Source organism: Pinus tabuliformis, chromosome 4_1 (genome assembly GCF_031772625.1).
Source record: "Pinus tabuliformis cultivar Carrire ecotype Pingquan chromosome 4_1, CPIR1, whole genome shotgun sequence".
Taxonomy (NCBI): domain Eukaryota; kingdom Viridiplantae; phylum Streptophyta; class Pinopsida; order Pinales; family Pinaceae; genus Pinus; species Pinus tabuliformis.
In genome coordinates this window covers 21,197,104-21,269,192 of record NC_142303.1, presented here as the reverse complement: position 1 = coordinate 21,269,192, position 72,089 = coordinate 21,197,104, and the positions used below count along the sequence as shown (strand labels likewise).

The 72,089-nt window shown below is 38.0% G+C and overlaps 1 protein-coding gene across 3 annotated transcripts; it reads right to left on the bottom strand.

Annotated features, from left to right (window-relative positions):
- Positions 1-35,754: 35,754 nt before the first annotated feature.
- LOC149174004 (uncharacterized) lies at positions 35,755-50,501 on the bottom strand. Of its 3 annotated transcripts, XM_089419133.1 has the most exons (5): positions 49,996-50,500; positions 49,102-49,202; positions 36,355-36,441; positions 36,169-36,261; positions 35,755-35,996 (listed from the first exon to the last, which is right to left on the bottom strand). In XM_089419133.1, the coding sequence occupies exons 4-5, from the start codon at positions 36,178-36,180 to the stop codon at positions 35,757-35,759; spliced, it is 252 nt and encodes an 83-aa protein (XP_089275259.1). In that variant the 5' UTR covers positions 36,181-36,261; positions 36,355-36,441; positions 49,102-49,202; positions 49,996-50,500; the 3' UTR covers positions 35,755-35,756. The 3 variants fall into 3 exon arrangements, 2 of the variants coding, with proteins under 2 accessions (XP_089275259.1, XP_089275258.1); XR_016257903.1 differs by lacking the exon at positions 49,102-49,202 and having other exon boundaries at positions 49,996-50,493; XM_089419132.1 differs by lacking the exon at positions 36,355-36,441 and having other exon boundaries at positions 49,996-50,501.
- Positions 50,502-72,089: the final 21,588 nt, after the last annotated feature.

Here is a 72,089-nt window from a genome sequence, read left to right as displayed (position 1 = left end):
CCTTACAGATTTCCCTTGCTGTTTGATTATAAAGTAACCGTGATGTACAATCATAAATTAGTATTACTATATTTATCTATTGTTTGCACTTAAATGCTATTGTTGTTCAATTGGGATTGTTGTCCCATGGCGAATCACGATTGTTATTCTTTATAACTGTGATTTATACTTGTTGTATCGAAGTCAGATTACTATTCCTTTCAATATTAAGCATGCCGTGTGTGATATTCGTCTTGGTTTCTTGTATATTTATATTTGATTCAAGTTGCTGTTCTATATTTAATCTCTGTTAGTTGCCATTCTATTTCCGTTTGCTATCTGATTTATCTTTAGAGTAAGGGTTGTTACTTAATTCCTGTAGGATATAATTACTGCTACATTCATTTCCGTAGATTAAGGTTTTGTTGTTCAATCTTGTCCATAGGAATAATTGCTGTTCCATTTCCTGTCATTTGCATTATCATTGCTTTGGTGTGCAGAACGATCTGAGACTGTAGTGAGCATTCACATATGTTGTCTAATTCCCAGATTGATAATCTTTTTCCTTGATTGTCTTTTAATTACATCAGTTTACAGAGGGATGAGTTACCATTACTATACCCTTGATTGATAAATTGCTACAGATTTCTAAGTGCATGATTTGAGGTTTAAGGTTCTTTTCTGTAAGTAGATCTTATTTCAAGCATTTGTTTACTCTTGTATTTAGAGCACTATACTACTAGCATTACTCTGACAAATGACTGCCTCAAACTAAGTACACTCTTTGAGATAACAAATCAATCCTGGATTGATAAGTTAATGTAGGGTAAATAGAGGTGAAAAAGACCCTTTTTATTGCTCAACAGCTGGATTTGCAACATTTGGTTAATGGATTCTGTTGTAATGGTGAACAAATGGCTCTTTGGTTGGGAATGTAGCAAGCTTGGCAGAAGTGGAATATTTCTAGGAAAGGGTGTACATGTGGGAAATAGTACTTGGGAAAATTGGACTCCCAAATTTGAATGTCATCGTTTTGGTTTAAAAACTTGTCTTTACTCCAACATTGAAGTTTTAATAGGTAATCAGGGGAAGCAGTGTCCTTAATTTGGAAGTCTTGGTCTGCTAAGGGAAGGTGGTCAATTTCCAAGTGAGGGGTTTGTAGATGTCTCATGTCCAGAGAGGTTTGGGAAGCCATAATTGGGTTTACAGATTTGAATTAGGCTTTCAGTGGTTTCAGGAGTGAGGTCTAGAAGTTCTGGTACAATGGGAGGGTAATTATAGTCTGTAAAAGAGTTTGGGATGTAGAAGTAAGTTTCTCTTTAATTTTAGGAAGGCTTCTTTAATTAATTCAATTAATTAACCATTCAATTACACTGTGCATTTTCAAATTCAAGGGTCATTCTGGTTTTTTCCAAGAATACCTGGAAATTGGCGATTTGGCATGCAAACTGGGTTCTGTGGTAATTGTAGAAGGTATTGAGGCTTCAACTGTCAACTGGATGCTTCAATTGGGTATCCGAAGCATCTTCAGGTGGCAGAAGGTGGTCAAATTGGTCGAAGGGGATCAGGATGTTGTAGAAATTCTCTACAAATCTCGCTCTGAGACCATGTAGAAAATCTATTGTAGGTTAACCCAATAATGCAATATAAATAAAAGTAGAATACTAAAACCTACTTCTACTATCAATTTGTGGAAGCTTAAAGATCGATCTGAACACATATAACCAAAAGAAGAAGAATAAATCTCACAATACACATGAAAATACTTTGGGGAAAGCCTCAACTAAAAACCCCACTATCTGTATTATCATACAAGGTGGAGATACATAGGAATTATACAATGCCTTAGCTCTCACAGCTAGCCAGCTCTTAGTACAATCCTCATAGATGCTCACAGGAAATATTGGCTTCTCTCAAGCCTTCCTCTCTACCCTCCAAGCTCCTATTTCCTTGTGTTGTTCCTTGTGGATGATCTTCACCTCACCAAGTGGAAAACCTCTCTCACACACTGTCAGAATTGTGCAATCCTCAAGGAATGATACCTTGACTACATGCATGAGTTTTCTTTATAGGAAAACACATGCAACTGATAATACATTGTCCTTGACTTTAATCTCAACTGGGTCTTTCTCAGAATAGACATGCATGAGTTTTTGACGAGGGAATCTTCAGTTAACTAGAGTAGCACTAGCTGGATGCACGCATGCATCAACTGACTATTAACTCTCTATTAGTTCCTCAAATAGTTTGGAACTAATTTAACTGGACTTAACTCAGTAAATTGAGTTAACTAATTACAACTCAAATAGAACTCAATCTTATCTCCTTAATTTAAGGGATAACTTTTGCATGACTTCAGAAAGACTTCTAACTTGAATTTCTCCAACTAATTAATTTAGAAATAATTAATTAATTATTTCCAAGTAGCCGTTAAGGCTAAATTCGATTTTAATTCACAATTTAATTCAAGGAAAAATTAAATTGGAATATTCTTGTTGCCACATTTCTACACTTCCTCTCAACAAGAAAGGGATTATCTGCCACCCTGATCCCGTCTCTATGGAACTCGAATTTACACTTTGACAATGCCTTTGTCAGCTCCTCTGTCGAAATATACACTGTAGCAACATGATCCTCCTCAATCTGTGAAAAGCCATGGGCAACAAATCTTTCCTTATGCTTCTCCACACTACCATCAGCAGCTTTCTTTACCTTGTAAAGACAACGGGAACTCACAACTAACTTGTTCTCCAGTCTCGGAGCCACGTCCCAAACACTGTTATGAACTATGGAGTCATACTCCCCCACCATAGCATCAACCCAAATCGACTGTTGCACTACTTCCTCAAAGGAAGATGGCTTGGTATCAACACATTCCCCAGAAAGGGCCTTGTATCTAGTGTACCTCTTAGGTCACCTCCTCTGTCTGCACTGAGAAGATGGTGCTCCCACATTCTCTCTCGCATCCTGCAACAATCTGTCAGCTTATCTTATGCGCTTCCATCCATATTTGGAACACTGCTTGAGTGGATGTCTCCACTCTTGGAACCTCTGCATGTAGTTGATCCGCATCAGTCTAAGGTTCCTCCTCCTTAGGAACCAATAGTTCCTCCATAGCCTGTAGTTGGAGCTCCCTCTCAAGAGAAACTCACATGGCTTTATGCTCATCAAACTTGAGATCCCTGCGAACCACTATCCTCCAACTGGTAGGCAAGTACACTCAATAGTTGTGAGGTGTATCAGTGTACCCCACAAGTATCCCCAACTATGTTGTCAATTCAATCTTCTTCCATGCATCCTTTGTCATATGGCAATATATTGATGAGCCAAAGATCCTAAAGTGACCCACATTTGGTCTCTTACTGGAGAAAGCTTCCTCTGGTGTCTTCATTCGAAGTATGTGATGCGGGCTTTTATTCTGCAAATAGACCGCTATGTTGCATGCCTCAACCCACAAGTGAAGTGGTAAGCCTTGGTCATGCAACATTTCCTGTGATGCCCCTATAATAGTTATGTTCTTCCTCTCGGCCACCCCATTCGCCTATGGGTTATGAGGTCCCATCAACTCTCATTTAATTCCTTCTGCTGCACAGAAGTCCTTAAACTCTTGAGAGACATATTCTCCACCATTGTCGCTTCTCAAGGCCTTGATCTTCTTCCCTGATTCTTTCTCAACCAAAGCTTTGAACTCACGAAACCTTGTGAAGGTTTGGTCCTTCTTCTGCATGAAATAAATCCAGCATTTACAAGAATAATCATCAATGAAAATCAAATAACACCTTTGCTTTGCTGTGGATTCCATCGAGAATGGTCCACACACATCAGTATGAACTCGCTCTAAGATAGCCTCTGCTCGACTGTCTCGATCATGAAAGGAAGACTTGGTGTACTTTCCCAAGGTACAACCTTTGCATGTGTCAACTTGCTCAAGTTTACCTTTGCGGAGTCCTGTAGATATCTGCTACATTATATTCAAATCCCCATGATGCAAATGGCCCAACTTCCTATGCCGCAACTCGTCAATGTCTTGGCTTTACACCAATTCTACTTTCGTACTTGTTATCACCCCAAGAAACTCTCCTAGGTTGTATCTTAGAGATGCTCGAGAACATTACAAACTCAGCAAAATGTTGGAAATGGATGAATGGAAGGAATGATGCATATTCAAGCTAGATAACCACTTCTACTATGCTTAACTCCAAACATGGGTGAACACCCTCAGACTACAAGGCTTTAGACCACCAATTACTCACAGTTTGAGGATTAGGTGAACATGGAGAATATTGACCACACCAACAGATGCACAGGACCCTGTGATGGCTAGCTACAACCAGTAAAGAGGTTTGCAAATCTATTTCCTAATGCACAGACATGATGACAGCTCTCTGGCACTAAGTCAACAGAAACCTGCATAACACATTCAATGATACATACTAGACTTCAACACAGAGGTGGGATGACAACCCCTCTAATGCTAAATATCAAGAGCACATGAACAAATGTGTAACAGGAACAACCTAGAACAGAGTAGAAATGGAAAGTGAGCAATTAAAAACAAAATAAGCTTGTATTAGCTGAAAATGAAGACCAGACGCTGCAAGTATCAAGGTAGTTACAGTCTCCAGAAGTTGAACCTTACATCAAAACAACAACCATCAACCCTGATTACATTTGTGTTCTGGGTATATATAGAGTTTGATTACAAAAAATATTCTACTACTCTATGAGCGGAGGGGTCATAATGGACCACCAACCGCTTTAACTCTTTGATGGCATCTCTGCTACAATCTGCTTGCTTTAATGAATGAATTTGATCTTTCTACTATTCGACAGTCCTTCTCTGAGTAGGTGGCGTGTAATCTGAATGAAAATCCATAACTGATAAATGCGTTTATCTGCTCGAGGCTGTCCTTTTCTTCTCGGCCATACTTTTTGTTGAATGAAGTTCTTGAGGAGTAATTACACATGGTACTAAATATTGGCCACCTTCTTCCTTCAGGTACACGGGACAGGCTATGGACACGGACAGTATGGCGGAGGCATGGTGGAGAAATATCAACCGTTGAATCACGTGGATCGATGGTGGGAAACGATTTGCAGAGGGTATCGGGAAAAACGGGAGCAGACAAATGTGAGCCATCGGATCGCGGGCGGACAGATCCGACGGCTATCAAGCGAAAGAGTAGCGTGGGAGATAACGCGCGGGGACGAGAAAGATGGGCGGTAAGTGGTATATATCGCACCGCTTACGGGGGTCAGGTGGTAATCGTACGCGGGCGCGTGATCACAATTAGTGCTCGACACGTGGCGGATGGGATGGGAGCAATTCCGTTTTCCTTGCGAGTTAACGTGCGGGCTGTTCGCGGGATCGGGAGGAGCGAACGTTGTGGGATTGCACGACGGATGATCGGATGGTGGAGGAAATAAACGGGGTGTAATGCGCAGGGGAAAAAGGTTTTGGCAGTGGAGACCATTGGATCGAGACAATCAACGACAATCGAACGAAGGATGACGACGGGTTACAGAAACACGGGGTCGCGTGATCGTGGTTACATAATAGTTTAAACTCGGTGCCTGGACTGTTTAAAGGGAATATGGATTTATACAGGGTTACAGAGGAAAACAGAGATAGCGAGGGCTATGAGAGTATAGGTGGAGTGAAGGGGAAAAAACAGAGGCAGTGGGGTGAAAGGGAGTAGGCGACTGATGCGAGCTTTCTTTAAGCACAAACAACATGGCCAAGCTATCCTTGACCCAAAAAATGCCGAAGTATGTAGCAGAGCTAACACTGGCTCCTTCTGGGGATGAGATCCTCCCTGTGAGGTCTCAAGAACTGCAGACCAATGCCTTCATACAAAACAAGCTTAAAAAAATTGCCTAGTATTCCATTGGGCATGGAGTCTAATTAAGTCTATGCTAAAACCTGCAAAAGAACATGCTTATAATTGTTAAGGCTCGGAAACCTTAAACATAAATCCTCAAAAACTGGCCATCTACTGGGCCACCAAAATTGTTTCCCCTCCTCTTGGCCTGTTCATCATAGATCTGCAAAATTGGGTTTATTTGATCATCTACCTCAAACAGTTTAGGACATTTGACCTTGCCAGGTAGAGATGATCCAAACTTCATCCCCTCTCTGCATGCTCTCCTCCTTGGATGTTCTTCATGGGAGCTTTTGTACACGTATTGAATAACCATGGTTACTGTGTACTTCTCTGTGTCCTCTGTGGCCTACACCATTAGTATGAATGGTGAACCATGGTATTCTTGTGTGGGGGACACAAGGACTTCATCTGCTCCTGCATCTTTCTTAGAGCAGTCCACATCCAAGGAGGTGTCCCATCTGTGCACCCTCTTCCTCTGTGATCTAATAAACTGCCCCTTCAAGCTGTGTGGAGGCCACCTAGGTAGGTTTCAGAATATCAAGACTAAGGTGATCAGTATCAGCCTTGGGAATGGAGCTATGACCTACCTCAGTGCCTAGGTGGCAATTATGAGGGATTCTCTTTTGAGCAGACAAATAAACATAAGATGATGGGGAGCTTTCTTCTTGCTTTTTGATCATTGGGCTGGGGATAACAGCAGGCTTGGCAATTTGCAGATCTGCATAGTCATTGGAAGATGGGCTAGCTTTAGGCTCTTCAAGGATGGTGAGGTCTGCTGCTAGCTGCTGCTGCTGATACGCTCATTGTTTTGCAGGTACAACAAACTCACAAGCAGTGCCTCTGGATAATGACTTTTCAAAGGAAGCTCGGGTTAAGAAAGGGGCAGTGCCCTCATCTTCCAAACCATGGACCTCCTCCTCTTCTTCAAACTGCTCTTCTTCCATGACTATATTGTAAAAAAGGGTTTTCACCCTTTGGTCATCGTTTGTATCTCTGCTTGTCTGCAAAACCTACGACTGCTCATGTGCTCCTCTATATGGATTTTAAATTGGAAGAGCAAAGGTACAAGGAGCTCCTATTTCCTCATAATACTACTCAGCCTTTAATTTGGAAACTCTAGAGGTTAAAGATTCTATCATCCTGGCCAATATATTAATCTTAGGATTTGAGGATGATGAGGACTCACCCCTCTGTCTTCTCCTTTCAGCATCTCCTCCGAGTCTCTCTGCAGCTATGATTTTAGATTCTACTTCAAAGGCTGCATCTTGCATATCAGCCAAAGAAGTACATCTTCTTTCTCTTAATAGTAGGCAGAACTGAGAATCGAAGGCAATGGCATAAGTAAACATAGTAGAAGTAGGGGTGGGTTTGATTTCAACTGGTATTCTGCTGTACATATGGTTAAACCTATTGTTGAAATCAGACAGCAGCTCACCACTCTTCCTCTGCAAGTTCCCAAATTCAGTATGGTAATAGAGCAGATCTTTCTTATCCCCCCAATGCTTTAGGAACACATCATCTAAAGCCTCAATGTCTGTAAAATACCTAGGGGGTAATTCTCTAAACCATTTTATAGCTTCCCCATCTAGGCTTTGGAAAAAAACCCTCATCCACACATAAACTTCATTAATATCTAGATTATTAGCATAACTATTAAAGGATTCTAGATGCTCTTCAGCTGTTACTCCTTCTGTACCAGTAAACTTAGGCATATATTCCTAATAATCTCCTACAGGCATGGCATTTAAAGGGACAGGCAAGACCAAAGGTCTGTACCTAGCAGCAATGATTCTTTCTATCTTTGAGGGAGCTTGCTGGCCTACCATGACTGAGGTGGGTGGAAGGATACTGGTAGATTGAGTAGTATGGATCAATGAAATGAATGACAAAGACAGAGGAATATGATGGACAGCATGGGATGCTTTCTTTAGACTGAGATCCAAAAGGGAAATGAATGAACAGGAGCTTTATGAATCTCTGAAGGTGATTTCTTTACTAGTAGAGATACATGGGATTTTTTAGGCTTACTTGATCCTGATGCTCCTTTCTACAAAATTTTCTTTTGCTTAATGATCTTGTCAGGGTCAGGCACTGGTTCAGTTGGTGATCTCTGAGGATTTCTTTGAACACGTCTCACAAGCTAAGCTAGGACTGTGATGTGGAGTCACCAAAGGTTGGTCTTCTTGCAGTGGAGTCGCCAGATAGATGATTACAACCAGAAATGTGCCCAGACTTTGTCTATCATCAAAATCTGGAACTGCGTCGTTCTCCCAGGGAAGCTGAGCTTCAATCTCCTCTCCCCGGAAACAGTGCCAATTAATGTTATCACCCCAAGAAACTCTCCTAGGTTGTATCTCGAAGATGCTCGGGAACATTACAAACTCAACAAAATGTTGGAAATGGATGAATGGAAGGAATGATGCATATTCAAGCCAGATAACCACTTCTACTATGCTTAACTCCAGACATGGGTGAACACCCTCAGACTACAAGGCTTTAGACCACCGATTACTCATAGTTTGAGGATTAGGTGAACATGGAGAATACTAACCACATTAGCAGATGCACAGGACCCTATGATGGCCGGCTGCAACCAGTAAAGAGGTCTGCAAATCTATTTCCTAATGCACAGATAGGATGACAGCTCTCTGGCACTAAGTCAATAGAAAATTGCATAACACATTCAATGATACATACTAGACTTCAACACAGAGGTGGGATGACAGCCCCTCTAATGCTAAATATCAAGAGCACATGAACGAATGCATAACAGGCACAACCTAGAATAGAGTAGAAATGGAAAGTGAGCAATTAACAATAAAAGAAGCTTGTATTAGCTGAAAATGAAGACCGGATGTTGCAAGTATCAAAGTAGTTACAGTCTCCAGAAGCTGAACCTTACATCAAAACAACAACCATCAACCCTGATTACATCTGTGTTCTGGGTATATATAGAGTTTGATTACAAAAAATATTCTGCTGCTCTATGAGCGGAGGGTTCGTAATGGACAACCAACCACTTTAACTCTCTGATGGCATCTCTGCTACAATCTGCTTGCTTTAATAAATGAAATTGATCTTTCTACTGTTCAACGGTCCTTCTCTGAGTAGGTGGCATGTAATTTGAATGAAACTCCATAACTGATAAATGTGTTTCTCTGCTCAAGGCTTTCCTTTTCTTCTCAGCGATACTTTCTGTTGAATGTAGTTGTTGAGGAGTAACTGCGCATGGTACTGAACATTGGCCACCTTCTTCCTTCAAGTACATGGGACAGGCTATGGACATAGACAGTATGGCAGAGGCATGGTGGAGAAGGATCAACCGTTGAATCGCGTGGATCGACAGCGGGAAACAATTTGCAGAGGGTATCAGGAAAAACGGGAGCGGACAAACGTGAGCTTTCGGATCGCAGGCAGACAAATCTGACGGCTATTAGGCGGAAGAGTAGTGTGGGAGATAACGTGCGGGGACGGGTGAGATAGGCGGTAAGTGGTATGTATCACACCGCTTATGAGGGTCGGGCGGTAATCGTACGCGGGCGCGTGATCACAATCAGTGCTCGACATGTGGCAGATCGGACAAGAGCAATACCGTTTTCCTCGCAAGTTAACGCACAGGCGGTTCGTGGGATTGGGAGGAGTGAACGTCGTGAGATTGCGTGACGGACGATTGGATGGTGGGGGAAATAAATGGGGTTTAACGTGCAGGGGGAAAACAGTTTTGGCAGTGGGGACCATTGGATCGGGACGATCAACGACAATCGAACAAAGGATGACGACGAGTTACAGAAACACGGGGTCGCGTGATCGTGGTTACATAATAGTTTAAACTCAGTGCCTGGGCTGTTTAAAGGGAATATGGATTTATATAGGGTTACAGAGGAAAATAGAGATAGCGAGGGCTATGAGAGTATAGGTGGAGTGAAGAGGAAAAAATGGAGGCAGTGGGGTGAAAGGGAGTAGGCGACTGATGCGAACTTTCTTTAAGCACAAACAACATGGCCAAGCTGTCCTTGACCCAACAAATGCCGAAGTATGTAGCAGAGCTAACAATACTCAATGTTGCACAGTCATCTACCTCTAGTTTATAGAGATTCTTCACCTGAATCCCTATCCTTTTGGTCTGACCCGTGGCTATGTGTCTTAGGAACGTCTTTCCTTTACAGAAGACAACATCGTAGCCTTTGTCCTCCAACATCGCGACTAATGCCAAGTTCTTCTTCAGTCCAGGCACATATTTCACATCTGTCAAGGTGAGAGGAGCTCCATGCTCCCTCTGAAAAGAAACCGTGCCCACTCCTGAAACACTATACCTTCCATCTCAACCATCTCTATGCACATCTTGAGGTCTTTCTCCTCCAAGGCACTGAATAAACTTTTATCACCGGTCATGTGGAATGAGGCCCCACTGTCAAGATACCAGACACAACCCATCATCAATGACACCATGCATGCGATGAGGTTAAATTCCATTTTGAACTGAGAGGCCAATGCCTTACCTTCCGATCGTTCTGAGGATCCCTTCTTGGACTTCTTCAATGGGAAATTAATCGCATAATGTCCCATCTCGTGACAATTAAAGCATCTTACTTTAGCCTTGTCACCCTTCTTCCCTCCATGAGAAGAATTCGATTTGGAATGGGAAGCCTTCCCCTTCCCTTTCCTTGCCTTACTTGCTAAGGCCAGATTTTCTTCATCATGATCCTTGGATGAAGAACCATCTCATGTGCTCCTCTTGATCTCCTCTTGCATCAAATCTAACCATAGTCATTCCCAATCCGGTAGTTTCTCCCTTCCATTCATAGAGCCCTGGTAGCTATTCCAACTCCTTGGAAGGCTGAGGAGAGAGAGGCTCACCATATCATCATTAGCAGTAGTTATTCCCACACTACCAAGCTCATCTCTGCATGTGGTGAGCTTGTTCGGATATGTGGAAATAGTATTGCCCTTCTCCATCTTGATTCTTCGAAGCTTATCCTTGAGCGCAAATTTCCTTTGGTTACTACTATTATGGTAGACGTCCTTCAATGTCTTCCACATTGAAAATGGAGTATCCTTCCCATGGAGACTCGAGACAATATGGTCTCGAACTCCCTCAAGGATGATCTATCTCGCCTTCGCCACACACTTCTTCCACTCAGCCAACTCCTATGCATTAGTTGAAGCTGGCTTTGGGATTTCTTGATCAATGAAATCCTTCAAGCTATTGTCTTCTAATACAGCCTCCATTCTATGTTTCCATGCTATGTAATTCGAGCTACCTTCCAAGGCATACTTGAGTCTCAAGCCATAGAATGCCATTGGCCAACCTTGAAGTATGATATGAATTCGATTTGCACCTGCAACCCCGAACTTCAAACTTCAAATTCTCTTCTCAATATACTGTTCATAGCTCTGATACCATGTGGAAATTCTCTACAAATCTCACTCTGAGACCATGTAGAAAATCTATTGTAGGTTAACCCGATAATGCAATATAAATCAAAGCAGAATACTATATCCTACTTCTACTATCAATTTGCAGAAGCTTAAATATCAAGTTGAACACATATAACTAGAAGAAGAAGAATCAATTGCACAACAGACATGAAAATACTTTGGGGAAAGCCTCAGCGAAAAACCCCACTATTTGTATTATCATACAAGGTGGAAATACATAGGAATTATACAAAGCCTTAGCTCTCACAGCTAGCTAGCTCTCAGTACAATCCTCACATATGTTCACAGGCAATCTTGGCTTCTCTCAAGCCTTCCTTTCTGCCCTCCAAGATCCTATTTCTTTGTGTTTTTCCTTGTGGATGATCGTCACCTCACCAAATGGAAAATCTCTCACACACACTGTCAGAAATGCGCAATCCTCAAGGAATGATACCTTGACTACATGCATGAGTTTTCTTTATAGGAAAAAACATGCAACTAATAGTACACTGTCCTTGACTCTAATCTCAACTAGGTCTTTCTCATAATAGACATGCATGAGTTTCTGATGAGTGAATCTTTAGTTAACTGGAGTAGCACTAGTTGGATGCATGCATGCATCAACTGACTGTTAACTCTCTATTAGTTCCTCAAACAGTTTGGAACTAATTTAACTGGACTTAACTTAGTAAACTGAGTTAACTAATTACAACTCAAATATAACTCAATCTTATCTCCTTAATTTAATGGATAACTCTTGCATGACTTCAGAAAGACTTCTAACTTGAATTTCTCCAACTAATTAATTTAGAAATAACTAATTAATTATTTCCAAGTAACTGTTAAGACTAAATTCGATTTTAATTCACAATTTAATTCAAGGACAAATTAAATTGGAATATTCTTATTGCCACATTTCAACAAATGTCACAAATGGCTAAGCAGCAGTTTTCAGTGAAAAATGAGCGAAAAGAGCAGTTTGGGGCTTTTTCAGCTTTTTAACGGGTAACGGTCACCTTTAGGCACGGAAATAATTAAATGAACAATGAGAAGTTTTTGGTTTAGGTGGGGAGGTGGTTTTGTGTGCCATTGCACCACTTTTGGATGGTGGACAGTATTTTTCATGAGCACGCGATCCAACCTGGTGCTGCCACATAGAAGAACAGTGCCTAGGCAAAACCGTGAATCTTGCGTGCTCTCGGGCTATTATCGGTCGGACGATGAATCCACGTGATATGGCTATACACTGTCAGATATGGGGGCAGGTGATCTGAGGGCTATCGTGCAGTTGAGTTGCACGGATGGAATCGGGAAAGTGGTTGGCGGGGCCCAGAATTTAATTACAACAAATTGTAATTAATCAACCAATAATGTCGGGATTTTCAATATAAACAAACGGATAATTAAGGTGGGATCATGGGTTGTATGGCAGGGGTTTTTTAACTGCACCAAGGGTTGGTGGGTTAAAAAAGGGTATTAGGGAAATATAAAGTGGGGACGTTAATTTCATAATTCAGGGACATAAAAACTTAGGATATGAGGTTTTGGTGGGTTTTCAAGGGGGGGAAAAGGAAATTAGTCAAAGGGGAAAAGTGATATTTGTAATGGGGAATGGGTTTCACACTAGGGAAAAGGGTTTTTGGGAAGGGAAATTATTTTTTTGAAGGGTAATATATAGGGAAATGTGTGAAACCAAGAGGTAAAGGTCAAAATGAGGGGAAAAGGGTATTTATAGGAAATGAGGGGATAATGGGGAAATTAACAAGTAAATATGTGGGGTTGTAGTGAAATGAGGGGAATTAGTAAACAAGCTTGGTAAATATCCTTTCTTTCTCACAATTCTTCCTACACATGAAACATATGACTAAGCATGATAAATGTGCTTTTGATTTAGCAACGTTGTGCATTTGCAACATTTTTTCTACCTGCCCTCTATTTACCTTAACATTTTCTCTTCATTTATTGGGTGCATTTAAGCTTGCTGACCCTTTATTTCCTTTTCTTTTGATAAGAAAACTATCTAATTCTAACGTTATAACTTCCAATGGCTCAGATTAAACTGATGAGTTAATTCTTATTCTCTACCTAACTACTAATCTACCAAGGTTAAACAGTTTGGCTAGATCTTTATACTCTATCTATCAACATGAAATTTAAAGCATGAATGAGTCAAGATTAAGCTATTTGACCATTGCGGCATTTTTGACAAGCTGCACACAATCTTATTTTACAAAGTAAAGAAAAAGGAGTGGCATTTGAATTTGCACACTTTCATGATCTATTTTATCTCTTTTTTGGGGGTTCATATTTTTTACTTTTTTGATCTTTTTTCTTTCTTTTTGTCCTTTAATTATTCTTTTAGGACATACCCTCTTTACATTTTTTATTTTTTAATATGGAAAACATTTTGCAGAAAGCAAAAGTATGTACAATATTACAAGACTAACCATATCCAATTCAAAATTATGAATCCTATTATTATAGGACCCTAACAGTGGCTCCACATGGGGATGGTATTTCCTGGTGAAATGTTAAAAACTTCAAGATCAGTAGCCTTTGAATCATTGTTTCTAGGAAAACTAGTGTCCATTCAGAGCTGCTAGTCCCACTAAGACGGGTAGCTATCTTAGAAACAAACAATTCAAAGTAACTTGTGTTTTCCTTTATGAGAGATAGATGAGAGAGAAGCAGAGAGTACCAACCTCAGTCTTTCGCTTGGCTCCTTGCTTGTTTCCTCTCTCCTTTGATAGAGCTTCGCCACTCCTTTCTCACTTGTCCCGCTTCAAAGAACACCTGTAGAGTCAAAGCAACAAAATACCATCAAAGCATAGAGATCTATAACCATAAACAATGTAGAATCAGATGTACATTAACCATACAAATGCATACACAAATACAAGATTTAGAAATATACAAGTATATGGAGGAAAACTCAAATAACTTTATTGATGGAAGTAGTAGAAGAGAGGATTACAACCCAGCTATCTGATCCAGCATCATCCTCCCGGCATGAAAGCCCTCTTCACCTCATCAAAAGCAAGATCACCCAACAATATAATGTCTCAAAGAGAAATCAACAGCACTTCCTTACAAATTACAAAATTCTAGCCCCTTGGATCTATAGGATGAGGAATCCATATATAGATGTTTACAGGGGAGTGAGTCAGCTTCTGGGATTTTGATTAGTGTCGTTTCACTGATAGTTCTTGGTTCCACTTGGAGATTTCATGATCTCTTACTCATCCCTGGGCGAATTCAGAGAGGCAAGTGTCATATGAGTAGTTTCTAGAAGATTCTTTGAGTTTCCACCTAGCAAACTGTCTCTGCCATTTTTCTTCTCTCACTTATCGCACCCTACAGAAGGGATTTTCAGTATGCATTGCACCCTTTGTGTGCTATAGGTGAGATGCATCACACCCTCAGCATGGAGCAGTCTGTATGGTCGAGATTTGACCAGTTCTGAGCAGTTTTTCAGGGAGAACTTCTGGGAAATGATGTAATCAGTTGACCTTGATCCTTTAGGGTATGAAACAACACTTTTAGGGGTTTGAGAGCCCTTGGTTTATTGACATATGTGATTGGGGTCACAATGCCCAAATATGTCTATAACAGTTGCCCCCTAAAGCATGAGGTCGTAAATCTTCTAATGTCGGGTGAAATGATTTATCATGAGGATCTAAGGTTTTTCGAACTGGAAGGTGACCTATAATAAGATACAATATAATACATTATCTTCATAATATTTTCATGATCTAGCTGAGGCAGGCATTCCCATGCTCAGCATTATAAATTCATTTTCATGTACATAGGACAAACAATCGTCTGTGTGGCAAACTGATGATTCTAGTAGAGCCATCATCCCTTAGCTTGGATGATTATCTATGCAGCTATGATGTACATTTGATGTCTTTATTTTCCTGAATATATCACAGCCTAGATGGATGAAACTAGATCCAGGGTCTTCAAACTCGTTCAATCTTCGCCCAAAGTATAAGTCAATCCATGCGAAAAGATGTTTTGATGTCTAACATGGAAAGACATCACCTGATTACCTGCCAATGATGTAAGCTGTTAACACATAATCACCGGTAATGATAATGACCCTCAAGGTACTGCAGTACAATTCACGTGGTGTGAATACATGAGTTGATGTCGAATACCACACAAAATCTTTCAATTGAAGGCCTTTGACGTAAACCTGTCACTAGAAGTGAGAAACTTGCCATTGAGGCATGCAAGCTTCAAAGTACTGAAAGGGTTGTCCCTAAGTCAACTTCTTAGATAATGAGCTGATGTTGACAAGAAGTGACCCATCGTATGAGGGCCTTAATGAATCCCACATCTATGACATGGAAAGGAGCAAATGATTTTGTGGAGGTGAAAACGATATGATGATACAAGGTTCAGGGTGGTAGTCATGAAAGAATGGAGTGTGAAGGTATTGCAGTGGATGAGGTGTTAGCTAGGTTGGTGAATTCTCTAAGCGACTTCTCTTGAACACATCAGCAACACTGGAATGGATTGGTAGTGTTAACCCAAAAATGGATGGTACGGAGGACCAATGCTGATATGACCGGTGAACGGAATAACCCAACCCGACTCAATCATGGTGATGGAATGAAAGTGTCATGTTCAAGAGCGACCTGCTACCAATGAAGTTCTTCAAGTTTTCTTCCCTTTTTCCCCAGTCATTGCTGACCAGTACCTCTTTATTTTTGTCAAGCTTGAGAAGGATAACATATGCTTGTTCTATAATTTTCCCTTCGGGAAAACCTGTCGCTATGTTTTAGTGAGCCTAGCGACAGTGAAACTCGCTCTTGTTTGTACAGACAAGTTTTTCGTTATTGTTTTAACGAGTTTAATGACAAATATAACTCAGTCCTTTTCAGTTTTAGAGAGTCTGAAAAGAAACGTAAAGGAAACTCCAGTAGTCCTCTTTCATAGTATAATACCTTAAGTCCGAAAAAGTATAAAATAATATGAAAGGGATGACTTTTCTGATCACTTTAGCGAGCCAAAAAAAACAAGGGCTCAATATTTTTGTGTAATGATACCTCAGGTCCAGAAAGATTAAAATATAGAGGAGAGATGGCACTTCCAATCACTTTAACGAGCTGGAGAGGCCAATTTCTTGGCAATCTTTTCATATTTTACAAGTCTAAAAAGAGCTTAAAGGAGACTCGTTTTTTAGGAACGAGTGATGTTTTCGGATAGAATCTGGTTCCAGGTAAGTTTGGAAATTTTCAATCACGGCAGTGTAAAGAAGGTGGCTAATAGAATATCTCGTCATAGTTGTTCCTCAAAAGGGTAAACAATCAAGTGGAGGCGTATGGTCGGCTAGAAAGTGGAGGTGATGGTAAGAACACGACCAAGGCTCAAAAGCTAATAGCGATGCGATCACAAAGGCTATTTACTGAAGGTGGGTTCATTTTTTAATGAGCTTGAACTCTGGGGGAACATATGCTCATTGCTAGGTTTATTTTTTAATGAGCTTGAACTTCACGTAAACCTGCTTGTTTTTCCTTTTTATGTAAGCTAGGAATGACCAAACTATAAAGCTAAAAAGCTAAAAACGCTAAAAAACTAAAAAATGAAATTGGTCGTTTTTGCTTGTATAAAAAGGTTTGCATGCCCCCAGCATATAAAAAGTCTTCAGTAACCATATGGAAACTTACTGTGGTTAAGCAGGATGATTTTCTGTCAATACTTAGACAAAACACTTCTTGCACTTTGTCCGCCAAATAGACAAAGGTGAAAGGTCACCCGGACCGATCACATAACTTATAGGGAAACTTATCTCTATAGCTGGGTTTGTCTGCAAAATAGACAAGGGTGCATGCCCCCTAAGCTTCGTTACATTCACCAGACTACTCGCGGTAATTAGGTGGATGGAATGAAGGTTCCTTTACGAGATCAAGTGAAAGACTTGACTTGGAACTTTGCTAAGCCTTGTTTCATTTTTTAACGAGCTTAACACAAGACAAGGAATTCTGCTCAGATCCTTGGTTTCATTTTTTAACGAGGTTGACACCAGTCAACGAACTATCCTCTGGCGACCTTTGATCACAACTCATAAGGGGTCATGAAGGAAAGATCTGGTTCCAATGCCCCCAGTACATAATGTACAACATCACTGAATTGATCGTCAGATGATGTAGGTATGGTAGGGCTTGGAGGCAATACCTCACGATGATCCACACTATCAAAATGTTTAGAGTTCTTCTTCATCTTTGATGATGTAGAAGATATCATATGATAGGTTTCCACTGTGGCCACTTCCGCCAGATTACTTGGAGGCGGGAGGGTAAAAGTACCCATTAAGGGAGGGTCTTTTAGGAGACATACTCGGATATTTTGAAGTGATTGAGAACTTCCATGGATCAATGGAATGCTTCCAGTAGCTTGTGAACTATTGGGGAAAAAGTTTAGTTAGTCAACGATTGTAATTCTACCTTGAAAGGGGAATGTAATGTTTCTAAAATATGTTGACACAACAGCAGCCATAGCATAAATCCACGGCCTGCCCAGTAAGATATTGTAGTCAAGGTTTCCATCAATGACCTCAACTTCAATTTATATTGTCTTGCCCCCTAGTTCAACTTGCAAGTTACTTAATATCCCATACGGCGTGTATGTTCTTCCATCGAATGTTTTTAATGTCGTTGATGATCATGACAAGGGTGGTGAGCCTAACGTTTTCTAGCAACTCATTGACATAATACAGGTAGATGCCCCCTCATTAATGAGTGTTCGATGAATAGTTTTGTTGAGGGCTTTTACCTGTATGAGGAAAGCGAGCTGAGCCGATAACTGAGGCTCATATCCTTTATGATTAAAGGCCACTAGATTGGAATCCACTAGATCAATCCCACCTATCGCTGATAACAAAGCCTGCTTTTGGGAGGGGCAATTTTGTAGTACTTCAAGCATCGACATAGCAGATGGCGATTGGGCCAGATCCTCTACTATATTATAATTTTTTGCTACTCGAGCACGAGTATTAAACGTCGATTTATGTACTACTCCCTTAGGCAGTTTTATTGTTAATTCAAGAATGATTGGTGGAACAACTTCTGTCAAAGTTGTTGTCAAACTACCAGGTTGATCTGTAGCCTTGTCATTCGACGACTGTGGATTTCCATAATCTTTATTCCTTGTTGATATCAAAGCATCATTTTGCTGTTTTGAGATGGATAACATAAGCACTTGGGATGGGGAAGCACGATCACTAGCAACTAGGTTTGTTTCTGGGCTCATAAATGCATTAATCAACACAGCTGGGGTATTTGAAGTTTTTAAAAATTTCATAACCTTAGCTTTATGTGGACAATCTTTCGTGAAATGTTCGTTGTCGCATATGTAACATGGATAATGAGGTTTCTTTTGCCCAATAGGGTTTTTAGAATATTTTTCAAGAGGTGAATTTTCCTGTTTCTTCTTATTATTTTCCCTTTGTTCTTGCCCCCTGGTTGCTTAGGATTTTTGCCTTTGTCGGTTGACACGGCATTGACCTCCGAGGCGAGAGGTTCTTCATCTACTTTTTGACTAGAAACCATACAAGCTTTCTTAGATGTAGCCTTTGCGGTTTTCGTGCTTGTCGTACTTATCATGCCATCACCAGCATGAGAGTCTTTGTTTGATTTATGAGCGGGAGGAATGGAAAATTCTGGTCTAGGAGTGTCAGGAATTTTGTCATAGAGCGTGATAGACTGAGTATAGATCAAGTCTAAATATTGTGCATGAGCAATGACTTACTCTTCAGTGACAACTCCTCCCTTAGCCACATCCTCTGTAGTAAAGGGTAACAATAACTTTATAAACCATTCAGCTAAAAGTTGATCAGGAATGTACATCTTCACCATTCTTTGACGACAGCGCCACTCATGAATATGATCAGATATGTGAGTGGCTGTCATCTGTTTCAAGTTGGTAAGGAGTTCTATCCCTGTTTCATACCTTATAGGTAGTTGAAAATGGGTTAAAAAGGTTGTGGCAAGGGTGCTGAAGTTATCAAACGAAGCTCTAGGAAATTCTATATACCATTTAGCTGCCGAACTAGTTAATGTTCACTGAAAAAGGCGAAGCCTAATTGAATCATCATTCAGGGTGTTGGATGAACACCACAAATGGAATGTCATTACATGATTCGATGGTTCTTCACCTGGATTTCCATTGAATTTAGGAATATCAAAGGGAAGTTTATGAGGAATCGCAAGCCACCAAGGGGCGTAAGCAATTGGATCATTCATCAAACGGTTTAGATCTGGAAATTATAGAGTCACTACAAAGGGCAACTGTTGATTCAGGTTAGGTGAAGCATACCCAAGATAAGATGGAATCGCCTGAGCAGTAGGTCTTTGCATACCAGCATAATGTATTTGATGCTGGTAACTTTGATAAGGTTGGTGGGCGTAACCATTATGGTATGGTTGTTGATAACTGCTTTGGAAATGCGATTTCCCATTACTTACAAAGACTTGTCACTCATGTCCTTGGTATGATTGTTGGAATTGCAGTTGTTGATATTGAACCAGCCATGGTTGTTGGACCATTTGTTGTTGTCCAATACTAGATGATTGACCAAGATGAGGAGTCATAGTACTTGTTTGAGCTTGAGTCACTCTAGATAAGGAGGCACTAACCTAAGGTTGTGATTGAATCGCTGAGACAAAAGGCTATTGTATCGCAACCTGAGAAACTTGAGGTTGACATACAACAGGTAGCACTGGTACTTGCAATACAGTCACAATAGCAGGTGTAATGGGGATATTTGACACAGGATGGACTGGTTGCATTGAATATGCAACCCTTGGTTGTTGAGGCAGTATTGGTACCCAACTGCTAGATGTGATTCCAGTTTGACCTAAATTTTGTTGTTAACTCTCATATGGTTGTTAGACTCCAGGAGGGAACAATGAAAAGGCATACTGCCCCCCATATGGTGGTAATCTAGTACTTAAAGGGTCGATTAGCCTTTGAAGACACATTGGATCAACTTGTTGAGTTTCAACATAAGAAATACTAGATGAGAATCCAGATGAAGAAATAGGAACTGACCATGTCGTCGAAACAGTCCCTAATTGGACTCCGACTTGTTGTTGATAACTTGCCGGGACAGATGGTATACCAGCAATCATTGTAGGAACGACAGTAGGAAGCTCCACCGTAGCTATGTCGGTTGACACAGTCCTAGATGTTGATGGCTGTTCAGACATGTTTAGTCTATCCAAAATATTTCCTAGCGATTTGACAGAAACTTGCAATGAAAAAGAACTAAATTCTATAGTAGAAGGATGTAAGTGGATCCTAGTTCCAAAATGTAATGGAGTACTGGGTGGAATATCCTCTACTATCTCCTCTATAGCAATCAATCCAGGTGGAAGAGGCAGACCGTCAGGTCTGTAAAATATTTCTGGAGCCAAAGAAATTGTAGCTTTTGCAGTAACAGATATTGGAGGGGTGACACCTTCTGAATTCTGGAATTCAACTTCCAGATGTTCAAGTAAGTGAACTTCAGTTTCTTGATCAGTTCTAGGTGGAGCTGTTTTAGGAATAGAGGTGTCTACCGCTACACTAGGATCAGTTCTAATGTCCTCTTGTAACTACAGAATTTCTTCTGTAAAGGTAGATGTACCAGAGATAATTGGAGTAACTGTAGCCTCTGACGATGTTGAAACGCAAGTTTCAAATAAATCAGGTGAATTGGACTCAGTTAAATGAGAATTATTTTCTCAAGATGGTATCGTTTCTGCGTTCAAAAGACGGTTGAATCGCTAGTCTCCGTGAACGACAGGGTTTTGATTGATTTTCTTCCATGATTGCGGATTACTTGATCAACTCAAAAATCAAAGGGGAAAAATGTTATTCTGATTTCAATGAATTTTAAGACACTTTGACGAAACTTGCTTTTTCAATTTTTAAGAGTCGATAAAAAGCTAAATGTGACTCTAGTTGCCTTTGATTTTTAATGAGCCTGAAGTGACAAGTGCTCAGATGGACCTTTTCTTTTAAGGAGTCGAAAAGGAATGAAAGTGACTGCTCTGGAAGTCTAGATAGAGGGTTTACCAAATCGATCGTAAAACTGCAAAATACACCTTGGTGATAAATGATAGAGAAATTACCAAGGACTTATGTACGACAGTCAATCTTCCTGAATGCTGTGTTCAGTGCATTACAATCGATAGGGCGGCAGACACGGCTTCCTAAGGATAAAGGATATCAACCTATTGTGGTCTCCCAATATATACTCGACGGTACGGGGAGCACAAGTTCGTACTCACATTTGTCATATCAAAGAGGAGGAATCACCCAACCTTCGATGAAAACAATAGTTACCAAGTTTTACAATGTTGGAACACGCCTCTAGCCTAGACTTCTAGATGTGTTGCATTAGATTCCAAAGCGTTTTTATGTTCATTGAGGTTTATTTTATGGTTGATCTTGCTTAGAAGTTTTTCTTTCAAGGTTCACCGCATGATGTAGATGTGAAATTCCTAAATATGCAATCTAAAATGATAGACAATCATTTATGTTCTTTTAGCAATGAAAATCCTAGCTACAAAGGAAAGAAGATGACGATTTTCTTTCAGCAGAGAGCATAGAGCACACACTAAATGTACTTTCCTAAATCAAAAAAAGCAGTAAAAATGTAGATGCACATGCATGTATTTGTTTTTTGCTTTCTTAATGTGTGAATGAAAAAAAGAATGCTAAGTATAGACCTGAACTATTTTCTTTCAAAGTGACAGTACTAAAAATTTTCTCTTTTTGAAACAAAAGGAAGACTAAGACGACACTTTTTGATTTCAAATTTAAAATTGTTTTCGACACTTGAAATACTAACAATTTCAAAATCAAGTACAATGACAAAAGTACAATCAACTATCTAGAAGAGGAAGACCTTACAACACTCTTCTTTTGATTCAGAATGACAATTACGACACTTGCATCAAAGACGACAGTCTGATTAGTCTACTTTTGACAAAGGAGGATTGCAAATGATTGACAAATACAAAAAAACATTTACAATTCCTAACTAATGGAGGCTGAAATAATGTGAAGGAAGATGGTTTAAACAGTGATATACTGATCATAGACAGCAAAACTACTGAATAGAGCTTAAAATAATGAAGAAAAAACCAAAATCTGGAGGCAGAAAAAGTCTCATTCAATCATCGCACTTGTCCTTAAGAAAAATAGGGATGCATCTCACCTGTAGCACACGGGAGGTGCGATGCATCTAGACTTCCAATGAGAGACAGTGCAATGGTCCATGGATGAGACTGAGCTTGGTTTTCACCCACAGTTTGCAGCTAAGTTCAGGGATTTAGGCCGAGCTAATGATAGATAGTAAACACAAAGTATAGGGGCTAATCTAATGAGGTTATTGAGCTACCACCAGGGCACTTAGGATGTTTGCAAGTCAGATGTTCAATTCATAAACCAACCTGGAGATTGACTGAAGCAGCGTTGATCTACTTTGCAGTTGCATAGCAAAAATAGTTTGAAGGCTAGTTGGCTTAACTTCAGGCTCCATTTGTAGTTTATAAAGAAAACAACAGTAACAAGCAAAGAAACTATTCGCTCCCCAGTGAAGTTGCGATTTTTTTTCTGGGAAAACTAGTGTCCATTCAGAGCCGCTAGTACCACTAAGACAGGTAGCTATCATAGAAACAAACAATTCAATGTAGCTTGTGTTTTCCTTTATGAGAGATATATGAGAGAGAATCAGAGAGTGCCAACCTTAGTCTTTCGCTTGGCTCCTTGCTTGTTTCCTCTCTCCTTTGGTAGGGCTTCGCCACTCCTTTCTCACTTGTCCCGATTCAAAGAACACCTGTAGAGTTAAAGCAGCAAAATACCATCAAAGCATAGAGATCTATAACCATAAACAATGTAGAATCAGATGTACATTAACCATACAAATGCATACACAAATGCAAGATTTAGAAATATACAAGTATATAGAGGAAAACTTAAATAACTTATTGATAGAAGTAGTAGAAGAGAGGATTACAACCCAGCTGTTTGATCCAGCATCATCCTCCCAACATGAAATCCCTCTTCACCTCATAAAAATAAAGATCACCCAACAATACAATGTCTCAATGAGAAATCAACAGCACTTCCTTACAAATTACAAAATTCCAGCCCCTTGGATCTCTAGGATGAGGGATCCATATATAGATGTTTGCATGGGAGTGAGTCAGCTTCTGGGATTTTTATTAGTGTAATTTCACTGATAGTTCTTGGTTCCACTTGGAGCATGATCTCTTACTCATCCCTGGGTGAATTCAGAGAGGCAAGTGTCATATGAGCAGTTTCTAGAAGATTCTTTAAGTTTCCACCTAGCAAGCTTCCTCTGCCATTTGTCTGCTCTCGCTCATCTCACCCTACTGAAGGGCTTTTCAGTATGCATCGCACCCTACAGAAGGGTTTTTCAATATGCATCGCACCCTTTGTATGTTGTAGGTGAGATGCATCACACCCTCAGCATGGAGCAGTCTATATGGTCCAGTTTTGACCAGTTCTGAGTAGTTTTTCAGGGATAACTTTTGTGAAATGATGTAATCAATTGACCTTGATCCTTTAGGGTATGAAACAACACTTTTATGGGTTTAAGAGCCCTTGTTTTATTGACATATGTGATTGGGGTTGCAGTGCCCAAATATGTCTATAACAATCATTGACTGTAGTTACCTTGTAACTTTCTCCTCTGTGATTCTTCTTTATTGATACATATGATGGTACATCTTTCAAAGCTCAGGGCCTTCTCTCCAGGCTTCAACTTCAAAAAATTATCATCCAATCCAATCTGAACTTTGCAATGTTATATACAATGAGCAAAGTAAAATGGACTACTGTTAATTTGTGGTTAAGTAGTGCTTTAGCATTCTACCATTGACTGGTCCTCCTGGTAGATCTATTCCATCTAACTGTCTCAAGAAAAATTCATTGTTACCTCTGTAACCATAAATGATGTAAGGGCCTTGCCATAGCAAATCAAATTTTCCATGTTTACCCTTCTCTTCGCTTCTATAATCCCATTTTAAAACTTTATCACCTATGTAAAAATCATCAGCTTTGGTCTTTTTGTCATATATGTTACAAAATTCTACCATTTTCTTGGATTTAAAAGTAGTTGCATTATTAGTAATGAGATTTTTGGGGCATTCAAATCTTGGAAGGATATTATTTTCAAGGAATGAGATAATGACAGAGTTTGTGGCTTGTCTAAAAGGGATGGATTCTATCCATTTAGTAAAGTAATCAATGGCTATCAAAATCCATTTATGTTGGGCTGAGGAGGATGGGTGAATTTCCCCAATGAAGTCTAAACCCCATTGTTGAAATGGCACTTCTGTGGATATGGGTTTGAGAGGTAAAGGTAAGAGCTTCCATTTACCTTCAAATACTTGGCACTGGTGGCAAGAGGTCACATGTTTTTTGACATCTACAAAAAGGGTGGGCTAGTAAAAACCCGCCCTTAGAATCTTGTCAGCAGTTTTTTTCCAATATAGATGTCCTCCACAATCTCCTGCATGAATTCTTGCATAAGTTTCTCAGCTCCATCTTTCAATAAACAATTTAATAGAATGCCACCATTATCTTTCCAAAACAAATCATTATCTATGATACAATATTTCACTGATTTCATTTTTAAAACTATAGCTTTAGTTCTAGATAAACCAGGAGGAGCTTTTAAGTTTAGTAAAACAAATATAATATCTGCATACCAAGGTGAATCTATAAAAGGTTCACTGATCTGTGGAGTCGCCATCTCCTCCTGGTCATCTAGGGCACCAATGAAATTTATATCTAAGGCCTGACAGTTCGATTCAGCCATGAGTTTGGCTAAACTTTGGCCTTTGATAAGTTTTGCAAGCTTTATTTCTATGTCATCTTCCGAAATAGTGGCAATCCATTTGCCTCTCTTTCCTTCAGGCCCATCCTGTGTAAAAATTTCCTTTACTACTAAATTTGGAACATAAGCAATGATGTGTGAATAGAAAATGTACACTCTGAAATCTTTCATAGCTTTCACTAAAGCGAGTGCTTGTTTTTCCATTATGTTGTACTTTAGTGTAGCATCTCTCAAAGATTTGCTGAAAAATGCAATAGGATGCTCATAACCTTGATCATTCTTTTGCAACAAGACTACTGCAATAGTATGTTCTGAAGCAAAAGAAAAAATTATAAAATCTTTTTGGAAATCAGGACTTATGAGGACTGGTTTTTTAGTAAGGGCCTCTTTGATTGCCTCAAAAGATTGTTTAGCCTCTAATGTCCACTTAAGTCATGAATCTTTATTTAACATGTTATTTAGTTCTCTAATTAATTTTTCTAAATTAGAGATGAATCTCCTAAGGAAATTTATTTTTCCTAAGAATCACTGTAATTCTCTGATGTTTTTAGGATGAGTGATGGTCAGGATTTCCTCTATTCTAGCTGGATCTATTCTAATTCCATATTTGTATGTTATGTGTCCCAAGAGTTTACCTTCTTCTAGACCAAAGAGTTTTTTTTTGGGATTTAAGGAATACCAAATCTTCTGCATTTAATGAGAACTCTTCTTAGGCGATCTAGATGTTTGTTATCTGATTTAGAAAAGACTATGATGTTGTCTTGGCTAACAACTAGAAAATCATGGATTTCTTTGGCAAAGGCTATGTCCATTGCTCTCTGGAATGTTGCTCCTACATTCATTAATCCAAGAGGCATCTTCAAATACATGAAAGTACACCAAGGAGTAGTAAATGCAATCTTTGTTCGGTCCTCTGGTTGAACTAAGATTTGGTTGTATCCAGAAAATCCATCAAGCAATGAAATTCTGGATGAGCCTACTACCCTTTGAAGAATGTGGTCCATTTTTGGGAGAGGATAGTTGTCTTTTAATGAAACTTTGTTCAAGTTTCTAAAATCAACACAGAGTCTGATTTCTCTTGTTTTCTTCCTAGTAGTGACTAAGTTAGAGGCCCATTCTGAATATCTAATGGGTGCTATGATTTGTGCATCATACATCCTTTTTACTTCCTTTTCAATGAGTGGCATAAGAACTAGATTAATTCTCTTAAGCTTTTGTTTAAAAGGTTTATGATCTTCTTTGATAGGTAACTTATGGTGAATTATATTGGTATCATAAGTCTTAAGGTCTTCATAACTACAAGAAAAGACATCTTGAAACTCTTTGAAAAGATTTATGTATTTCAGTTTTTCATCTGGAAGTAATGCTTTGGATATTTTGATAAGCTTGGGTTTTTCTTCAATTCCTATGCTACACTCTTCTATGTTTGCTCTCAAAGGCTCCATTTTTGGTTTCCTAGCTACATCATTTGAATCAAACAAATCTTCTAATGGGACTAATCCCTTGGGCAAAAAGTTATCTTTAAGGTTTAAAATTTCAGGATCATCATTCATTATTTCTTTTATTTCTACCTTTTCTAAGTTATCTATTTCTACTTTAGTGAAATTAGTGGGTTTACCTACATCTAAAGAATTTATATCTATCTCATTATCTATGTTATTGTCTACTGTACAATCTGTATCTATATTACAATTTTCAAACTCTCCTTCAGCATTCATGAAATCATAAATTTGTGAATCTTGTGAGAAAATCTACTAATATTTCAAATTGTTAGGTATAACAGGCCTATATCTCACTTCTGAAGTGTACTTGTCGTTGGGTTGGAAAGGCAATTTGTAGGTACTAGTAAAAGTGGCCAGACTGTGAGATTGCATGTTTTGTTTCCTAGGAATGGTAGCAAAATCAGTTTCAAAGAGATCTTTAATCAAATCTAGGACAATTTCTCTGTATTGGCTAAGTCTAGGATTATTCACAGAGTATTCACCTTTGATTTGTTTTATAATAAATTCTGATTCTCCCATGATAGAAACTCTCTTGGCTCCAAGTTTTCTAACCATTTGTAGTCCCAAGATTAGAGCTTCATATTCTGCCATGTTGTTTATGCATTTAAAGTTTAATCTAAATGCATGGCCTTCAGAATGATTATTTTCCATGTTGTGAATCCAAACTCCTGCACCTGCTCCCAATCTATTCATAGAGCCATCAAAATCTAGATGCCATGAGACTCATGAAAAAAAAATTCACTATCCGGTGTTTTGTATTTTTCTTCTATAGCTGTGATTTCATTTTTGTCATTGTTTGAATTATAAAAGATGAAAGAGTCCATATCAGAATGCATGGAGTATATAGGGAAATTTTGTGGTTTTTTTGCACTATTCACCATGTATTTTATCAAGGTTTCTAGGTAAAGTTTCCTTTGTTGACCAAAACCAGATATGGTGGCATATGTCATGTCCAATTGTAGAGATCCCTGTAATTTTGCTCCCCATGAGCGAGATAACAACATTCCATTCTTGGGTGGGATATCAAAAACTACTATGTCCATCACAGCACTCTTTGTTGGGCACTAGACTAGAGTTACACACAAATCTTTAATCAGGCCAAGGCATTTGACTTGGCTGGAATCAAAAGAAAACAGGTCCTTATATGGTCTGGTGATATCTAAGTTTAATCTCTCCATGATTGCTTTTGGGATTAAGTTATGCGATGCCCCTAAGTCTATCATAGAATTATGTAAGATTTTATCATGAAAATTTAAGCTAATGTAGAATGGAGGGATACCCCCTTGTTGATGGGTGTCATTTACTTCTGGACCAAACAATAACTCAAGTTGATCATCATTCAAGTTTACAGCATCCTCTCCTTCACCTATATTTAATGTTTCAGTGATTTGTGCTCTATATGATTCATTTTTCACTAGTTCGGTCAAAGGCACTGATATTTTCAATTTTGCTATCTCAGTCTTAATATTGAATGGCAATTGAGTTTTGCCTGATTAGGTGAGATCTTCCTTAGCAAATGTGGTCTGTGTATTTTTATCTTCTTTTTCAGTACTTGCCAATTCAGTTTGTGTACCAGTTGTTTTGTTTGGAATTATCTTATTTGGAATGATTTGAGTAACAGTTTCAGTTTGAGTTTCAGTTGAAGTTATATCTACAATTTTTGGGCTAGAAGGCTCCTGAGTTTCTCTAGGGAGAATTTGTATCACTTTAGTCACAGGAGCTTCTGTTATATTTTTAGTTTGGGTTTGGACTGATCTCTTAGTGGGAATATCATTATTATTTTTTCTTCTAAGACTATACTATTTGTGGACTTCATAAATAGCAGATTCATAGCCTTGTTTATAGTCAAAGGATTCCCCAGATTCTAATTTCAATTGTTGTAACATGTACATTTCCTGTTATTCATGAGTAAGAAAAACAACATCTTCATTTTTTATTCCTAATAGATTTATCTGGGTATCCTCCTCTTCTTCACGGTTCTGTGAACCCTTAACATAGTTTTCCTGGAAAGGAGGTCTAATATGTTGATCTGGTATTGCATTCTTTCCAGTGTTAGGATTCTTTCTAAATTTGGGGTTTCTTATTGGGGGTGGCTGTTGACTTTCCCATTGATATTTTCTTTCCATGTTTTCTAATCTATCCATTATTCTTTCTACACTCTTAGCTAAACTATCTATTTTACCATCTGAAGTGGAAGTTTCCTCTTTAATGACAACTCTTTTTTCATTTCTCAACCTAGCTTTCTTAGATAATAAATTTTCTTCTACACTAACAACATTATTTTGAATTTGTTCCAATGTTTTAGGGTTTCTTTCCCTCGACTGGTAAGACATATCAGTGTCAAAACCATAAGGGAATTTGATGAGTTCTAGGTCTGGTGGAGGTTTAATATTAGCAGGGGTTGCATTGTCGATGCTATTGAACCTAGTATAATAATCCTGAATTGATTCATTAGGATATCTTCTAATGTTATCATATTTAGATAGTATTTGCAGAGGGTTTTTCTTTCTTTCCCATCTATCAATAAACAATCTATGAAAAGCAACTAAATCTGAAATATGATTAGCAGGTAAACCTTTTAACCATTTCTTAACATCCCCTGTTAATGTTTGGGTAAACAACCTAATTTGTACATCAAACTCATCTATTTCATGCAACTCAAAATAGTCAGTCATTTTATTCACATGCTGTTGGGCAGTATACTAACCAGTAGCATCAAACAAAAAGATTTTTCATTGATAATCTTGGGGCATGGCAAGGAGATGTGTTGGTAAAACCAAAGGTGCATATTTGTCTACCATGGCTGAGATTTTGGTTTGACTAGGGGGAAAAGTAGTGGTGCTTGAAGAAGGAATTGAGGTGGTTGAATAATAACTAGATGAACTTGAGGTGTTTGGTTGGATAGGAAGCTGAGGTATGAATGGTTTAGGGGAAAGAACTAAGGTGGATATTATGGGTGAGGTGGTGGTAAATGAAGTTGTATTTACAATATTTGAAGATTCTGTAGGAAGTTCAGACGCAGCAATAGTAAGGGCAACTAATTCAACTGATTGTTGGAGATAGGCATCCTCTGTATGGCTTATCAATGTAGAGGCTAAAGCTTCTAGTTTGTCAAAAGTTTCCAACACAAGTTTACCTAAATCTGGATGTATAGGCACCTTTTTTGACAATATGAATTGAATAAAATTAGGGTCTAATACAGTTTCATGAATTGCATTTTTTGATTTAGTTCTAAATAATGAAAGCTCAAATGACAAATCAAATTGAATATCCTCTAAAGAGTATAATTCCATAGGGAGTGAATTTGCCTTAACTAATTGGCTACTGCTTGCTTGAGTTTCTACCTTTTTTGGTTTTCTTAAAAATTTTTCAGGGTCATCAACTATTGTAGAAGGGTTTGGATCTGGATTTTCCCTGGTATAATGAGTCTTTTTGGGGCCATAATTTTAATTTTTTAATTGTTTTTTGAAACCTTTTAACGGCTCAAAAATGACCTTAAGGGGAAAAAGATGACATTTAAGATTTCCTTAAAGTTTTATTACACTAAGGAATGGTCCCCAGTATGGTCGCCAATATGTTATCACTCCAAAATTTCTCTAGAGTTGTTAGGAAATAAATGATAGAGGTAACCACAAACCTACTTTGGAGATTAGGATCTAGCCTTCCTAATGCTTAGAGAGGGCTCTTTCTTTATGATTTAACTTTGTTTAGTTAATTGATTTTAAGCTAGTTATGTTTGTACCTGGGTTTTGATTTTGATTTGGTGATGGGATCACTTACTTAGATGGATAGAGGGGTGTCTTTTACCATTGGGCTATGGGGTCAAATGTCAAGCAAACAAGACTAGATCAAGTTCTAAAAATAGTGTCTATAGGGCAAGGTAGCTGAGTTATTTCAGATCTTAAGGCTGGGATGGTGAAATGGTTTTAAATCAGATCAAGGGATAAATTAAGGGTTCCTTAGGCTGGATTATGAAATAAATGAAGGAGGTCAACCAGGATGGGAGAGAAATTAAGGATTCTCAGATCCGGATATCAGAAGAAATCATAGAAATGAATAACTATTCAAGACAGCGTGTACTTAAACAAATTCTGGAATAAATTTCTAGTTAATTCATTCACTTTAGATAACATGTAAGTTTGTGAAATACATAAGAAGATAACAAATTTGACAAAGAAAATACTTCATTGTAATAGCTCAACACATGAATCTTGTAATGTAATCTCTTTATTACTCAGTCCAGTTTGCTGACTTGAAAAATTGGTACAATAACCCTCAGGTTTCTTATCAATACAACTCTACAAATGTCTAGCAATCCACATTCAATACTTCGAATTATGAAGTGTTTATACAAAAATAGTTTACAAAATATCCAAAACTATCTTGGGAATTAATCTAGGAGAAAGAAATATCTTCATGCAAGAAGATAGAGACAGATGTTCAACTGTTGTATGTTGTCCCTGTTTATTTGGTTGTGCTGTCTTTATGCTCTGATATTTTGCTATTTATTCTTTGCCTTGTTGTTGGTCTTCACGCTGACTGTTCATTTTACCTTTCCCTTTCTTCACTGATACACTTTACCTGATACTCTTTACATGGCTGGCCTGTTACTTTTCCTTTACTATGCTTTTTAACTTTGACTGTGCATTTTCACTTTGACTATGCATTTTTATTTTGACTGTGCATTTTTATAGCAAGTCATTTAACTTCTCCCATGTGTCTGCATCCAGTAATTGAATATTTACCATCCTCCTGTAAATTTCATCTGCTTCCATGTACTTGGAAAAAGTTGGTTTATTTACAAAAAGGTGTTTTACCTCATATTGGAGGTAAAATAGGTTCTCAAATGCCTGATATAGAACCTTTCCAGTAGGCATCCCCTTCATAGAGGAAGTATTTACCTGATCCCTTGCCACCTCTCTGATTCTCCTGTTGTAGTCCTCTTATGGCATTAATTTATCATTTATCACCAAGGGATTTGGCAGACCTTTCTACCTCAAAACATCAAACTTTACCATGAACTTGTCTATAGCCAGTTGCATGGTTTGGCATTTGTCTTCAAGTTTCATCACCAAATTCCTCTTGGTGAGCACATTTTTTACTTCCAGTATGGTGCTAGTCCTGTCAGGTATCTATAGCTCCTGTAATTTATATTTTTTTTTGGTGTTCAGGAAATGGATGATTCTAGTGGCTTCTTCTGGCATGTCTCCCAATTCAGCCTTAACTCTCTGTATGGCCTCTGTAGCCTCTTTCACTAAGTCACTTTGTTCAAAAATTACTTGAATGGGTGGCCAAATATCATTGACAGAGTCAATGATATTGGCCCATAACTTTTCTTTGGCTTGGCCAAGTGGCTCCTTTAATGTCAATTCCTTCTCCAAGCTTTTAATCCTTTCAATCAACCCGGTTGACTTCTGAACTTCTTCCTTGTGCATAATCTGTGCAAGCTTATTATCATTCTCCAGACTTGTTATCTTTTCCTTAAGCTTGTTTATTTATGTGGTCTGAATGGACATGTCTTCCATTACCTTAACCAATTTACTTGCCTCATCACCTGGCTAGGCTGCTGCTGATGTCGAACCTGTTGCTGATGTAGATGTTGTGGCAACTAGTAGTGTTGTGGCTAATGGAGCTGTAGGAGCCAATAAAACTGCCAAGGTGGATGGTACTGCTGTAGTGACTGTTGGGATGGTAGTGGCAGTGGTAGTCACTAAGCTACCCTGTTTCAACTGTATTAAGCTATCCAACTCCTTCTCCATTTCCTTCAATTGATCATTTAGTTGGAGATCATGGTCCATCATTTCCTCCTAATGAGTTTGGCTTTCTAAGACCTCTTTTGTCTGTGGGTGCTCTAAATGAGACAGTTTCAGTTGCTTTTTGAGAGCAGCAATGTCCTCATTCTTTTTCTTTATCACCTTCTCAGCAACCTTGAAATCATTGGGATCATGTCCAAGCTCAATGACCAAGTCTTCCAGTGACTTGATTTTGTTGTCCTTGGCCTGTGAGGAGGCCTTTTCCAGTTTGTACTGAGTGGTGATATTATCCAATGAACTTTGAAGCTTATGTGCAGACATGGCTTTATTGGTCATGGTGGAATAGATCATCTCACCTGCCAGTTTATGAAACTCAATTTGGTTAATGGGGATGAACATCCCTGGCCAAAACTTCAAAATATATTTTTCTATAATCTGTTGATGATTTGGCTACTGGACTGTAGGTTGCATGAATATCATATGCATTTTTCCTATTTTGATGTCAAAGTTTGACATCAAACTGTTTTGATTTGCAGGTGTCTACTTGAAGTATTGGGTATAAGTGTCAACCTTCAATTTATCATTCCTCAACTTAATTTCCTTGTATCTATCTTTGATATCCTTCTCTTTATCCACAGGCCTGATGAATAAAGAGACCTCCATGCTGAGCTATCTCCCAATAAGTTGAGTTTTTGATGTTGAGGGCTAGTGTGTTTCTTTTGAAGTTGATGGGCCTTTGCTTCTTCCCACCATTGTTTCAATGTCTGTTATTTCCACTGAGTCAATGGTGTCTTCCTGTTCAGTTACAGGATTAATCTTGGGCCTCTTCTTGTAACTGATCTCAAATTGTTCATCTGTGGTTTCCATGGCTGAACTAGAACCTTCTTCCCTGGTTCTCTTTGCATTTTTTTCTTCATTTGCTGGAGTCTGTAAAAGAGGAGGAATATTCATTGGTTCTCCTAGTTCTGGAACCTGCAGAAAGGAACTTTTATCAATCTATTTTTCTACATCAATTAATGTATTCTCCACATCAACTACAATATTGTCCATGTCTATCAAAGTGTTTTCCAACCATTCAAACTAGTTGGAAAATCTCTCAATGTCTGGCTTGGGATGATGTATGAAAGGGCTCAGTTTGACTTTGAGCCTTAGTTTTCTTTATGACTCCATGAGGGTCATATTGCCACATAAAATTGTTCTTAAATTTCATTAGTTGTAGAATCTTATTTGCCTCTGGTCCAACTTCCCTATTATTACAAATAAAGGAGCACAATTGGTTTTTCATCTTGAATTGAGTTTTCCTCTTGGCTACCAGGAAGTTAACTTCATCAGAGTTTATTATCTGCTTAAAGTACTCTAATGCAAATAACCTCATGGGGGGGTATTTGGGTAGTTTCACTACAACAAAACCAGCGATTTGCGCCAGATTTAGCGCCAGATTTTAGTGCATTTTTTTTGTAATTGTGATGAGCAACCTGGCGCTAAATCTGGCTCTATTGTACAATTTTTAAAGCGTCCTTTTTTGCACCTGATTTTGCATCCTTTTTCACGCTAGATTTTGCATCATTTTTTACACCAAACTATGCATCATTTTTTGCGTCAAATTTTGAACCAAGATTTATATCTTATTTTATGACAGGTTTTGCTTCTAGTTTTGTGTCATTTTTTGCATCTATTTTTCATTCTCTTTTGCTTCCGATTTTGTGTCATTCTTTGCTTCCATTTTTTCACCATCATTTGCATCAAGTTTACACTGTATTTTGAATCCAATTTAACGTCTTTTTATGCATCCATTTTGTGTCAGTTTTTGCATCTAGTCTTACGCCAGGTTTTGTATCTAGTCTTACACTAGTTTTTGCTTCTATTTTTGCACCAGCTTTGGTGCCTATCTTTGCACCATGTGTTGAATTTGATTTAGCACCAAATTTTGCATCCATTTTTGTGCCCATTTTTGCATCTTTTTTTGGACCATTTTTTACATCCAAATTTACGTTTGATTTGTCTCCATTTTTCCCATCTCATTTTGCACCATATTTTGCGTCATTTGTTTCATCCAATTTTGCATCATTTTTAACACCATCTCTTGCATCTAATGTTACATCATTTTGAGCATCCAAATTTGCATTTATATTTGCATCTTATGTTGAGTCATGTGTTGTGTCCACCTTTGCATCTTATTTTGTGTCTAATGGTACATTCAATTTAGAGCCATTTTTTACGTCTACTTTTGTATTTGTTTTTGCACCAAGTTTTGCATCCAATTTTAAGCTATTTTATGCCCCTTTTTGCACCATTTTTTTGTGTCTACTTGTGTCGAATGTTGCACCATTATTTACACCGACTTTTTCATCCAATTTTGCATTTTTTTGGTGTCTAGTTTTACATCGTTTTCACCATCCAAATTTGCATCTTTTTTTTGCCTCATTTTGTGTCCACATTTGCATATAATTTTGTGTCTGAGTTCGAGCCTAAATTTGCATGTGATTAGGAATCATTTTTTACATCCAATATGCCATCCTTGGTTTCACCTTTTTTCAGCCCCATTTTTCATCTTGTTTTATGTCTTTTCTTACAGCTTTTTTTTTTCCTTTTTTGCACCCAAGTTTGCATCCCAAATTTACACCATTATTTGCATCATCATTTGGCATATTAATTTGTAACGTTTTTTGCTTCTTTTTAACGCTCAACTTTGCATCTTATTTTACATCTAGTTGTTGTCTTTTTTTGCATCTAATTTGGTGCCCATTTATGTGTCCTTGTTTTTGCCCAATTTGATATCCTTTTGTATGCCATGTTTTGTTCCCTTCTTTGTGTCAACTATTGCACAATTTTTCACTTCTAATTTAAAACACTTTGTATGTCAATTGTTTGCATTTTTGTATTAATTCCTAGTTTAACATCCAATTTTACTTTCAATTTTGCATCCATGGTTACATCCGCATTTGACTTCTTATATAGAGTATATTTTTCTTTACATATATGACCCCCTTTATAGATTCATAGTGAAATATATGATAGTTTCTAAATATCATTAAAGCAGATATCACAATTCAAAATCATTTGTAAAGAAATTTAAGAGAAATTGACAACATCCATCCAAAAAAATAACAATGTGTCATTAACAATTTTCAAAACATGTATAAAATAGCAACATAATACTAATAAAATCAGTGTTATTTTTAATCAAAACAAGTAAAATTCAAATATGATTAACAAATCAAAATATTTCATGAATATCGTTATTCTACGATAAATTAACAACATACATAAATCAAACTCATCGTATGATTACAAAATCAAAATGTCTCATTGATATAGGGTAAATTCACAACACCCATCTAAACATAGCAATGTCATTCTACACAATAATTTCTTCATAAAAAACAATGCATGTGCATGCATAGCTACCACCACCAAGATCATCCTCATGATCATATTGACCATCCTCATTACTCTGATCCACATCATCACCAACACCGCAACTATCATCATCATCTCCTCCTTCACCACCATCATCCTCATCCTCATCCTCATCATCCCCTGATATATGTTGAACATAATTTGGATCATTGTCTTGGCAATCATTACCTATAGCATTCTGACAAGAAAAATCAATATTACATGTTAGTATTAATTACATAACGCAACGCATGTTTTTGTTATACAATGTTAACCATAAAATGAGGTAAGATATAATATCTAATAGTACTAAAAAATAAAATGAAAATATGGTTTAAAAGTATATTGGAAATCCAACTAAGATTACATACCATAGAGTCCATCCAAACAACAAATTCAACCCATCTCTTTTGCTGCAGCACCTCCTTTTCCAAATGATTTGGAGGTCTTCCATATTTTAGTTCCTATCAATCAGTAAATAGGGAGAAATTAGATAACAATGACTTTCTTCTAGTACAAAATTTATTAAAAAAATATCACATGTTTAATATACTTACAAAGGTTGTTATCAGTGCTTTTAAACCTTTCTAGCCACTACGATAAGTGACTTTTGTCTTGGTTAACCTCGCCTTGGATGCCTTGTCCTTAAACATAAACCAATTCAATTTATTTTCACACAAATACATGTCTAAGATACTTATAAGTATTAATACATTCTAAATAATGTTTAATGAAAAATTCAATACCTGAATGCTCTCATTGCCGGCTTTTCTTTGTGCATCCAACTTCTCATATGATTTTACAAGTTCTTTCCATACTTTAAAAGGTATGTCAATAGGTCTTTGTTTTAGTCTTTGATCTTGAGGCATTTTTTTAATTTTTCTTGTTTGGTTAAAAATGTTGGTTAAAAAAAACCGAACAAGTAATTCACATCAATGGCATGGGGACTCTATGGATATGTGTAAAAAAATGGCTATAAAGAAAACATCCAAAAAACATATGAGCTCTCCCTTTGATGGTCACTTGGGGCATATGGCTGGAAAGGAACAACTCCATTTTCGAAAATGAAGGACAATCCTTTCTCAAAGTCCTTCCTAATATTTGCTCCAAATGTCTTAAAATGAAAAACAAAATTCAAACGTCATCCTTAAACATCTCCCTTAAATATAACGTTGGACCATAAATTCTTCACTTTTATTGTTATCGGCTCTGGAATGATTTTTCTATATGCAATTATATAATGAAATATGTGTGCACTAATGAAAAAACATCGAGTTTCATTTTTCATAATCATAAACAATGAAAAAAGAATCACACGTAACTAGCATCATTTTGGAAATTTTATATTTATTAAAAATCTTTAACATGTTTTCCTCCCATATCTCATAAAAAGGTGTGAAATTTTTTATATACTCTCCAATAAGCACTACAACAAAACCAGCGATTTGGAGGTTTTACACTAAGTTTTTCAACATCGAGCTTACTAGGGCTTGCACCACCTGGGTTATTAGTAAGAATCTCATGAGGTTTGCATAGCCATGATTATTAGAATCAAAATAGTAGGATTTGCACTAAAAAACAGTTCATAGAGCTTTCCTGCTGGGGAGAAAATCACAAGTTCAACTTCTGCAGTGCAGAGCACCGAGAGCTCGTAAGCTTTCTTCAGCAATCCACCTACGTTTGGAAAATGTAGCCTGCCTGCTGGCGATGTTCTCAATCCTCTTCCTCTGCATCTTTCCCCTCACTATTCTCGTATGTCCTCTTTCATTTTTCCCTCCAAACAAACCCTCTCAAATTGAGAAAGTAGAACAACTCACTCGATGAGAATCCGAATCCAATTATCGCTTCTAACAATAACCCAATACGATACCAGAAGTGATTACACAAAACCTCATTGACTCTTCATTTGTTTGGAAAAGAGCCAAGCATATACTTCTGACGAGGGTTTCCGTCTCAAGTCTGGCTCGCAGGACGTCGCTTAGTCAATTGCGAGAAAAATTTTCCACCTGCCTGTCACATACGGTTTGTCACACTATATATTAAAATAAGGTTGATCATACTAACAATAAGGTTGTATAGTTTAAAAGGAGGGCTCTCCTGACTGCATTTGGTTGGTTTATAGAAAAGATTGCTGGAATGTGTAATGTGAATGCTCTGCTAACTATTTTTTAAGCATTTGGAAGTATTAAAACCCCCTAGGATAATTAATGTAAGACCTGTTAATTAATGTGTAAAGATGGCTATTGTCCTTGGGCTACCTTAGCTGTTCGTGTTTAGTGATCTGTGGTATTATGACTCCTCAAGTCACTATTAAACCATGAGAACCATGCCCAGGCAGACTAGTGTGACATTGTGGATGAGAACCAAAACTAGACTCCTATAACCTCCTTTTTCATCCTTTAAATTGCAGAATTAACTGACTGTTCTAGTAATCGTTCTTGAGCACCTGAAGATGTGCACCCTAAATAATAAGAATAATACCCTGTAACATATGAATAGTCCATCCTGTGCATGTAGGATATGCACATGAGGTCCAATAAAATCACTAACCAGAATACCAGGTGTTATTAAAGCCTCTACAGGTTGATATATATGAATGTTACAGTGTGCAGGAGTATGATTCAATTCCATACGAAAATACAAAACCTCTGATAGGATTTCCTTATACCTCATAGGCAAACAACCATTGTCCCTTCTATAGATGAGCAGAATAAGTGCTTAGTTCTCTACACTAAATAAAGACAAAGTATAGTAATTATTGCTGACAAAATAGGATTTAAATCGCGATTCAATTGCTTGACATTCAGCTGGTCACAGAATTGTAGAATGCATAATCATAAGTGATGTTGCGAGCCTCATTGCTCAAAGTCTAAGGGTCTTGCGAGCCATAATCACAGCCATGTATGGCATATCTTGTGATTATGGCATTTTATGAGGTCAATTCTTGTGAAGACATTTCAGTTTATAATAAATTTTGAACCTCAACAGAGTTTTGGCAAGACCTGGCTGAGCTAGGACATCAATAACACAACTGATATGAATGACATAATCTAGCCTCAAGAGGGAGCCTCTTTTGTTTCATCACTCTAACAATCTATGAAGTGGTGGAAAGCATAACAACTTCCCCTTGAATATGACACCTAAACTGAGTACAAATCCTAAATGATGCAGCCCTTGGTGCATGTCTCTCAAAGTATCGATATTTCAAATGTTGAAAGCTCTTGTGCCCATTTGATATGCATTCGATTGCAGTTCCCCTGAAGAAAGAATCTTATAAAGGTGAGGCCATGGCCAATATGTTAGCCATATCCATTGGAGTTGCCATTGCTTGACAACTTTAGTGTGATCAGTCCCACCATGATTCACATGGGCTTCTACTCAACACTGGCTGTTGCTATTGTAAGAGTCTTCAAGCTCGTTGAACCCATAGTATTGATAAGTGTATTCTTTGGGTCTCTGGTTTTCAAATTCTGCCTATGTTTTCCTCTCAGTATCATTATTTCAAATGCTGAAAGCTCTAATTCCCATTGCTGTGTATTTGATTGTGGTTTCCCTGAAGAAAGAAGCTTATAAAGGTGAGCCCGAGGCCAATATGTTGGCCATATCCATTGGAGTTACTATTTCAGCTTATGGGGAGGCCAAGATGAATGCATGGGAGGTGATTCTCCAGTTAAGTGCAGTTGCATGTGAGACTACCCAATTGGTTCTCATACAAATTCCACGAACATCAAAAGGGATTAAGTTGAATCCCATCACATCTTTGTTGCTCCTTGTTGCCTTGTTTTTCTCAGCACCCCCTGGGCCTTAGTAGAATACCCATTTCTGATAATCAGGGTCTCTTCCTTTGATTTGGATTACATGACATTTCTGCTTGTGCCTTGGCTCTTAATCTTGCAGTATTTCTTCTGATAGGAAAGACTTCAGCCTTGACTATGAATGTTGCTGGTCTTGTCAAGGACTGGCTGCTCATAACATAATCTTTGTCTGTAATAAATGAAAAGGTTACAGTCATAAACTTGAGTGGGTGTGGACTGGCTTTTCTGGCTGTCTGTTACTATAATCATTTCAAACTTCAAGCTCTCAAGTCCAATGACAACCAAACAAAGTACCTCAGCAGTGCAGCTGATGCCAATGATGAAGGAGAAGGTTTGATAATGACGAGTGGGAGATTCTCAATCAGAGATTCAGAACCAGAAGAGAAAAATCAAACTCAAGCTTCAGGATTAGGTATTTAGATCATTAATATTGTCTTGTGCTAGAGATTACTGTTCTTGGATTGGCTCCTCTATGCCCAGATCTATTTGCAGGGAACAGGCCAATCATTCACAGTGAAGAAGATAATGACAAGATTAGTGTATAATGATGGACAGGATGGTGCCATGGTGCCAACCTAAATCTCAAGTAAGGAGACATCTGTTCATCAATTTGTCAAGAAGCATGGCCTACAATTCAATTGCTCTAAGCCTATCACTTCTTCCACCTGTCAAATAAATTGTTTCCTGTTTGTTTAGTTTGACAAAAGCAACATTGAAGAAGAACGTATTTTCACTTGCACTAGGATTTGTAATTTTGTATATAATTGGACTTAAGAAAAGGATTGTTAAACATGTAAATCATAGATTGTGGAGGAGCTCTTTATGTCCAACCTTTATACCATGCAACCACAACCACTAGACATCTCATCTATCAAATCATAGACTAGGCAACCCATCAAAGGGAACAACAAAGTGAAGAAGAACCAACGACACATTTGATCAGCCACAAAAACAAATTTCCAAATATGAGAAGGTATCTATGATGCAGGAAACATGGCCCGCCCCTGCATACGAGCTGCGTTTTCATATCGAGTCACTGAAACACAACTAAAATGCTCTTGAAACACATTTCAATTCATATGAAATGTATTTTCACATGGGAAACGCATTTCAATTCATATGAAACATATTTCACATGAGAAACGCATTTCAATTCATATGAAACATATTTCACATGGGAAATGCATTTCAACATCTGTACAACGTGTTTCTAAATGAAATTTGTTTGATTTTGCCTTGATTTAAATGTTGGGAACAACATTTTTTTGTTTTAATAACTAATTAGAGGATAATTATGAATTCATGAGACTTTTAGAAACTTCATACACTAGAAATATTTATTTAAGACTGGGTTTCACTCTCAATTTGCGTTAAAATGATGGCAATTAATGGTAATGTTAAAGTCTTAAAGTAAAACCTTTACTTAAATTTTTAACATTACCATTCATTGTCTTGAGATGTTTAAAAGCGGTTCCCATCTCCTCTAACTTCATATCGAGAAAGTAGAGATTTCAGGATTGGCAATTAATCAAAAGCACCAAGTGCTTTATGTACCTCAATGTTAGTGATATTGCTTATTTGACTCCTCTATCATTGCCTTAGCAAAACTGTACCCTTCCCTCAAACAAAAAATCAATGATTGGGCACACTAAGCTTTTCATACCATATTTTAAAGTTTGGATTACGTAGTTTCATCATGTTAAAATCGGCAACTAGGGCCAAACTCCACATGGGTCATCTTATTTATGACAACTGATATTTTTCTTGGATTCCTCTCTCCGAGAGGTGTAGGAGTGATCTAAAGATCATCCGATTCTGACATGTACAAATGAAGTTATGAATTTACTTTGATTATGGACAAATTGTCAAGGTCGGCCAACAAACTTATGTAGGCTCAGAAGCCCAACAGTCACGTCTATTCATCCTCAACATTTGCTATAAATACATGATGCCTTAGCCTCATTTGGATACACTCATCTTCACACTTCTCTCTCTCTCTCTCTCCTCGTTCATTGGGTACGGATTTCTAGGCATCTCTCTCTCCACACGTCTGAAATTTCAGGAAAGCAAAATTTCAAGAGGCCGAAATTTCAAGAGACCGAATTTCTGGACAGTTTGACCAAGCGTTGACCAACATGAGTTGACCTCCTTTGACTACGTTTTGTGGGGGCTATCTCTATTTGGGCAAGCCGCATTTCTAGGCACAGAAATTGAGGCCAAACATTGACTTTGACCAACGTTGACTGCAGCTAGGGCTAACCACAGGTTGGTTGTTTGACCAAATTTGACTGCGCTGATTTTGGGTTCTTTTGAGGGTTGATTCATCTTGTTGTTTGGAGGCCGAAGTTGACTGAAGTTGACCAATTTATGAGGGTCAAATCTGCCCTGTTGACCAGCAATGACTTTTCTGGTTAGGTCTCTTTTGCCGCTGTCATTAATTATCAGATCTGTAAATTGTAATATCTCTCTCTCTCTCTGCTGAATTATTGAAGAATATAAGAAGAATTGATCAAGAGTTTCCCCACATTGGGGTTAAGTGATGGTGGAATATTGCTTGTCATTTATGTTTGTCATGTAAATGTTCTTGCTCATTTATTCATAATGATTTCTTTCCACATTTCAATATATATATATATATATATATATATATATATATATATATATATATATATATATATATATATATATATATATATATATATATATATATATATATATATCTATATAAGTGTGGAAAATAGTAGTGAGTAAGGTCTTCTTTGAATTGTGACTTAGTCAAAGAGACCACAAGCAATCCTATCTTTGACGTGCATGAGTTCCTAAAAGTTAGGTCAAGTTCCTAAAAATTAGGATGAGTTCATAAAACAGTTTAACTCGTGCGTATAGTTGGAGGCTCAATTGTTTGTCTCCTAGTGCGAATTATATTTGGAAAAGGACAAGCAAGTGAGCTTCAGTATCTAAATTGAGGCAGGATGAGTTACATGACTCAGTTAGACTCGGTTAACTAGTCAATCACAAGACCGAGATTCAAAAATAAACTTGCTAGATATACCTTATGTGAATTGCTTGTAAGAAGGACGAAGGCACATAATTGAATCATTGTTTTGTGAGCACAAGGTTGTGAGACAAGACAATAGAGAGCACGAGTTTTGTGTGTGAGCTAGCAGAGCTAGGAAGAGTGTGAAGGAGAGGCCTATACGCAGAGTTTTGGCACAGAAAATCCTTGTTGGTGTATGCAGGAATTAGGAGTAATTCCTAGAAGATAGGGCCACTATTGCGCTAGGAAATAAGAGGCTTCCAACGAAAGGAAATAGGGGCAATCCAGCGCAAAGATTTAGGAGCTAAGGATAGGGTTGTTGCAAGCAGGTTTCAGTTAAGTGTCAATAGAAAGAACAGTGTTGTTCTCTAGTGAAACAATTTGCCTTGTATTAATTCTATTTGCTCAACTTTCTCAATAAAATTCTATAGCTAGCAGAGGGTTTTCCTAGTACGGTTCCCTACAAAAATCCTATCTTGGTGTTACAAATTAGTTTCAAAATTGTTTACTACAGCAGTTGCAAGATTTTTAAGGAAATTCTACATGGTATCGGAGCAAGGAACAGAATAAATACCAACACAAGTTGATTGGCACATCCTAGTGCAACATCATAAGGAGAATCTCCCTGAAATAGTCATAGCCCAAAGGAGCCTAGCAAAGTGGAGAAGAGGATTGGTTTTGGTTCGTTTTTCTTGTAACTAATTAGGCCAAGTTAGGCAGGAGCAAGTAGCTTGCAAGAGGAGCATTTTGGGTAGTCTTTTTGTGCATTATTTGTGGTGCAAACAACTTGCAAAACAGACCAAGTTTTTTATGTGTTGTTACAGGAGAGATTAAGCCCTAGTTTAGGGTTGGTCTATGTTCTTAAGGAGCTGGAACAACAAGATATAAGAGGACAAGAGCTAACGCATAGAAGAGGAACCTGTGGAGAAATGTTTGCAAAGTTTTGAGGCAACAAACTATGGGTTGACGTAGGTGCAAGATGCCCTAATCAGAGGGTCGAAAACTTCCAGTAATTGCACAGGGGTGTGACCTAGAGAAGCAGAAGAAGTCTCTATTGGTTAAGGTATGTTGAATGTTATTCTCAAGTTGATGTTCTACTAAGTGGATGAGGTCCCATTGGACAATTGTGTGGGCAGCTTAAGTGTACAGGTTGGAGGGTTGTTAGAAGTTGCCCTATTGTGCCCTAAGTACAGCCTCTTGTGAAGGACTACTAAGTATTAGTGGGCAGGTGTTGGAGAGCTCTCTGGGAAAGCAGGACGGCGTACCAAGGTTTGAGAGCAAATAACTGTTTAGAGGGAGCATCAAACTTCGTTTCATGGAAAGGGAGGATCATGATAGTTTTGAAGGATAATGGGGTGGGAGAATTTGTGAAGCAGGCTATACCACCACTACAAGATCCCCAACAGTTGACCCAGCATACTAAGAATGATATCAAGGCAAGGACGATTATTCTAGAAGGGGTCAGAGATCATATATTTCCTCATATCCATGAGAAGAAGACAGCTTATGAGATTTTCAAAACTATTTTAGATCTATATCAAAGTACCAGCGATACCAAGAAGCTTGCTCTTAAGGAGAAGCTAACGAGTATCTAGGTGAACAAGGATGAGTCCATTGTCACGTATTTGTCAAAATTCACTCATGAGTATACCAGAGCATGACCTTGTGAGTTTTGCTCTTCTACGACTTCACAAGTCTTGGTATGGGTTCCAGGATGTTGTCAATGACAGAGATAATTTTCCTAGTTGGGAAATGCTATTGACTGACTACGTTCAGGAAGATATCCGAAGAAGGACCAAAAATGGTAGATCGATGAAGACAGAGGACAAGGAGAACTTTTCCATAACAAGCAAGAGTAGCAAGACCAAGGGCACGGAGGGCCAAGGAGTGGTCGAGTCTAGTCAAAAGGGCAAGTATAAGGATCTAAGAAAGGTCAAGTGCTTCCATTGCCATGAGTTTGGACACTATGCCACTAAGTGTCCTAAGCGAAAGAACGAGTCCAGTGAGGATCATGTAGCTACATCAGCAAAGCTAGATGCATTTTTTGCCCAGTTCGAGAAATATTTATCATTGATTGCTTGCATGCCAAGCTCAACAGACAGCAGTGTATGGTATATTGATTCGGTAGCATCCTTCCACATGACCAAAAAAAAGAAAAATTTTAGACACCTGAAGGAGAAGGACGTGTAGTTTCAAATCGAGAGGAATTGGTACTCTCAGTTTTCAGAGGGAGTCAAGTAATCCCCTCCATCTCAGAGATGTCTTTTATGTTCCAAGATTAAAGCAGAATCTTGTTTCGATAACTACCCTTGAGGACAAGGATTATGATGTCATTTTCAGCAAAGGTAAGGCTTACCTCCAGGACTTAGCTTTTGGATGTAAGAAGCAGATAGGTGTGAGGATGAAAAATCACTACAAGTTCTAGGTAGAGACAAGTGCAACCTTGAGCAGCAAGGCAAGGAGAGCTCAGAGTAGAGAATTTATGGTTGAGGAGAGCAAAACCCAAAGGGAGTCCTTAGAGAAAGAGCAGATTAGAGTACCTAAGAAAAGCTACTCAAGAGTCAAGATGGAGCCTCAGCCAATATGTCTGTTTAAGTCTAAGGAGCCCTTAGAGCAAGAGCAGATTAGAGTACCTGAGAAGAAGCTACTCAAGATGGAGCCTCAGCCAATATCTCAGTTTAAGTCTAAGGAGTCCTTAGAGCAAGAGCAGATTAGAGTACCTGAGAAGAAGCTACTCAAGATGAAGCCTCAGCCAGTATCTCAATTTGAGTATAAGCTAGTTGGCAGTTGGGCCAACCAACAAGATGATGAGGAGCATAGCCGAAGGCAAGTCGAGGCAGCGACTCAAGCAATGACTCCCAGCATAGGGAGAGTTTGAGCCAAGTGGGCAAAGGATTTGTTTAAGGGAGATCAAGGGAGAGTTGGATCTTCCAATATCACCTTCAACCAAAGGAAGCAGCCACAAAGGTACACAGGGTGCATGGCCCTTATGACTGAAGTGATAGACTCGCAGCGCATGGTGGGAAAGAAAAGGTCTTATCAGGTTCTGCAAAAGAAGGCAAAGTCTTCTAGTTCAGCGGAAGAAGCTGCAACAACGGAGAACGTGGTAGTATTGGAGATAGATCCAAGTGGACGAGGTTCTTCCAAAAGCACCTTTCTCGCTAAGAGGGAATGTTGAAAATAGAAGCGAGTAAGGTCTTCTTTGACTTGTTCCTTAGTCAAAGAGACCACAAGCACTCATGTCTTTAGCATGCATGAGTTCCTAAAAGTTAGGACGAGTTCCTAAAAATTAGGTCGAGTTCATGAAGCAGTTTAACTCATGTGTATAGTTGGAGGCTCAGTTGTTTGTCTCCTAGTGCGAGTTATCTTTGGCAAAGGACAAGCAAGTGAGCTTCAGTTTCTAAATTGAGGCAAGACGAATTACATGAGTCAGTTAGACTCAGTTAACTAGTCAATCACAAGACCGAGTTCAAAAAATAAACTTGCCAAATTTAGTTGATGTGAATTGCTTATAAGGAGGACGAAGGCACAAAAATGGATCACTATTTTGTGAGCACAACATTGTGTTGAGAATATAGTACCAAGGAAGTGTTTTCTAGGAATTTATCCTTTTGGCCTAGGAATACACATTAATATCCTTTTCTCTAAGTGACATTATGTGTTTATTAATGTCAAGGAGCTAAAGAAGCTTTTATGAGTTGTGTACCTTGTAATTCTAATTTATTAAAGTCACATGGGTTATTAAAGTGACTTTGTGTAAAGTACTAAGTCCACTTTATGTTAATAGGGTAACCTTTATATTTTAAAACTCACTTTATGAGCGACAAAGTGACCATGGTACTAAAACATTAAAAGGTTAAGTGAGGGGTCATCATGAGAAAGGGATCTAATGGGAGCTTGATCTCAACTATAGATCTCATTAGCTGAGATTTAATCTCAGCCCTTGATCTTTAGCCTTTAGGGTTAGGTTTCCCTCTCAAAAGAAAAACAGAAGTTAAAGGAAATGAATGATTCTTCATTATTCTTCTCAAAGGAAAGAGGAGGGTGTAGGGAAGCTTGAGAGGAGATCGAGACAGCTAAAGGAGGAGGCTGTGTTCCAAGGTGAACTCAAATCAGAGCAGAACGCAACCATGTTGTGGAGCTTGCATTTGGAGGCAGCAAGGAAGAGCTCCTTCATTCAATCCTCTTGAGAACTATTGAGGAGAGGAAAGGAGATAGGAGGAAGAGAATTTTTGTGAAGAAATTCTACAGCAAGAACTAGGAACAAGACCACAGTTAATCAAATCCCTAGAAGGCCGAGTTAAAGCTAAAAAGGGAGCACGAAATTTTGGAAGACTGTCACAGCCAGTGGTTGCACACAAGTCAAAGGCTTATTAGGAGTCAAGTTTGGTTACTCCTCACCGTAGGCAAGTGTTTTAGCAGCATATTTCTCTGCCAGCGTATTTATGTGGGACACAGTGAGATTCTTGGGCCAAGACCAGCAAAAATCTCAAGCCTGGTTTTAGTGGTATATCAATGATATTTAGAGAGCTGTTTTGGAGTGTATTTGCTCAAATTCCAGGGAGGTTAAACGCTGATAAAAAAACCTGTGCATATTTGCTGTGATGAACCCGAGTTTCAAGGAACCTGTGACTGTCAGTGTGGCTTGAATTCCTAAGAAGAAGGAGCATTTCAGAGGACTGTAATTTCAACATGAACATTTGTTGAAGACAGTTCAGAACTCAGTTTGAGAATGGGATTTCAGTGATGCTTCGTCAAAGAAACAAAATAAAATCCTCCTAGAAGAACTGGTTTTCCCCGCTGCGGGGTTTTTCTAGGATCATGTTGACCAAAAACAGTGTAAAATTCATGTGTGTGCTTGCCTTATTTTTTCTCTTATCAGCTGAAAGTGAAATGTAGAGTACCTCTATGTTGTTTCAAGTTAAATGCAGAAAATGATAAAATGATGTGTATATCAGTCATATGCTATTGATGGGTTTTGGGCATTAAACCTTGCAAGAATTTGAAACTGGGTGGGCTACAGCATGAGCAGACATTAATTTTTTACAGGTTGTGAGACCAAACAATAGAGTGCGAGTTTTGTGTGTGAGCTGGCAGAGCTAGGAAGAGCGTGAAGGAGAGGCCTCTGCACAGAGTTTTGGCAGAGAAAATCCATGCTAGTGTGCACTAGAAATCAGGAGTAATTCTTAGAAGATAGGGCCACTATTGCACTAGAAAATAGAGGCTTCCAGCACAAGGAAACAGGGGCAGGCCAGCACAAGGATTTAGGAGCTAAGGACAGGGTTGTTGCAAGCAGTTTTCAGCTAAGTGTCAGCAGAAAGAACAACCTTGTTCTGTAGTGAAACAGTTTTCCTTGTAATTAATTTTATTTGCTCAACTTTGTCAATAAAAATCTACAGCTAGCAGAGGGTTTTCCATGTAGGGTTCCATAGAAAAATCCTGTGTTATTGTATTGTATGAATGTGTTTTTAACTCTTTTTTATTCCGCTGCAAAAGAGTAGAGAAACTCTGTGTCTTGGTGTCACAAATTAGTTTCAGAATTGTTCACTATAGCAGTTGCAGAATTTTCAAAGAAATTCTACAAAAAGGTGCTAATGGTTCCCTATAACGCTAAATCTGGGCACATTGCTCCATCATGATAAGAGGAAGCTGGTTCAAAAGAAAAAAGTCTGGAAGTAAGGTTGCCCTCAGGTGCAAAATCATATTATAGCAAAGCAAGAGGTTACAAAATAAGAAAACTCAACCAAGTGAGACTATCAGATAAAGCATGAAAGGAAACTGTTTGAGGAAACTGATCGGCCCGATGTTCTTGCGCAATGTTAAATTTCTCTGTTTTGTTTTGCTTCCACCAAGTAAATACATGTAAGTGAGCGTTTATGATATCACAATATAGCCAGCATTGTTTCTCATATTCTACTCAGAAGCACCTTACAATCCTAGTTTCAGGATATGTGCATTAATTTAAAAATAAAATCAAAAAAATCCTTTGCAAACGACAAAAGCATTACCTCTTTGAAGAAGTGTCTAAAGAACAAATTAAACATAACTGCAATTCATCAAACGCAACTTTGTCTTGAAAAATGTGTCTTTGGGTACAGATTATCTTGTCTAGAATTACCATTAATTGTTGTCGACCAGAGAAATATCTGCCTCCGATCCATTCATCTGCACCTCAAGATAGCTATTTTGATTGCAATGCTGTTGTTTATAGCCCTTTGGAGGAAACTTTGGAATTTTGTGAAGTAAAAACAAATATGATAATGTGCATTGTTTTATTTGGTCAAATGAACCTATCTCCGTTAGATACGAAACATTATACATTTTGAATGTTATATTGGAAAAGTCTAACATGTTATTTCTATTCTATGCTTGCTGATATAAGAGCAATAAGCCCTCATAATCCTGACTCAAAAGAACAGAGAAAACAGAAATTTGTGAAAAGACTGAAATACCATGCCACAAATGCACCACTGTGATTGCCAAGAAATGCATCCAGATCTCTCTTTGCCTGATCCTGTTGCTTTCCATGACAGACAAGTACAGCAACATACTCCTGCAAGTGGAAATTCAATCCCATTTATCAGTTCATCAAGCTTCATCCCCACTATTCCGATGGAAAGACAAAAAGCATGACTGGATGAAGGAAAGTGTATTTAATTTAAAATAGAAAGGGAGCTTATATTGCTTGTGTATATGATCAACGCTCGCTGAAAGAATGACAAACCCTCAATTCTAAACCCTAAGATAAACCTAAAGCTCCCGTGGTTTGAATTCAGAACTTGTTGTTTCCGGAATTCCCTGTTTTTCCGATTACAGAACATTGCGAAGGAGTTCAACAGTATTGAGAGCAGAAAAGACAAAGCAAACTTGATGATTCAGTATGTGTTCATATCTCAGGAAGTTTCATAAAGGTACTATCAATATTCGGGTAAATTTTCTCTGGTGTTCAGAATTTCATGCAATATCTTGCGAAGAATCCAAAATATAACGAATTCGCCATCAAAGCGCATCAAATCCCACCAAAAATACACAGAAAAGCAAAACCCTAATTACCCGATAAAACAAACCATAGCCCGCTAAATGCATCTACCATAGAGTTTCTTCAGCACCCCATTGAAATGACAAATCTGATCATCATCAACAGGCGAACAAAACATCGAGAACCCGATAAAAACAGATCTTACTAAAAAGGAGAAAAATTAGAAGTAAATAACTGCCCAAATGCATCTTCCTTATAGTCAAGGTCCCATTTATGTGCACAGGAAAAGAGCCACCGAAGAGGCCATGAAAACAACTTTCAACTGAGAAAACAAAATCATGAAATAGCCATGGATTAAGAAATTTACATGTCAAGAAGGACATCCTCCTCTTCTTCGCCCGTGGTGACAGTAACCTCCTCAAGCTTAACAATGGGTGCAACCTAAGCTCCAGTGTCCTCTTCCTTTCCGGCATCATCCTCCTTCTCTCTCGAATCGTCATCTACTGCCCGTGTAAGAACAGGATCCTCCTGAGTTCCAGCCATCCCAATACCAGATAGTGCACAGAGGGAGGGCTCGAATGAAATCGATGGATCCAAAATATGCCAGAAACTCGCCCAATATCAGACACGAATGCGAAACCCTGAGGATTTTGGACAAAGGATTTAACTGTGCAAAAATGCTTTGAAGGCAAAGGGCAAAGAGGTCGACGGAGAGAAAACACTCTATATAAGGGTTTTTGAGGTCGATGGAGAGAAAACACTCTATATAAGGGTTTTGAAGAGGGAAGGCCGGTAGCTGTTAAAGATTGAGAGTAAAAGTAGCATCGTTAAAGATAATATAATAAATTATTACAGGGATGGTTGGGGGTTTCAAAGGGAGAGAAGGCCATGGAATAACCCCTAAATCATCTCCAACATGAGAGGCCTACTTCATTCATGTTGTCATGTTGGGACCAGAGGTTGTTGTGTGTTTTTTGTTTTCGCAATTTTGAACTCTTTCCTCGGTGATATATTATTGTGTTTATTGTAATAATAATGGGATGGGGTTGAGGGGTTTGTAAATGAGATAAATATGGAAAAGTAATTAGAAATATTGGTTTTAAATTATTATAATAAGTATTGTTGTGGTTGATCCATGATAAGTTGTAGGGTAGTTGGTTTGTATGGGGTTTAGTTGTTACGAGGTCTTAAGTTCAAATTTCATGGGGAGGGGTTGAGAATGGAAGTCATTTTGGGGGCATCAAAACTATTCTAAGGGGCATCTTCCACTGAGCTTTACACAATCCTCGATGTTGAGGATGAAAATAATATGAATATGCCAAGCTCACTCTACAGCCTAGTATGGTTACAGCCATGTTTGTCCATCATTCCAAGGGGCATCTTCCACTGAGCTTTACACAATCCTCAATGTTGAGGATGAAAATAATATGAATATGCCAAGCTCACTCTACAGCCTAGTATGGTTACAACGATGTTTGTCCATCATCAAAGTTGAAATTTTGCTAGTGTCGGCCAAAATAAATTTAAAAAAAATAATAAAAATAAAAAAATACAAAACATTTAAATAATGTTTGCTCATAAAAAATAATTGCCAATGAAGAAATTGGATCCCTCTCCGCTCATATTATATCTATATTTAAGATGGGTCTATGCTAGTGGATAACACAAAAATCACAAAGTGAAGAAGAGTTTAATTTCAAGTCAAAGCAAAACTTTGGGACTAGCGCAATTCATCTAACTTCTATTGAAATGCGGTATTTATACGTGTAATGTGATCTATATATATATATATAGATCACATTATACGTATAAATACCGCATTTCAATAGAAGTTAGATGAATTGCGCTAGTCCCAAAGTTTTTATATAGTGTAATTGCTATTATGTTGTTAAATGGTTGTTTAATTAATGTTGGTTATTCGATGGCAAGATGGTTTTGTAACTCTTAATGATGTAATTGTTCATCTTCTTGGTTGTAGTGTGCCATGTTGTTGACATACAAATATTGTAATGGAGCCAAAAAATAATGACAGTAAAGCATAGTAGGAAGTTATAAGTTTATCCTCCTGGAAAAGCAAAATTGTGGAGTTAAAGAACCACTTCTAGGAAATAAATTTCCATCACATCCATAGGGAGCTAAATACAACTGTAGATTCTCTCTAAAAAAGAATTATTTTTCTGGAGACAGGTTACATATATTATGATGAATTAGTTGGCAACCCAGTTCAAAGTTCTCATTCGATGCCCATATACTAATATGGATCAGCTTTAAGTCAAATTTTCAATTAGTTATCAACTAGCTTACTATAAATTTCAAGTGAGTCTACATTCAGCTTTCAATTAGCCTCAAATACAATGTCTTTATTTTTCTCTTGACAGGGGCCTCTTCATGGTTGTATAATACACTTTCGGGAATTTTTTGTTACAGGCTAATGTCATTTCTAGTCACTGTCTTTGTTTTTCTCATAGTAGGGCCCTCTTCGTGGTTGTATAATACACTTTCTACAATTTTTGGTTGCATGCTATTGTCATTTCTAGTCAGTCTTATAATTTGCAGAAGAAAAAAATTGTAAAACCCTGGTTTTACGACAACTTCTTTTTCTCTTCTTCTGGGTCGTGATGCCTTGTCTTCTGGCAACCCATTGTAATGACAGAAGTTACAATCTTTTTGTCAATGTTTGTGCTTTTTTTCTTCCTCGTGAATAACAAAAGGGTCCTTTTTTTCTATAGTAATAAGAAGAAGAAGAATAAGAAGAAAGATATTGTAATGGTTATGTCATGGTTGGCATTCCTAAATATAAGCAGATATAGGATAAGCATGCATGCATATTAGAACTTGGTGCGCATGGATGGAATTCAATGTGCCAAATGATGTAGATGTTTCACAAGCATGGGGTGTGACATTTCAACCCTAGTTATCAATAGTGATGAGAGGCCACCAAGGACAATACCCCTTGGACCCTATGATAAGTGTTGCACATTTTGGTGTTAGGAGTGGAAGGGTAAGCTTGGTTCGAGGAGGTTGGTTATGGGATGTTTTTTGGTGCACATGAGGTCGTGCATCAACTACCATGGCTACACTTGAATTAGTGGGTCTTTACAAAAATAAAGTGGGAGAGTTAAGTTTTGTGAACAAAAGTAGCCTATGGGTGATATTTGCATTGATCACTTGTGTTAGGAACCTTTTTAGGCAAGTTAACTAATACTTGGAAGGTGTGAACCATGTAATTGAAATAATTCAATAGTGTCCTCCTTCCTTCAAATGAAGCAACAAAGCCAAGAACGTGACTATCAAATAAATATTAGCCCCCTATTGAGCCCTTGTAGCACATTTACAAATTGCTCAGACATTGATGTCATGGTGTTTCACACTAAGTATATCTAAGATTACATGTGATGGTATATGCCTCATTTTAGTACTAACAACTTCATTAGTTTTGTTCTTATATATTACATACTTTTTTTATTTGTGGTTGTTATGTATGTGATGTTTATAATAATTACAAAACTAACTATGTGAAAGCATCCCTAACATAAATTTTCATTTGGCACTAATAATATTTTCCTTACAACCCCCTTCCTTCATTGGCGGTGGGAAGGAAGCTGATCCTTCCTTCCCCCCACACCCCCCTTCCTTCCTTTGGAAAGAGAGGTAAGAGCAAGAGTTGGAAAGATGCCGGAAAGAATGCCTACCTTTGGTAGTTGTGTTGTCGTATCGAGAGAAAGAAAGTCAGTTACCTGTCGTCCTCCCTTCGGTAGATGAATGCCTACCTTTGGTAGTTACCTTCGGTAGGAGAGAAAGAAAGTCGGTTACCTACGCTTCGCTTCGGTTGCCGTATCGAGAGAAAGAAAGTCGGTTACCTACGCTTTGCTTCGATTCTGTAGGAGAGAAAGTCGGTATGAGTACTTTGGGTGTTGTTGGTTGTTCTTTTTTTTCAAACAACTGTTACTTGTTTGAAGAAAGAAGTCTATCTTACTCTGAAAGAGGTAAGGGGCGGCACTGCAGGAGAACGGAACACTCTCCGGAGGAGCCATCAAAGGTACGAGTTCAAGAAAAAAGATAAGCGGTAAGCGATCATAGGGCGAGGATAGGGGAAGGCACGCTTGAGGGCCGTCCGGGCGAGGGTGGGGTACGGGTAGGGAGAGGGGGGAAAGGACAGGGGAATAAGAGAAAGGAGAAAAGAAAAAAGAATAAGAGAGAGGAAATAAGGGAAAGGAGAAAGCAGTCGACATTAAATTCAACAACTAAAAAGAGGCTCTTTGAGCCATGGCTAGCTCTCAGAGAATTTCATTCTCTTCGAGCTCTATACATATTATACTCGTCTAGACATATGATACTCGCATCTCTACGTTTCACTTCTTTACTCTCTTCTCTACCGAGATAAAGATCTAGATCTAGTATAACTTAGCCATTCCAATAGCCAATAGTCTTTGGTCCTATTTAGTAACCTTCTAATAGTCCCCTTGGCATAGTAGGTAGATATTGATTCCTTATCCATGCATGAAGTTCCATAGCAAGATATTAGACCCACTTCACCATTGACCTTAGCATATGGAAGGAAGGAGGTGTAGATGCCAGTCATAAGGCCAGGAGGTGCCCTTCTAGATAAGCCCATAGCCGATTATAGAGGATTCCCCTGTTTCATCGCAGATTGATGCTTAATATTGAATTTTCCAGAATGTTCCTTGCTCTCGACACGACACTGGTGAATAAGAAGCGGGGGGGGGGGGGCTTGACAAAGCACCCAACCCCTACTTTAGCCCATTGATCGGTGAGGCATCCAACCCTTCACCTTCTCTCTTTGACCCTGCAGCGCTTAACTACGGTACTCTCTCACTTCGCCTAGCTAGGTTGTTCCTAAACTTGACCTTGCCTAGCCGGGTTGTGAGCCTAACAATTGGTTGGTTGGGGGAAAACCATCAAATACCAGAATTTCTTAGGTAGGGGTTGTGAGCCCTATCTTTCTATCTTCTTCTGTGTAATTTGAATAGAACACCATCAAATACCAGAATTATCAATTCCCATTCTCCAAAACTTTTAAATGTGCGGAACTGAGACAGAAATCATTCAATCAAACCACTCGAAATGCATCTGAATGCTGATCCATTAACTTAAAGAACTTCTTCCCAAACTCTGCCATTTTTTAAACAAAATTTTGAGCACAACCTTGTCTAGTCCATTTATAGAGAGCGTTAGTTTATGAAATCTTGCCTGTAAGCCAAAATAGAGTCAAAATTTTCCATTGAAAGCTCAGAATAACTGAACTAGAATACACAATTCCCATCCACTTGAGCTCAATTTTATCTCGCAAAACTTCATTGGGATCTACCTAAACACATATGCAAACATAGGTGAAAATGCCTTTCAAAAGTCTTTCCCTGTCTACTTTGACGAATCTTCCAATAAAATTGCCCACTTTTTCTAAGAGATCTAGATGGGTAAAGTGAATGGGAAAACTGGGAATCTTACCCATACTAGAGTAGTCATCGGCAACATAGTGAGAGGATTGAAGTTGGGAAACCATGGCTTCACTAGAAGACCAACTCATCCCCAAAACCATGGACCTTGGTCAAGGATTTTTTTCTTATCCTCAAGACATTTGAAGATCACCACAAAAAAACATGGGTCTACATCCACCCAAACCGGCGTTCATGATCCAATCCTATCATAATCGAACAGAAAAACGCTACTTTTTCAATAGAAAATGGGGAATAAAAGTATCACCCAAGGATAATGACCATCGCATCAAGCGCTCAATCATAAGGGAGGAGCAATAATTTGACAATCACACGTCCTTGATTTCTGTTGATTTAACTCTGAACACTCACGTAATATTCTCTTGCTTGGCGAATTAAACACCACTGCATGGAATGGACGAGGATTGAGTCGAACCCTGGATGAAGCCCACTTCATTCTCATCTAAACACAAAACTATATATACGTCAAAGCTGTTACAATAGATTCTGACTGTCAACACCTCGAGGTTTTGTTTATATGTGGCTACCTTTTATGGTTACTATTGAATGTGTGATTGGCAATAGTAATGGCAACTTAGGGCTGCCAAATTTCCTTCGATTCCCTCACTACATCCTAACGCAAATAGTTGTTCAATGCCTTGGTTGTCTTTCAAAACTGGTAGGCAGCGTCTTCTTTGATATTTCTCGATGGTTTTAATTCCACTACAATCACAACTTTCATTTACATAAACTTCGTGTTTTCGCACGAGCGACGATTGTTCCAAGGTGAATTGTCACTTGGATGGTTTCAATGTTGTTGACCCATCATAACTAACTAACGGATATGCCCATTACAATTTTATACCACCCCATTATCAATATCAATTATGCATGGGAACCAATTAAAGCAACTTTTCACATTAATTTTATATGAGCATGAGAACATGTGTTAACAAGCAACCCATAAAGCCTCATTTTGAATGCCATAGTCACTTAGAAGGAATTCCTCTTGTAGTAGCATCCTCCCTACTAAACTTTGCTAGTGCTAACATTAGAACCACCATTACAACAAGATATCTTTCTAGTGTTGACAACACCATTATAGTAACATACCTCAAGAGAGACAGAAAATTTAAAAAGTATGATAGTAATACGTATCCAGAAGATGGTATTGAAACTAGTAATTGTTCACGAATCCATAAGATTGTAAGTTCATTCTCATTATCATAATCATTGTCATCATCATCACCATCATCCTTGTCATTGTTATTGCCATCATTGCATTATCATCATAATCACCATTCATGCCATCATCATCATCATTATGGACATTGTTTGCAATTGTTCATAATTGTAGATGTTGTAAGAAATATCATCAACCCAAAAAATGTGATCAGTGCTAGAAAAGGGTTGTTTAGGACACATTGATATACGTAAGAGAAATAACAACTCTATTTTTGACAGATGATCGATGATGATCATCATCACCACCATTATCATCGTCATTGTCATTTTTATCATCCCCATCATCATCATTAATGTAATTTCTATCGACATTGTTGTAATCATGCATCATCATCATTCATGCCATTATTGTTTTTGATGATGACCTAGATGAAAATGATGATCATGACACCAAAGATAATGCTTATGATTATGACAATGACAACATCTAAAATTGGGAAGATTCGCCAACGTCATTAGCATCGTCATCATCATAATCATTGCCATCATCATCATTGTCATTGTAACCACTATCGTCTTTATCATCATAATCACAATTCATGTCATCGCCATCATCTTGATTTTCATCATTGTCAATATTATTGACATTGTCATCAATTGTTCATAATTGTCAATGCCATAAGGAATATCATCAATGCAGAAAATATGATGAGTGTTGGCAAAGGGATGCAAAAGCGAACATAGAAATGGGGGCAACAATAGAAATAAAATTGGACGAAAAGTGGATACAACATAAGTAGATGCACAACAACATGAAAAACCTGACACAAAAGTGGATGCAAAAGTAGATGCAGTTGTCAATGCAAACTTGGATGCAAACATGAAGGCAAAAGTGGAAGCAAACATGGGTCCAATGGTAGGTGTAAAACTTGGCACAAATTGTGGTGAAACAAATGTGGATGCAACAACGGAAACAAAAGTATATGCAAAAATGGATGAAACAAAAGTGGATGCAATAGGGGATGCAAACGTGGAAGCAAATGTGGTTGCAATGGTAGGTGTAAGATATGGTGCAACAAAAGTGGATGTAACAATAGACAAAAAATATGCAAAATAAGATGCAAAAATGGATGTAAAAGTGGAAGCAAACATTGATGCAACAGGCAAAACAAAATTGGATGCAAAAAATGGATATAATGTAAGTAGATGCAAAAGTAGATACAAAACGAGATGCAAAACCCAATGCATAAACCTAACATAAAAGTGGATGCAAAAATAGATGCAATATTTGATGCAAAAGAGGATGTGAACATGGATGCAAAATTGGAAGCAAACGTGGATACAACAATGAGTGCAAAACATGGTGCAAATTGTGGCATAACAAAAGTGGATGTAATGATAGATGCAAAAAAAGAATCAAAGTATGATGCAAATGAAGATGTAAAAAGGGATGCAAAAAGTGAAATTTAAAATGGGTGCAACAGTGGATGCAAAATTGTGTGCAAAAGTGGATGCAATAGAAGTCGATGCAAAAGTAGATGCGAAACGAGACACAAAACCCGATGCAAATCCCGATCCAAAATTGGATACAAAAAGGGATGCAAAAATAGATGTAGTAGTTGATGAAAACCTAGACGCAAATGAGGATGCAAATGTGGATGCAAAATTATAATCAAAAGTGGGTGCAAAAGGAGGTGCCAAACTAGGTGCTAATTGTGGCACAAAAATATTAGATGCAATAGTGGGTACAATAATAGATGCAAAAGAGGATGTAAATATGGATGCCAAACAAGAGGGCAAAGTGGATGCAACAAAAGTAGATGCAAAATTTTATGCAAAACTAGACACAAAACACGATGTAAAACTTGGCGCAAAAGGGATGCACAAATGGATGAAAAAATGGATGCAAAAAATGATTTAAAAAAGGATGCAAAAAGGATGCGAAAGTCGATGCAAAAGTTGATGCAAGTGTAGGTGCAAAAAGTGGATGCAAATGAGGATGCAAAAGTATGTCAAACAAAATTAGGTGCCAAACTTGATGCAAAACCTGGAACAAAACCTGGTGTAAAGGAAGACACAAAACTTGGCATAAAATTTGGTGCAAAACGTGGTGCAAAACCTATTGCAATACCTGGTGCTAAACTTGGTGTAAGATTTGGTGCAAAACTTGATGCAAATTTTGTGTCAAGTTTTGCACCATATTTGGTAAATGGATGCAAATAGCACCAAAAATGGGCTCTAGATGCAAAAAAATAAGTAAAAAGGGATGCTAATCGCTGGTTTTGTTGTAGTGTTTGTAGGGGGCCAGTTGGCATCCATATATCCTTATCTCCGTGTGGTGCTGGTATAAATACCAGTATCCCACTTTACTTTTCTTTGTCAACTGTAAAACCCTTTTAATTTCTTAACTGATAGCTACTGGTTAGCGTGTTTACAACAGGATGCACAAATGAATCAATGAAGTCTTTGTAGGAAAAAACAGTGGAGTATTGTTGTATCACTGGTGTCCAATAGATGACTGATCTTGGGTTGCCTTTGGTGTCCAACTTATGAATGTTGATTGGAAACTTGTCTGACTGATAATAGAGAAACATATGAAACAAAACTGAAGAGTACTTGAAAACTCTCTCATTTGGTAGTCTAATGAATTGTTCATGCATTTTTTCTGCTATGAATTGAGCATAGTTATACATTATAGAAAGAGGCTTGCCTGGGAAAAATATAGAGAGGAAAGCCAGGACAACCTCATCCACATGCTCATCTGTGGTGTATCCTAAAATGCAAGAGAGCATGGTAATAATTTGTCTGCCTCTCTCAGAAAAAATGGTGGCAGCATAAGGAGGACTATCTGTTGGAGTGTGAGACTCTTTAATGATGAAATTTTGAATAATATGAGCTTTCTTAGGTATGTCTAACTTGGTGTAGAGATCAAGCAAGCCTTCAATTGAAAGTGGGGTCTCATTTTGGCATGGCTGGATTTGCAACATTTGGTTAATGGATTCTGCTGTAATGGTGAACAAAACTTGTTGGTCAGGGGTGAAAATGGCTCTTTGGCTAGGAATGTATCAAGCTTGGCACAAGTGGATGCTTTTCTGGAAAGGGTGTACCTGTGGGAAAGACTACTTGGGAAAATTGGACTCTCAAAGGTGAATGTCATCGTTCTGGTTTAAAAATTTGTCTTTACTCCAGCAGTGGAGTTTTAATAGGTAAGCAAGGGAAGCAGTGTCCTTAATTTGGAAGTCTTGGTCTGCTAAGGCAAGGTGGTCAATTTCCAGGTGAGGGGTTTGCAGAGGTCTCACGTCTGGAGAGGTTTGGGAAGCCATAATTGGGTTTACATATTTGAATTAGGCTTTCAGTGGTTTCAGGAGTGAGGTCTAGAAGTTCTAGTACAGTGGGAGGGTAATTACAGTCTGTAAAAGGGTTTGGGATGTAGAAATAAGTTTCGCTTTAATTTTAGAAGGTTTCTTTAATTAATTCAATTAATTAACCATTCAATTACACTGTGCGTTTTCAAATTCAAGGGTCGTTTTGGTTTTTCCCAAGAATACCTGGAAATTGGCGATTTGGCGTGCAAACTAGGTTTTGTGGTAATCGCAGAAGGTATTGAGGCTTCAACTGTCAACTAGCTACTTCAATTGGGCATTTGGAGTATCTTGAGGTGGCAGAAGGTGGTCAAATTGGTCACAGGTGTTCAGGATGTCACAAATGGCTAAGCAGCAGTTTGCAGTAAAAACAAGCGAAAAGAGCAATTTGGGGCTTTTTCGACCTTTTAATGGGTAATGGTCACATTTTGGCACGAAAATAATTAAATGAATAGTGGGCAGTTTTCGGTTTAGGCGGGGAGGTGGTTTTGTGGGCCATCACATCGCTTTTGGATGGCGGGTGGTATTTTTTGCGAGCACGCGATCTAACCTGGTGCCGCCACATAGCAGAACAGTGCCCAAGAAAAACCGCGAATCTCGCGTGCTCTCGAGCTATTATCGGTCGAACAATGAATCCGCATGATATGGTTGTACACCATCGGATCTGGGGGTAGGAAATCAGAGGGCTATCATGTAGTTGAGTTGCACAGATGGAATCGGGAAAGTGGTTGGTGGGGCCCGGGATTTAATTACAACAAATTGTAATTAATCAACCAATAATGTCAGGATTTTCAATATAAACAAATGGTTAATTAAGGTGGGATCATGGGTTATATGGCGGGGGTTTTTTAACTGCACCAAGGCTTGGTGGGTTAAAAAAGGGTATGGGGGAAATATAATGTGGGGACATTAATTACATAATGCGGGGGCATAAAAACTTAGGATATGGGGTTTTTGTGGGTTTTCAAGGGGGAAAAAGGGAAATTAATCAAAGGGGTAAAAGTGATATTTGTAATGGGGAATGGGTTTCACACTAGGGGGTTTTTGGGAAGGGGAATGATTTTTTTGAAGGGTAATATATAGGGAAATGTGTGAAACCAAGGGGTAAAGTTCAAAATGAGGGGAAAAGGGTATTTATAAGAAATGAGGGGATAATGGGGAAATTAGCAAGTAAATATGTGGGGGTGTAGTGAAATTAGGGGAAATTAGCAAACAAGCTTGGTAAATATCCTTTCTTTCTCACAATTCCTCCTGCACATGAAACATAGGATTAAGCATGATATATGTGCTTTTGATTTAGCAACCTTGTGCATTTGCAACATTTTATCTACCTACCCTCTATTTACCTTAACATTTTCTCTTCATTTATTGGGTGCATTTAAGCTTGCTGACCCTTTATTTCCTTTTCTTTTGATAAGAAAACTATCTAATTCTAACCTTACAACTTCCAATGGCTCAGATCAAACTGATGAGCTCATTCTTATTCTCTACCTAACTACTAATCTGCCAAGGTTAAACAATTTGGCTAGATCATTATTCTCTATCTATCAACATGAAATTTAAAGCATGAATGAGTCAAGATTAAGCTATTTGACCATCATGGATTGTGGCATTTTTTACAAGCCGCACACAATCTTATGTTACAAAGTAAAGCAAAAGGAGTGGCATTTGAATTTTCACACTTTCATGATCTATTTTATCTCTTTTTTGGGGGTTCATATTTTTTACTTTTTTGATCTTTTTTCTTTATTTTTGTCCTTTGATTATTTTTCTAGGACATACCCTCTTTACATTTTTTAATTTTTAATATGGAAAACATTTGCAGAAAGCAAAAGTATGTACAATATTACAAGACTAACCATAGCCAATTCAAAATTATGAATCCTATTATTATAGGACCCTAATAGGAGGTATTAAATGTTGGTGCGAGGACTGATCAAATTGATCAGATATTTATTTTCACGTGGAGCCAGTTGACAAAGCAGCGTGAGGAGGGCCGAGTTGGCATAGGTGGACCGACCTGATTTGAGGTAGGGGGTCCGATTTTTCAACTGCAGCGAAAGCCGGGAAGTGGATCGAGATCTGATGTGATTTTGTTTTGAGGAGGAGCAGAGAACTTGAGTGCACGGGTCATGGTGTTGATCGACTGTGGAGACCTTCTGGAGGCACAATAAAAAAAAGGGATACCTGTGGGGAGGAGCGACTACAAGTATTTCCGATTTCCATCTAACTGTTCAGTGTTGTATGTTCGGTATAGCTCATCTCTTAATGTGATAGATTCGATCATGAAAGGAGGATTAGGATCATCGTGTGCCCAGTCATGTGCTCAGTCGATGAGACCTGCCTGGAGGTAAGTTCTTTGATAGTGTGGTGGTGTCATGGATCGAAGGTTGATTGGTGGCTAGGCCTATTGGTGGTTGACTTGCTTGCATGACCATCACCCTCCTTTGTTGGAATTCGTAGCATTGGGTTTCTTTGAAATTGTTTTTTCTCCTTTGAATAATTTTTTTAAAGCGGTTATAATATTTTTAAGCGGAAAGTGTTTGGGGCACATTTAAAAAGGGGGTCATTTTTTTTTAAAGAAGGTTTCTATATCCTTAAAAAGGATTTGTTTTGTGCACCCATATGAAAGGGGTTGTATTAAGAGCACCATTTTTTTAAGATTTGGAGATAGATCCATTTTATTTCAATTGTTGGAGGTGGTAAGTTTGTTTTGAGGTAGACTTATCAATATTAACAATCAGATGGAAAAGGCATACCTGAATGAGAGAAATAAGCTCTATGGATCCAATTATTCTAATTGCAAATTTAATCTATAGACCCTGCTTAAGGGGCAAAAAGAATGGGCGATTGCAAGCAATGATGAGTTGAAGCTGACCATAGCTACAGGCAAAACAAAGAAACAATCCAGGACTAGGAAAAGAGGGATAATAAAGAAGAAGTATTGTTAAAATTGGTAGTGAAAGATTGTATTATCCCTCACATCTGAGAATGTAAATCAACAAACAACATCTGAACAAATCTCAAGGACCTATGTGAAATCAAAGACACAAATCACCTGTTGTTTCTGAAAAGCAAGATTCTCTCCATTAAAATGGAGAATGAATCAGTGCCTATGTTCATCTCTCGAATAAAGGAGCTCAGAGATATGTTGGGTGACATAGGGGAGAAAATGTCAAACACTGACCTCATCATGATTAGCATGAATGGTATGGTTGATGACTATTAGATGTTTATCACAGACTTGAATGTGAGAGAAAAAGCCCCCAAATTTGAAGAATTGATAGGGATCCTGATGCAAGAGGAAGAAAGGTGGATGACTCTAAAACCCCAAAGTTCAGATCTTGCTTTAATGGCAAAGAAGAAGCCCTTCAGAGGGAAGGCAAGTGTAGGACAGAAAGGCGGAGGTACACCACAAAGAAAACCACCTCAAGGTATGTCTTCAAACATAAGTGATTCAGGACCCAAATTTTTTTATTGTGGTAGAGTTGGTCACATTGCTAAGAATTGCCATAAAAAGAAGCTTGATGAAGGTCGACATAGACATAAGAAGCATGCAGGGCACTTTGCTGATGAAGATCAGAATCAGAATCTCAGATTGTTTGTATCTGATTCTACATTCTCTGCTAAGGATGATGAAGTAGAAACTTGGTTTGTGGACTCAAGAGCTTCCACTCACATGACAGGTAACAAACATTGGTTTGAAAATTTCAAAGAAACCAACAGTGGTGCTAATATCTACCTTGGTGATGATAGAGGGTACCAAATCAAAGGGTATGGTAATGTTCTTGTCGTATTGCCTGATGGAAATATTAGGCATATTCAAAATGTAATGTATGTACCCAGAATAAAAAAGAATATGATCTTTGTTTCTATGATAACAGATCAAAATCTTAAGGTAGAATTTTTTAAGTGTTATTGTTTTATTAAAGATCTGTTGGATCGTATGAAGCGAATTGCATTACGTATTCAAGTGGGAGGACTATATAAGCTTAATGTAAGAAGAGAACCACACCAAGCCTTGACTTCATTAGTTATGACTACAAAAGACTTATGGCATCAGAGATTCAGTCATATCAATTTTAATGACCTGCTGCTACTTCAGAAACGAGGTATGTTCAATGGTCTTCCTATTTTAAAGAATGTTCATGTTGATTTTGAAGCATGTGCTCTTCGAAAGCTGCACAGGGATGAGTTTCCTGCAAATTAAAATAGAAAGAAGAGAGATATACTAGAACTTGTGCACACTGATTTATGTGGCCCGATGCAGACGAGGTCATTAGGAGGTGCATATTATTTTCTGTTATTTGTTGATGATTACACACGATTTACTTGGGTATATTTTCTCAGAAAGAAGAGTCATACTTTTCAATATTTTAAGGAGTTCAGAAGCATTATTGAAAAACAGACAGGGAAATTCATCAAAATTCTCTTCTCAGATCAAGGGGGAGAATATAAGAAGGTGGTTTCATCAAATATTGCAAGGACCATGGGATAGTTTAGTAGTTCACAATACCCCATACTCCTCAACAAAACGGAGTTGCAGAAGGAAGAAAAGAAGCCTTGTGGAGTGTGCACGAAGCATGTTAAAAGGTAAGAACATGTCTAATGGCTTTTGGGCAGAAGCAATAAATAATGCAATATATTTGAAGAATAGGAGTCCAACAGAAAGCCTTGATTTTAAAACTCCATTAGAAGCTTTATTAGGATTTAAGACTGTAGTTAATCATTTAAGAGTTTTTGGCTCCAAAGATTTTGCTCATGTTCCAAAAGAGGATAGGAAGAAACTGGATTCAAAGGCCATTCAATTCATTTTTGTTGGGTACTACACAAAGTTTAAAGCTTATAAATTGTTTAATCCCTCTAGTCATAAAGTGTTTGCAAGTAGAGATGTATTATTCCATGAGCAGGTTGATGATGGAAACCATGACAGAGGCAATGAAGAATGGCACATGCCTTTGCTGGTTGAAGACAGAAGTGATGAAACAAGGGACAACCATGAGCAACAACAACAATATAAAAAGGAAGAAGTGGATAGTAGAAATATAGTTAGCAGGCCAAGTCCACCAAGGGATGATGAAAACAGATTTGAAACCAGTCCACCACTCAGGAGATTAGGTAGGAAAATTCAGCTGCCAGCAAGACATAGGGATCATGCTCTTATAACTAGTATGTTAAATGTTGTTGAACCCTCTAATTATAAAGAAGCAAGTCAATATAGTGAATGGAGGGCAGCCATGGAAGAGGAATATGAGTCAATACTTAAAAAAAAACCCTGGGATCTAGTTGAACTACCTAAAGGCAAACAACCCATAGGTTGAAAATGGTTATACAAGCCTAAATTTAAAGCAGATGAGAGTATAAACAAATATAAAACTAGGTTGGTTGCAAAGGGGTACTCTCATAAAGAAGGCATAGAATATGAGGAAACCTTCACCCTTGTAGCTAAATTAAACACAATTAGAATGTTAATTACTTTAGCTACTACATTTTTGGATGATACACCAACTAGATGTGAAATTTGCTTTCTTAAATGGGGAATTAAAAGAAGAAGTGTATTTAATGCAACTTGAAGGTTTTGTTAAACAGGGGAAGGAACATTTAGTCTGTAGATTGAGGAAAGCACTATATGGACTAAAACAGGCACTCAGGTCATGCTATGATAAAATTGATTCATTTTTCCTACAAGATAGGTATAAAAGAAGCAAGAATGACCCTAATTTGTATATCGTGTTTGATGAAAAGGGAAAATTTGTTTTGATTTCTTTATATGTAGATGATCTTATCATTACAGGAAATGATGATGAACTCATTAAAGAAATCAAAGAGAATATGTCATAGGTTTTTGAGATGAAAGACCTTGGAGAGTTACACTATCGTTTGGGTCTTGAAGTCTGGAGGGATTTTGGTCAAACTTTTTTGTCTCAGGAAAGTATGTGAGGAGCTTATTGAAAAAGTTCAGAATGGATCAATGCAAAGTTGCCTCAGTGCCTTTACAGCATAATACCAAACTTCAGAATAATGATGGTTCTAAGGAGGTCGATGCAACACTGTATAGACAACTGGTTGGGAGTCTAATTTACTTGACTACAACTAGGCCAGATTTGGCTTTTGTAGTTAGTTTATTGAGCCAATTCATGTCAAAGCCTCTTTAGAATCATTGGGTTGCAATGAAAGGCATCTTAAGGTATCTTCAAGGAACCTTAGACTTTGGTATTAAATATACTAATTCGTTTGATGTTAGATTGACAGGTTTCTCAGACTTAGATTGGGCTGGAAATCTAGATGACCGATGATCCATAACAGGTTATGCATTCAGCATTGGGTCTGGGGTCATTGCATGGAGCAACAAGAAGCAGAACATTGTATCCTTGTCTTCAACAAAAGCAGAGTATCAAGCAATGTGTGCAGCAACATGTGAGGCAATTTGGTTTAGGAGACTTCTTCATGATGCCGGAGAAAAATAAAAAGATGAAACAGTTATCAGATGTGACAACCAGAGCTCAATCAAACTTGAAAATAATATAGTATTTCATAAAAACACAAAGCATATTGATACACAATTTCACTTTGTTAGGGAGAAGATTCAGTGAAAGGAAATTGATATTGAATATTGTAATAGTTGTGACAATGCTGCGTATATTTTTACCAAGCCTCTTGGAAGAATTCAATTTGAGTTATTTAAGGAGATGTTAGGAGTACTAGTGAACCCTTTCTCCATTAAGGGGGAGAGTTGAAATTAATGGAGAAATGTATTCTTGGAGAGAGTCTGTTCATTAGTTATGTGTGAACCTTAGATTAGGATTTGCAGAGGTTGTTCTAACTCTCATATTTGCTTGTAAACTATATATTCTTGATGCTTAATGAGAAACATATAGAACATTTTGCCCGAGTCAAACTCCAGATGAAACTCCTCTTCTTGATGCTTAATGAGAAACGTGTAGAACATGTTGCCAGAGACAAACTCTAGATAAAGCTCCTCACTTATACACTGCTTTTAAAAATTACAAAATAAAATCATTATCTCAATTAAAATAATAACATTACAGACTTTTCTTTGGAATTATTTCAAACCTTGTAATAGAAATTGAAGCATCCGGGAGAAAAAGGATCATGGCTAGGGTTTACAGCAGGGCCGCCGACAATGTGCGATGCGAGGAGGCGAAGTCATCGACAGAGACCTGGAGATTGAAGGCCGAAGTCCACGACCTGACTACGCCGTCCTGGATAGGGTACTGCGGAGGACTCGAGCTCAACCCCCAGGCAACAAATCACGCCTTGATTGGAGAAAGCTCGGCTTACAGGTCTTTCTGGTTTTCCCATTTACTGAATAAAGCTTATTTTCATGGTAAAACCCCTGCCCAGCTTGTAGCAGGTCACGGCCAGCATGATTTCGAATGCTTATGTTCAGATCTGCTTTCGACCGTTGGCCTATGGCCAGATCTGCTTTTGATGATATAGTCACGCCTCGATCTGCACCTTCTGAATGCGAATAACGGCAAGTATGGTACGCTGTGGCTGGAGGTCCGTCAATGTACAGATCCGCCCCTGGTAATACATTTTCACCCGCTCCCTCTGACCTCAAATAACGTCAAGTATGGATCAGTGTGGACGGAGAGGGCCGCGCTAGCAGGGGTCACACTGTACATCGAGCCCCCATATTCAGACGGAAAAAGAAAGAGCGACCCGGACCTGAAATCAGAGAGCCCTGGTACCTTATATCAGGCAGATCTGGCATATGAACCAGTGAATCAGGGGTTTTTCCACACCAGCACAGATCTGATCCAGATCTTTATAAAAACTATTGCAGGCAAACATTTTTGCATGCGACTAAGTAAGGGTTCGCCTGTACACGAATTAAAGAAGAGGATCCAGGGGCAGCTGGGAATCCCAGCTCATTATCAAAACCTTATCTATTCTGGCTACAGTTTACAGGACAGCCACACTCTTCAACAAAGCAGTATTACCAATGATTCAACCATCATTATTAATCTACGACTGTGTGGTGGTAGCAGTGGATCCAGCTCAAAAAACACCAGCTCATTTCGGGATGCAGTGAAAGGGAAAAAAATGGAACACAAAACAGCACCACCGTCAGAGCTGCCGGGTCCATACATTGTTGAACAAAAGCCAGAATCACCAACTCTACAAGTTACTGAGCCAGAGGTAAATTATTTACTCACCGATCTAGCCAACACTGCAATTATTTGTAGATTCAATGGCTTCTGGCCTAAATCAGATGCCCTAAATCAATGGATCTACTCAACATGGTCACCTAACTGTGAAGTTTATCTATGCCCTAAGGGTTTCTTCATAGTTAAATTTGACACAGAACAGGAAAGAGACAGCATTATCAACCAGGGCCCTTGGTTCTGGGGCAGTGCTGGTCTATTCACCACCCCCTGGTTCTCGGACTTTGATGCTACAACAATGAAAGTCTCAAAAATGCCTGTATGGGTAAGGATGCATGGACTCCCACTTCACTTCTGGCACCACAAAGTACTAATCGCTATTGGGAATTCTCTAGGGAAATTCCTAAAAATGGATGAAGAAAGAGCTATCAGGGGAATCTTCACATTTGCCAGAATATGCGTAGAAGTGGATCTGAGCGAAGGGCTACCCGACCACATCACGCTGAACTTTAATAATACTCAATGGATACAGCAGCTCGACTATGAAAACACAGCTTTCCGATGCAGGACCTGTTTACAGACAGGGCACCTTCAAAATAACTGCCCATTAGCCCGAAAAGACCCCAGGAAAACTAAGAAACAACCAAAAAAGCCCAAAGGCTGGCAGAACACAGACCCAATAGAAGAAGAAGACATAAATGAGGAAATCACAGAGAACCTGAAGGAACCAGACTCTCAAATGGAACAGGAACATGCTCAAGCAGCGAATCCACCATCCACCCAAGCGGGGCCAATCATCACAGATCTGCAACAGGAACCACAATTGGAAGCAAGCGGCATAAAGAGAACCCACAGCTCAGGGGGCTCGGAATCGGACAAAGAACCACCAGTGAACACTATGGAGAACCAGCTAGCTATCATTACACCCATCGCTGACTCAGGAGGATGGCGACGGGTGGAAAAGAAGAAAGGAAGGAAAGCATAGGCTAGCTGGCATACACAATTTATTTTTTTTACTGTTACTCTGTTGTCTCCTGACTTTTCAGGATAGTTTCTCTGCTACCTAGTGTTATTGTTTTTTGACCGCTGCCTGTGATTAACAGGATCAGCCATTTGCATATGCCTTGGGCATCTACAAAATGTAATTTTATCAATTCTTGAATAAAATTACGACTTTTTCCTAGGGGAAAAAAAAAATAATAACATTACAACTTACTTTTTCAAAAATACCTCAAACTTATTAATATAAATTCACAGAAAAAACAATTTTAACTAACTCATTATTACAATTACATTTTTAAGACAACATTTATTATTACTCATAAACTAAAAATATAATTTATTATACAATCCCATCATTATACACGTTGCTGAGCATTTAAAAAAAAACCCAAATTTTTATTTTTTATAAACATCTTATAAAATTATTTATTTTAAAAAACTAATCTTATATTTTCAAAACACCCTTAACCTTAAAATCATTAAGCGATTTCGCGTTGATATATGCATGTATGGGGCTGAAAATATATATATTTATTTATTTATTTATTTATTGCATGTCATACCAAGAGCACCATGTAATGGGTGACGTTTCTATCGCTTAAGGTTGGGTTTCTCATGCACGTGTACATTCCTCTTGAAAAAAAGAAATAAGTCGAGTAATAAAAATAATGAAAACCTCTTGAAAAATGCTCACAACTTCCAATTATACTCGAAATCAACTTAAAAGACTAATCAGTTTCATGTTCACAACTTCCAATTATACTCGAAATCAACTTAAAAGACTAATCAGTTTCATAGAAACATTGTTACCGCAAAATTTTAAAAAAATATACACGTCGTTTGAAAAAAAAAATGTTTAAATTGAAAAAATAAAAACAAAGAAAACGAAAAAAGGAGATGGGTCACGTGATATAAATAATGAAACCCTCTTTAGAAATGCTTGAAACAAAATGAAATACTCACAACTTCCAATTATACGTGAATTGGATTAAAATATTCAAAAGGTTATATTTGCAAAATTAATCATTTTTAATTTTCTAAATTATTTAAATTCAAACATTTATATATTTTTTATATTTCCAAAATCTAATCACTAAATTTTGTCCTCCAGTTGGCTTGTAATAGGAAAGTATTATTTTCAAATTTTCCATTCGTTTTTTTACTGAAATATTAATATTTGTATTAAAAAATTTCAGTAGGTTAACTCACAATAACTAAAATTTGGTAAAAAATCATCATTTGTTTATATTTAATTGATTTTTTTATGGGATAATGTGGTAATTTTTATTATTTTTAAGTAAAGAGATAAAATTAAAATTAAAATTAAAATGGTTAAGTCAGAAGTTAGTGATATTAAAAATGAAGGTATTTATTTCATAATGTTAATTTGTTTTTAATATTTTGTCTACTATTTCAGTGAGCCTCTAATTTTATTACTTATGATTATGCATCTATAATCTGTATCATTTTCTTATAGCTTAAATGCAATTACCTTATGGTTTTTTTTCATTAAAGAAGTCTTGTTAAATGAGAGATGATACTTCCATATTCGTTTAGCTTGATATACATTGAGCTTGGCGAAAATGGTGCAATAAACCATTAAATCAAGAAGCATATTCATTCAACTAAGGAAAAATGAGACTCCTCTAACCAAAGGTTGTGATCAATTAATCTAATTCCAACAAGAGAAAAGGACTCCATGAGATATATCCCACCCAAAGTGGATCTAATGCTTAAAGGTACTAGTAGCAAATCCCCCCAATGTGATGAAAATCACAATGTGAAACCTCATACAATATTAGGTTCAATGAGTACAACTTGGTTAGCATCCCCCCAAAATGTGTATTAGCTTCAAATATACCATAATTGCCTTCACAAATTGGTTGTAGGTTTTATACTCTGCATAATCTACGATCAGTTTGAGAAGGTGCTTGAAGCCCTGAGAAGGGAAGATTAGTCATGTGTTGGGTTTTGATATCTCATTGGACAAGCGATGGAGTTGTTGAAACTCGGTTAAATTGGTCAATTCATGGACAAGAGATTATCCTGGAAATTGTTGGTTGACTGGATGGAAGCTATATGGGATTCCCATATGGATCGTATCCTCATTTTTCACTTTCTAGTCAAAGGATGTATTTTCATCCTTTTGAAATATTGTAGAGACGTAGAAGTGGCCCTCTATTCTTTGTGGATGTTAAACTCTTCCAACTTAGTACTCAAGCGTTGACACCTAGGATTCGATCCCCGACATGAACCCTTCTTCGTAAGGTGTGTGTGGTGCTATTACCAGGATTTTCATTGCAATTTTGAAATCGTTGTGACTTAAAATTCATCAAAGATTTGCTAGGTAAAATTACCTTCTTTAAAGAGAGCTTAGTTTCTCCAATTGTCATGTGCATTGCTTGGTTTCTAGCTGAAATTGACATCAACAAGGGTTTGGTTCCCGAGTGTTGCATTTAATTATGTAAGGAGCTAATTATCCACGATCTCATGCCCAATTGAGATCACTAGATAGAAAAAGGAAAGACCAATAGAGATATAATAGTGTCCCAACCCAAATGATCAAACATGCATCAGGAAATCAGTTCTATATACTACAAGGAAATATGTGTGCACCTGGCCTCCTCGCAGGTTGGGGAAGGATTTTGGGTCTGATGTATATTCCTGTGCTCCACTCGAGTGATCTACCTCGTCCACACTTAATGTTGATCCATACACACAACCACAAACAAATGGAAAGAACAAGTGACCTTCCTCGGAAGATCGTTAGATCAAAATATCATATAAACAACTATAAAGCATGTTGAATACAAATAGATACAGGGAAGGAACATATGTTTCTATTAATCATATAAGTGAAATTACATCAATATACCTTCAACAAATGAGATCCTCTCCTCCAACTTGTAGTATGGTCTCCTCTCCCAATACAACAAAGCTCTCATGCTATAGTTTGGATACTTCTCCTCTCTCTTCCCTTTCCTCTTTGTGAGATTATATAGGCTTATTCTATCCTCCAGGAGAATGTATCTAGACACCTAGGGGCTTGATAAGTTAGGAAAATTCTACAATAATGGACCCCTAGCCAACTCATACACAAGTGGGTCAAGTTGATCTCTTTGGGAATGGAAAACTCTAGAAACCATTTTCAAAATTATGATTTTTTTCTCAATTATCTGAATTATGAAATAAATATTATCTCATAATTATAATATTTTGGTGAAAAAATTATGAGAAATTTCTCAAATATGTAATTTCACCCTTTTGCCATGGGATAAATCTCAAAAAAGTAGAATAAAAGGTGAAAATGGATGCATTTTAACC

Excerpts from the sequence above, each read along its gene's own strand:
- LOC149174004 (XM_089419132.1), bottom strand. Across the intron at positions 35,997-36,168 it reads TTGTTTGGATGGACTCTATG|AATGCTATAGGTAATGATTG; the intron begins GTATGTAATCTT and ends TTTTCTTGTCAG.